This window comes from Akebia trifoliata, chromosome 5, assembly GCF_017979445.1.
Source record: "Akebia trifoliata isolate Shusen 1 chromosome 5, ASM1797944v1, whole genome shotgun sequence".
NCBI classification, from domain to species: domain Eukaryota; kingdom Viridiplantae; phylum Streptophyta; class Magnoliopsida; order Ranunculales; family Lardizabalaceae; genus Akebia; species Akebia trifoliata.
In genome coordinates, this window is record NC_141379.1 from 10,816,563 (window position 1) to 10,888,651 (window position 72,089).

At 33.8% G+C, this 72,089-nt stretch overlaps 1 protein-coding gene, 1 long non-coding RNA gene and 1 pseudogene across 2 annotated transcripts; 2 read left to right on the plus strand and 1 right to left on the minus strand.

The window, feature by feature from the left end:
* The first annotated feature begins 11,160 nt into the window (after positions 1–11,160).
* On the plus strand, positions 11,161–38,984 carry NUDX1 (nudix hydrolase 1). The gene is made up of 2 exons (XM_086442787.1): positions 11,161–11,455; positions 38,402–38,984. The coding sequence occupies exons 1-2, from the start codon at positions 11,305–11,307 to the stop codon at positions 38,704–38,706; spliced, it is 456 nt and encodes a 151-aa protein (XP_086298913.1). The 5' UTR covers positions 11,161–11,304; the 3' UTR covers positions 38,707–38,984.
* LOC147401462 (uncharacterized) lies at positions 25,724–31,200 on the minus strand. The gene is made up of 3 exons (XR_015178523.1): positions 30,909–31,200; positions 27,528–27,592; positions 25,724–26,664 (listed from the first exon to the last, which is right to left on the minus strand). It is a non-coding gene; the product is annotated as an uncharacterized LOC147401462 (long non-coding RNA).
* A 2,339-nt stretch (positions 38,985–41,323) lies between the features above and the next one.
* LOC147401463 (protein MIZU-KUSSEI 1 pseudogene) lies at positions 41,324–42,914 on the plus strand (annotated as a pseudogene).
* The last annotated feature ends 29,175 nt before the right edge of the window (positions 42,915–72,089 follow it).

Here is a 72,089-nt window from a genome sequence, read left to right on the forward strand (position 1 = left end):
AATTAATAAATAGTGGTATGATTTCTAAAATGCATATTGATACATCTAAAAAATATGGATTTGTGTTGAATCAAAATTTGCTAAAAAAATTTTAAAAAAATATTGAAAGATTTATAAAACCTTTAGAATTAATATATTCTGATTTGTGTGATCTCAAATATTTTTAATCTTGAGGCGATAAAAAATATTTTATAACTTTTATTGATGATTGCACTATGAATTATCTTTTAAATAGTAAAGATGAAGCATTAGAAATGTTTAAAATTTATAATCTGAAGTTGAAAATCAACTTGAAAAGAAAATTAAAATTTTAAGATCTGACCGATGAGAAGAATATGAATTTAATTCTGTAATTGCATTTTGTCAAGAAAATAAAATTATACACCAAACAACTGCTTCTTATTCTCCCCAACAAAACGATATAACAGAAAGAAAAAATAAAAATTTGAAAAACATGGTTAACTCTTTACTTGTTAGTTCAGGTGTACCTATTAATTTATTAGCAGAAGCCTTTTTTACATCTTGTTATATTTTAAATAAAATTCTATTAAAAAATTCTGAAAAATCATCTTATGAACTTTGGAAAGATAAAACACCTACTTTCAAATACATGAAAGTGTGGGGGTGTTTAGTCAAAGTAATTGTCTCATTACCTAAAATAATTAAATTAGGTCTTAAAACTATAAATTCATTTTATTGGGTATATTATTCATAGTAGTACGTATAATTTTGTGTATAAATCTGATGTAAATGATATTAATCCTAATACTATAATTGAATCTAGATATGCTGAATTTTTTGAAAATGTGTATCTTTGTAAGGATAAAACTTTAAAAATCTTTAAAAAGATCTCACAATGATATATCTAATAATAAACTTAAAGAGCAAAAGTATGATATAGAACCAAAGAGAAGTAAAAGAACTAAAACATTATCATCCTTTGGACATGATTTTATTAGTTTTCTCTTAGAAGAAGATTCTCAAACTTTTAAAGATGCAATTATGACACCTAAGGCTCTATTTTGAAAAGAAACTATAAATAGTAAACTAGACTCAATTATGAGTAATAACACTTGGGAGTTTGTCAATTTATCTCTTATTAATAAAACAATTGGTTGTAAATGATTTTTTTTTAAATTAAAATCTGATGGAACTATAAATAAATATAAGATTAGATTAGTAGCTAAATAGTACAAACAAAAAGAAGATATTGACTTTTTGACACTTATTTTCCTATTCCTAGAATCACTTTTGTTAGACTTCTTATTGTTATAGCTTCCATTTATAATTTAGAAATTCATTAAATGGATATAAAAATTATTTTTTTAAATGGAGAACTTATGAAAAAATATATGTGAACCAACTAGAATGATTTGTAATTAAAGGACATGAAAATAAAATTTGTAGATTAATTAATTCCTTCTATAGTTTAAAATAATCTCTAAAATAGTGGCATGAAAATGTTGATAATGTAATAATATTAAATGGACTTAGAATCAACGAAACTGATAAGTGTGTTTATTATAAAACTATAACTGATTCTTATGTGATTATTTGCCTATATGTAAATGACATACTTATTTTTAGATCAACGAAACTGATAAGTGTGTTTATTATAAAATTATAACTGATTCTTATGTAATTATTTGCCTATATAAATATTGTGAATCAAACTAAGAAATTGTTGTCTAGAAATTTTGGCGAGAAATACCTAGATCTTGTTGATATAATTCTTGGAATAAAATTTTCTAAAAATGTTAATGAATTTGATTTATCTCAATCTCCTTATATTGAAAATGTTTTGAAACATTTTAGTCACCAGTTTGATTGTATTTTTGGAAAAACACATTTCCAAATTATAAATTGATGAAAAGTGTTGGTAAATGTGTTTCTCAATTAGAATATTCTCAAGTTATTGATTATTTAATGTATATTACGAATTGTACAAGGTCAGATATTACATATTCAGTAAATAGATTAAGTAGATACATTAACAACTTAGGACATGATCACTAGAAAATTTTGGTGAGAATCATGAGATACTTAAGGTATACCATGAGTTATAGGTTATATTATAATAGGTATCATGATGTATTAAAAGGATAAAGTAATGCCAATTGGATTTTAAACTTGAAAAAGTCCAAATCCATTAGTGATTATATTTTCACACTTGGAAATGCAATAATCTCATAGAAATCCATCAAGAAAACATGCATAGCTCGTTCCACCATAAAATCTGAGTTTATTGCTTTGTACAAAATTGGTGAAGTAACTAAGTGACTTATGAATTTTCTTGTAAACATTCTTATTTGGCCTAAGCCAGTATCTACTATATTTATTCACTATGACAACCAAACTGTCATTGTGAAGGTAAAAAATAATGTATATAATGGCAAGTCAAGGCATGTTAAATGGAGACACAACTCTATAAAATAACTACTCTCTAATAGGATTATTTCCATTGATTTTGTAAAGTATAAGGAAAATTTGATGGATCCTCTAACAAAAAGATTATTTAGAGAGCTAATTACATCAACTTCGAGGGGAATGAGGCTAAAATCTCAATGGAAATCCAACTTAATTTATTAGAGATCCCAAGATCTAGGTTTAATGGAAAAACAAGTTGGATATGATTTCAAAGAAAACACTAATGGAACATATTGTTCCAAGTTCATTCCTATGAAGTGTTTACTGTTGTTTGTAAGGTAGAAAGGTTGAAGTATAATTTCTTAATGTTACCTATACTTGTAAAAGTGAAATATAGTAAGGTACTTCTCATAAACACATTTAATAAGCGTAGAATTGGGCCGATTCTATGAGAATTTAGGCTAAGCTTTCTAAAACACTCATGATACTATATTTTATTTAAGGCCAAAATGAACACAATCGATAGAACTTGATAGTTGATTGACTAACCTGCGTGTATTATTTATTATTTTGGTTTACACTAAAGGTTGGCAGTTCAAGGCTTAAATTCTATTGACCGACTAATAAATTTGATAGACTTATACTAAGTAAGGTTCAAGTCTAAAAGACACCTATACTGAAACATGATTAGTCAAAAGGTGTTTTCTCTCTCTCTCTCTCTCTCTCTCTATATATATATATATATATATATATATATATATATATATATATATATATATATATATATATATATATATATATATATATATACATTTTGTGTTCTCTGGATTCATGTGGAGGATTGTTGGAATTTAAAAAGTTGAATTTGAAAATCCTTTAATATTCAATGGGTTTAAACCATAAGATAAACCCAACTCCAACTTTATGCTTTATATTTTTTTTTACTTTTATTTTATATTTTAGTAGTTAATATTGATTTTTTTCTTATGTAATTTTAGTCCCACATTGACTAGGAAAAGAGTTGAATTGCAACTCTTTGTGTTTCTATTAGTTTTAAAGTTGAGAAAAGTAATGGGTGGGCTTTAATATTACATTCCAATTAGAATACCCTTTTGGAAATATGGGTTGTTGTATCTTAGAGAACGAATGCCTATAGACTGTGGTACCGTAGCAAAGGCGAATTTTGTTTTAAGACAGTACTTTGTGCATGCCTCAACCATTATTTTTGGGTAACGTATTTCAATGATATTCAATTCAGAAAATAAAATTATTTCAAGCTTCTCATCTCCCTTTTCATAAGAAATCGGTACACATTTGATAACATTTATGACTTTCAATCGGAGACCTAATCTAATCGGGTTCTTTATTCGACAATCAACAAACCAAAAATAAGTTTTTTTCTGAAAAAATGGGGGATATCTTACCGTGAAATCCTAATTGAAAATAGACTTGGTCTTTACCACAAGTACTTTCTCTTTCAGTTACATTGTGTTTCCAGCACACAAGAATTAAAAGTTATGCTACCCTGACTAACATAGTAAGATACCAATTCTTGCTAAGGTTATTAGACCCCACATGGGTTACCACATATCCAATCCAAAACCAATGTCCTCCACACTTCATTAAAAAAAATTAGATTAATTTTTTTAATTAAAAAAAATTAATCTTTTGTTAGACTTGGTCCAAAGTGTTGAAAATGGATGGTCACCGAAGTCCCCATTTTGAAATTAAAATTCAATGGTGAGAAACAACTTTTTTAAAAAAAAATTGTTATTTTAGAATTTTGTACCCTACCTCCATGGGGCTCCATATCATGTTTTTGTTTTGTTTTGTTTTCATAAGGATGGGAAGTCATAAAACTTGCCTTACTAACTTAGTAAAGTAAGAAAAAAAAATTTTCAAAAAATATTTGAAAACTTTCTTACCAACTCAATAAGGAAAGTGTTTTAAATATATGTAGTTGAATTATATAATTCTACAAAACACTTCTTTAGAAAAAAAATCCTTACGTTTCCCTCAATCAATGAGGTTAATGACACATTACCTTCACTTGCACGCTTGATAACACTTTATTGAGGGGCATTTGTAGATACAAAAAAAATTACAAATAACTCATTTTATTGTTTATAAAATATAAAAAGAATTCCTAAAAACTACTAATGAGCCCTACACCTAAATTGGGTCCGTTTGTTACAATTGCCTTTTATGCTATGGACTTAGATGTTCACAGATAAAATCTAGTAGGCCTTCCTTGTCCAAGTGTTAGATATCATGTCGTGGGCCGTCACACTCGTAAGTCAAGTTAATCCACAATCAAGCTAGCAAAATCCACTAAATGGGTTTGATAACTCATTAAACAACTTGATCTTGGGCCCTATTATAAAGATGGGTCAAACCTACTAAGAAGTCTTTATAACTACCTAAATTGAGAGAAGACCATTTTGGTTTTTAAACTAGTTTATATAAATCCTTTAAGTTAGAGTATAATTGGAAAGTCACCCTTACCTAATTCTATAAATACCAAACCTAGGCATTCAGATTATCAAGATCATTTTCTCCAAAAGAAGAGAAGTAGATCACTAGCTCCCAAAAAAGATAAGTATATCATTTTCTCTCTAAAGAGAAGTTTCCTCTCTAGAGAAGAAAAAACTCAAAAGCCTTCTTCTAGAGAAACAACAAAGATCTACAACACTTGGATACCAACATTTAAAAAAGATCAAGTTCGAAGCCCTTCACTAAAGATAAAATCAACGTCTCAACTATTAAAGCGCAAAACTCAGAGAGAAACAAATCACACAACATGATCTTCAACGATTCAACTGTTAATCAAAGGAAACCACTCCATCTAGCGAGTATACTAAGAATTGTATTACCATCATTTTCATCAAAATCAATAAAATCATTTGTCATCTTATTTTTCACATCTCGAAGAATAGATTGTGAAATTTACTATCAATAGTCCGATTGCTGAGACCTACCATACTCATTGTAATGAGCTCTCCATTGTGATCTCTAGCAATGAATTTGTAGCCCACACCACTCGTAGACAATGATCCATTAGTATTCATTTTTGTAAAACTTGAAGAAGGAGGTTTCCACCAAATCGAATGTTGCTCATTTACTTTAATAACTCCATTACACCCCCCATCTTTGAATAAGATTCAAGTCTTGATGATGGGACATTAAAATGTAAAAAAGTTTACCAACCGGATTATCAAGAGTGTTAATGGTCAGACTCAGTATTAGTGGGCCGCCAACAACCTAATGTAATCTATTTTCCTGGTTTGGGTATCCCTAACTCTAATTACCATTAACAACGACAGCAAAGAAAAAAATAAAAATAAAAAGCTAACCTGATTTGGTCCTTATGAACCGATTCTTGAATGCAACACATAAAGTAGGATGTTCCCTGGATAGTTCAATTATGATTATTGTCAATCTAAAATACAAACAAATTATCACAAAAATCTAACAAAGAACTTTTATCCCTTAAACAGAAATATTTGAGCTTCTTAGAGGACTCAATTAATCCCCAGGGATTGTGTAGTTCCTTACCTCACATGGACAAGGTAATTTCTGGGACAAATCCCTATGGGTGACTCCCAAAAGGGGATTCGAACTCTACACCACTGCTTCCTAGGGCATGGTCTAGATAGACTGTTTTGAAGGGATCATTACATGTTTTCACCTTTCACACGAATCCTAAAGTTCAACATGATACGAGTGCAATCAGGCTTGCTTTGCTAGGCCTCTAGGTGAAATGGAGTTCTTCATTTATTATCTCAAATATTTGTAAATCTGCCAAATCATGTTCTTTAATCCCAAACATTAAATTAGTAAATTGAATTATATCCTAGAACACATACATTTTGTAATTTTTAAATATTAATTAATTTTAAAATAATTATATGAGCTTTTGGGATATGGCATTGTATTTTTGACAATAATAAATTTGTAAAAAGAAAAGAATTTAGGTTGTATTGGACTTAGCATTGAAATTACTTTTATATTTATTATCTATAATAATTAATTTTGAAAATAGATTAGATTTTGGGATGTTTCCAACTCAATTTGTATTTGTGTTAATAATGAAAATATTAATTTTTAAAAGTAAATTTACATTTCATAATTGTTAAAATTTGAGTTTAGTTATATGAATATAAATACAAAATAAAAAGAAATGGGCCGTTAAATCGCCTCGACCCGATTTTTGCCAAATTGTGGATAGGGGTCTGATTGGTAAATTGGAGATTTTTAGGGAATAAGGAGTCGCCACCTAGTTTAGGTCTAGGAACCATAAATGACTCCGAAATAGATCGGGTCGGTCCACGGATCAGAGAAATGGGTAAGGGGTCAGATTACAGGTTTCAGAAGGCGTTAGGCACCGAATCCGCCTGATCAACATGATTGGTCTCTACTACGATCCAAACTGACTTATGGTCAATAATGAAGACTACGGTCAAGACTATGGTACAATCATCATCATTAATTTATGTTAGGTATGTCAAACAAATCTTATAGCTAAAATTGTCCCAATTATTACATGACTATTCTTTGAATTCCACAAAATATAGAAGGGTTTGAAAAAGCCTTAATTAGTTCCATGATCTAAAATCAATTAAGAGATTCCACATGCAAATATTTTTCAAACTGTTTAAAATAGAAATTGCTAAATTGAAACTCCTGAATTTTCCAAATCAGAAATCTGAAATTTCTCAAATTAGAAATTTAAAAATGTGTGCTGAACTCCCAAATTAGAAATTTCAAAAGATATATTTTTCAAAATAGAAAGTTTCAAAAACGTAAGTTTCTAAATTTGAAACTCCCTAGTTTCCATGAACATGAACCATTTAAATATACGAATGCAAAATCTTTTAAATTGGGAAATTATTGAAATATGAAATTTCTAAATTAGAAATCTATGAACGTACATTCTCCCAAAATAGGAAAAACTATGCAATCTCATGTTAGAACATTCCAAATATCGATTTTCTAAAACAATATCATGAATATGAGTTTCCAATTAGAGAACTATGAATTTATGACGAATCATCGAATTAGAAATTAGCACAATAACAATGAATAACTCCGCATCATCGTACTTGTCAAATTGGAGATCAACCAATACCAATACATACAAAATTTCCAATTTTCAAATGATTCTTAAATCGACCCACCGGGCAAGCATACGTGACTTTCAATTTTTCCAAAATAATTATCTTCTAACAACATGCCTCTCAATTTTTTCGAAACAATTATCAATCAAGACATGTATGCTCGTTATGCTTAAAATGTATTATCACATGGAATAGTTTTCGAATCATCACAAATTCCTTGTAAAAATTGTATAGGACCATCATGCATAAATACAAGGATCATATCATCACAAACTCATGAAAAAGATGCATAAAAAGAATAAAAATAAAATAAAGACAAAAACAAATACATTCATATCCCTATCAATGTACAAGGACAAACAAAAACATAGAAAATACCTAAAAAAATTCTTCTACTCCTATCAATATGAGAAGATAAAAAAAATAAAAAAACGCATAAAAAAATATTCTATTAATCCGATTGCTATGCAAGAATAAGAAAATATAGAAAAAATTCTTAAGAAAAATTCTTCTAATCCGTTCGACGTATAAAAGTAAATGAAAAAAATAAATACATAAAAACAAACTAAAGAACGACTTAACTATAGAATGAAATAATATTGAATCAATTCCTTCAGGTTTAATACAAAATACTTGCAAGTATATGCTGCTGCGAGGACGTGAGAGACGAGGGCTGTGAGAGAGGTGTTGTAGTGGCTCGCGGAAAGATCGGGCAACAAAGGGGCTGGATTACAACGCTGTGGATGGCTGAGTTATAGTGTTATGAATGCAACAGAGAAAGTGAAGAAAGTTGTTGGGCGTTAGAGACGCTATGGAGTACAGGATTAATGGTTGGGGTGTTGATACAGTGACCAACAGAGAAAAAAAAAGGGGCTGAGAAAGATGGTCCTATTGCATGTAGAGAACAAGCTTTGGAGGGGTGCTGTTGGAGAAGTTGCAGATTTTATTGGAGAAGAAGGAAGGGGCAGCAAGGGTGGCTGGACAGAATGTAACTGCAGGTTCAATGGCCGGGGGCGTTGGTACAGCAACTAACAGAGAAAAAGAGGGGGCTAGGGCATTAGGGATGATAAAGGTTGAAGAAGATACATATGTGTTGCAAGTGGGGTGCGCTGCAGCAAGTAGAACGTGAGAGAGAGGTGATATGGGGGCTATTTTGGAGAGCTATTGCAGTGGCTGTGTTGAGGACGTGGAAAAGGGAGGCAAGTCGAAGGTGTTACCGTCCAATGGAGAAGAAGAAGAGCTACTATTTTGGGAGAGGAGAGGGACTCTTTTTGACTGGGCAATACAGAGAAGAACAAGTGGAAGAAGAAGAATATGAGGCTGAGATGGAGTTGAGGAGAAGAAGAGATAGAATGAAGATGGTGGCCAGTTCAGCGGAAGAGGCAGGTCCGAACGTCCAAGAACAGCCAAGAGAAGAGATGAAGGAGAGATGTTGAAGAAGAAGAGAAGAAAACAGGGAGGGGGACGTGCTTAGAAAAAGCCTCGAGCGTCCAAGAAAGAAAAACGAAGGAGACGAGAGAGAGACCGAACACCCTTTTCTTTCTAACGTTTCTACTTAAATAGAAACTGTGTTTCTATTTTTAAAAATTCTTATTTCTCTTTCCTTTTCACACGTTTCTTTTTCTTTTGGGAGAATGTAGGTGGGGATCCCACACTACTCGCGTTACAATAAATACCCATCACTGGGTTGTGATTGGTTGACTTAACTTTGCTTCCATTGGTTTAGTATTAATTCGATTTTGGATTGATTTTTAACGGGATTTCATCGATATTTTGATTTTGATTTGGTACTTAAAATTTTTCTTTTAATTTAAATTTGAGTTTGTGTTTTATTTCGAATTTTAATTTTAATTATTCAATTAAGATTTAATTTCAATTTGATTTTATCGATCGAGTTTGATTTTGGATTGGATTAATTTTGGATTTTAAATTTGTCGATTAGATTTGAGTTTAATTTTGATGATTGGTTAATTGGAATTTTGGTTGATCGATTTGAAATTTTTTTGATTGGATTTAATTTGTTGATTACGTTTTAATTTTAGTTTGATCGGTTGTTTGATTTTAATTTTAATTGTTGCTTGATTTAAATTTTAATTGTTTAATTGTTTAATTTGAGTTTTATTTTTAGTTAGATTGGATTGTTAACTGGATTTCAATTTTTGTTACATTTTCCTAAGGATCGGGATCTCTAAGTTGAATTTGGAGGTTGAGAGGCATTTCGGTCATTTTTAGGAAATTTTCTAAATTTCTCTGTTTTCATCGGTTTAGGTCCCGTTAGACTCGAAATCATGTTCTGAGTACAATGGAAGCACTTTCGAGGTCTGAAATTTATAGAGGATATTTCGTTATTTTGTCGATTTTTGTAGATTTTTACGAATTTTTAAGATGAGGTTTCTTTTAATTCCAACGTGATTATTTCTAAGTTTCAAAGTCATGTTTTCCTAGCGTAACGAGGTCTCTAAGTTATCGAACTGTGTATCGAACCTAAAGCGTACGTGCTTGCTAAATCGAGTGTAAGGTGTAGCGATCTTAAGTGTGCGTAAATTTCTATATCGAGTTGTAACGAGTAGGGGAGATGAAAAAATTGGAAATGGGAGGAAACAAGGATAATACTTACAAGTCTTTGAGTTCTTTACGATCATCATTCGGAATTCATAATAACCAGGTGACGAATTGTCGAATTAGACAGATGTAAAAATGAGGTGTCTATAGGCCGGTTTAGACTAACCTCACAAGTAAGGTTGATTAGGTTTGCTCCTTAGGTCATGTCTTGGAAACTTATATGTCATTCCACTAAAAGGTGGTTATTTAATGTTGTACACATGCCGGGTGGGATGACAAGTGCGGCTCGCCAAAGAAAAAGAAAGGATTAACCTCACAATTACATAGAAGGAAACTTGAATCCCAAGAAACGGTAGGTATATTGAGCTCTTTTGTGATATACCAATGACTTCAAAAGTTTGATGTGTCACCTATAGAAAAAAAATGTCATGTGTACACTCTTCAGTAATAACCACTGAGCCATGAATATTTGATCATCTCTTGTAGATTCACATCCAAAAAAGTGTCGTATGATTGGTGATTTCGATGGTTAGAACTAAGAGTGTCAATGGGTTGGCTCTGGTTTGATACTTACAAGAATTAGAACTGTAAATTTTTCTTTGATTCGATTTTGATTGTCAAATGAGTAAAACTAAAACTAGAATTGGAACCCTAAGAAAAGTTTCTCTTTAAATGATTTTGGTTTTTGACGTTTATTGGTCTCTGTTGATTTTGATTCTCAATCCGTTTGGTTTCAAAAGATTTGATTCAAGATTTTAATTCAAATCTGATTACATGGGTATTCATGGACGCCCCTAGATTTTTGTTTTTGTTTTTTGTTTTTTTTCTATACCCATTTAGAATTGGATATAAAAGAAATCGAAATATAGGATTCACAGATCTTCTGTCTTTTTATTATCCCAAACGTCCTGTAAATGGTGGCCAAAGAACCAAGTGTTAATGGGCCCCAATGTCTATTACACGTGGCATCAGAATAGAGAGGTATGTATCAAACATTTGAAAATTCAATAATATATTAAAGTTTTTTTTTTTTATATTTTAAATGCCTTGCGCTTAGCGTGCGTGATTTGCAAGAAAAACCATCGTTCAATAACGTGTCTGCTGGAATGTCTGCTGGACCAGCCTATATTATATTATTATTAAGACCAAAAACAAAAGCAGTGCAGGTTAGTGGGACTGGGACTGGACTGGTGTGGTGAAGAACAAAAAAGTTGGGGGGCGGCGCACGTTAGTTAAGCTGTGCAACATCGAAACATCAATGGAGAGCGAGAGCGAGAGCGGGAGAGAAGCGGTTCCTAAAGTAGGGGTGGCGGTGTTCGTGATAAAGGGAAAGACCGTTTTGTTAGGAAAGAGACTCGCCTCCATTGGCCATTCAACCTTTGCTCTCCCTGGTGGCCACCTCGAATTCGGTCAGATTCTCTCTATTTTACCCCTTTTTGTTGTCTTCAATCTCTTGTCATCAAATCGCTTCATTTTTCTCTGATAAAAATTAATATTTTTATTTTTTATATTTAATGTCAAGGGTTTTTGAAACATAGGTAGGAGTAGGATAGAATATAAACTGGTTGAAAAGTCTGGAAAATATAATACTGGGTTTTTGAAGAGAAAATCAAAATTCTTGAGGTTATAATAGACGAGGGCATTTGCATCATTTCATGTTAGTCTATTAGAGTAGACTGTAGTCAAGTGGAATAAAGTCCTCTAACGCAAGGCACTGTTTCGTAGGATCTCTCTAGATAAATAATTTATATTATCTAGAGAATAAAACACAAGTGTAGTGCCCACTTTTGTAGGAGACAAACATCCATCCAGATAGGATAAGAGTCGTGCTGGGGTGACATTGGGTTTTACTGTGATTCTCACATTTCTGACGTGGGGTGGGGTGCGCACATAACTGCGATACGAGTAAAAAGCAGCTCCGGTTATGTGTGCACCTCCATGTCAGAAATTTGAGAATCGCAGTAAATCCAATGTTTCCCTAGCATTAGTGGTAGGATAAACATCTGGTCTGCTTTTCTCATCTCTTCAATCTTTTTTAATTTTACTATATTTCATCTTTTACTCCTTTAACCCACTTTATTGTTTTTCATCTTTTACCTCAATCCCAAAGAAGATACCTGGGCGAACTATAGTCTATAATCTATATAATAAAACACAAACGGTAGGTCTTACTCCCTTTGTCTCTTGGACATAAAGGGCTTGAGATCTAACCTCACTACGAATCTCAATGACCTTTTTTAACTTCCTCTCATTCTTTCCAAGAATGTCTTTCATCTTCTACCTTATTTCCCAAGAAAACCCTTCCATTTTTTTGGATTTTTGATAAGGTATACTTCAACTTTATTATATGTTCTTTAACTGCTTCTTTTCTAATAATACTCCTCTACCATTATTACCTTTCCTCTTTTACCCCTTTAACCCCAAAGAGGATGCCCTAGGCATGGGCAAACTCTTATCTACATAATAAAACACAACTGTGGACCCCACTTTCTTTATCCCCTATTAAGGGAGGTTGAATTTAATCTCTCTATGAATCTTGAGGACACTTTTGATATTATTGTCTTTCCTCTTCCAAGGAAACCTTCCAACTTTGTTGCCTTTCCTCTTCTAACTCATTTCCAAAGATAACCCTTTACTCTACTTTCAAAAATATAATACCCCTCCAAATTTATTTCCTTTTCTCTCCTACCCCCCTTAACCCAAAATACCCTCCAACTTTATTGTCTTTACTCTAATTTTGGTATTCATCTTGAGGAAAATTTTAGTTTGATTGTCTTTTCTCTTCTTTTCCTTTTCAAGAATACCCTTTCAACTTTATTGCCTTTCCTTTTCTATCCCTCTTTCCAATAATATCCTTTGAATTTTACCTCTTTCCTTTTCTCTCCTCTTTTTCAATGATACCCTTCTAAATTTATTATTTTTCCTCTACTACCCCTTTTTTCAATAATTCCCCTCCAACTTTATTGCTTTTCCTCTTCTACCCACATAACCACAAATAGGATGCTCATGCTAGTACGCATGAACAAACTCTAGTAATATGACAAAATAAGAAACGAATACCTAAATTGTTGTGATTATAGGTCATGGGGTTTTACCTACTCATTTTGGCCATCAGACTGTGGATGATATACACTAATGCAAAGTTGTGCATCTTGAATTAAAAAGAATTCCTACCAAAATTGATTAGAGAACACCTTGTCATGGTCGTTGACAATAGACTTGGGCGTTCCACGGTGACATAATTTCCTTTACAAAAATTTGCATAATGGTGGTGAAGATACCACAGCATCACCGTATAGAGTTTATTTGAGGAGAAGGACTAGAGAGGTTTTGTAGTTGTTCATATGGTTGAATGACACCTATTTTGGGTTAGTTTGAGGTTTTATGGAGCATTAGAGGTAGAAGACCCTACATGCATGTCATTAGGAAGGTTTTGCATTGAAAAGATGCATGTGGGTTACGAAGGTAACACGAGTATTGGAGTTTGAGTGACAGTAGTTGGTTATTTTGATCGATCAAATGTTACAGTCGATCAATTGAATGTTTTTTTTTTCTTCTGATGATGATTTGGCTGCTATACCGATCGAAATAGAGTCTACGTTGATCTATTGAATAGGTACATTCACCATAGTTTTTATTTTTTATTCTTTTGATAAGTAAAGAAAATTTTATTCAAGACAAAGGGGAGGTCTAGGAGACCAACCCAAGAATAAGAGACAAACTAAAATTATAGACTTGAGATGCAACACACTCTTTCCCACATAAGTAAGAAATCCTCAAAGAAGACACCTTTGAATTCTACAAAAGACTTACATAAAAAAAATACAAACCCAAGGATTGAAAGGAAAATATTGTGGTTAGATTGCTCCTTTCCTTAAAAAACTCTTGCATTACTCTCCCTCCAAATGCCCGTTTAGCATATTTTTAGGTCTTATTTTCTTAATAGTTAGTGATATTTTAGGAATCTCACTTGTTTTATGAGTTTATTATGTATTAAAATCTTGAACCTAGATCAATTTTCAATGTTCAAGATTTTTTTAAGGGAGAGAACACTATATTCTTGCTTAGTTTATTTGAAGGATTGATGAATAAAATTACAGAATTTCTTGAGTTCTCCAAAGAATGGAGGTGTAAGCCAAAACTTGGTGTGATTCCTAGGTAGATCTTTGTTTTCTTCTTGATTCCAGGTATTAATCTCTTTCCCATCTCCTTCATCTTTTAGCTTTTAATATTTTGATAAACCTAACTCTAGACTCAACAACACCTAGCCAAACTACTCTAAACCTAGTTTCCACCCAACCGAATCACCCTTAAACCCTCCTTTGCATCAGTCAAACCTTCCTACATCCATACACCATCATCCAATCATCCCATACCCTCTATAAACCCTACCTGAACTTATTTCGACCCTCCCTCTACTTAATTAACTTGAGTGTTGGAATTTTTTTTTCACTAATATAATTTAGTCTTAATTCCTATCTAGCACCAGACTTTTTCAAAGTATCCACTTGAGCCTAAACCTTTTATCGAAATCCTTAAAAGGATCAAGAGAAATCCAAATACTATTGGTTTAGAGCCCTAAACTAGTGAAGTGAAAGTCTTCCATTTGAAAACCCTCATTTTTTTTTGGGATCCAACATTGTGTGACAGTAATTTGGTCATGAATTATATTATATTTTCTCATTAGACCTTCTGAATAACTTGTGATAGATTTAGTTCTTATCTTATATTTAACTTGTGAATAACTTGGACGTTGCTGTTAAATTGGTAAGGAGGCTCTAATTTGCATGCATGAGGTTGGGGGAAGGTGAGTGAATGCGGTAACAGCAGGGGTGGGGATCCTTCTTAATTGCAATAGTTTGTCTCCTCAGAAAAGATTCGATTCTGAAATGGAAAACCTGCGTGTCATGAGGCCTCTGTTGGATTTAGTCACTAAGGAGCATCATAAGAACATCAGACTTCAGAGGGAAGTGCAGGAGCTTCAGAGGTCAATGGTTGAGTTCCCGATTAAATCCTACTCTGGCACTAGAACTAGGCGTAAATTGATTGTTTCCCAATGACGGTGAAAATTCTGTTTTGGAATGTATGGGGGCTGAACAACAGATCGAAAAGAGCTTCTATAAAGGCCATGCTTCATATTCACAAGCCTCATTTAGTCACTCTGCAAGAAACTAAGCTCATTACAGTAAACGCAAAAGATATTAGTGATCTGGGGGGGCAGATTGGTTGGTCTTACTTACCTTTGTGGGGTGCTTTGGGTGGGGTAATTGTCATGTGGGATAGGTCAGTTCTGGAGATTGAGGACGATCTTATTGGCATTTTTTTTGTATCCATGTAAAAAATAATTTTTGACAATTTTAACTGTTGCTTCACATGAGTGTATGGACCGAATTTAGATTGTGAGAGAGTGCACTTTTGGAATGAGCTGGATGATGTTAGAGCCCATTGGGATCAGCCATGGTGGCTTGGGTGGGGACTTTAATGTTATTTGTTTTTGTTTGAGAAGTTAGGGTGGTCTAGGATTACATCAAGAACGAGGAAATTTACTTTGTTTGTGGACCGTAATGATTTGGTGGGTCTTCATATGTGTGGTGGTTGCTTCACGTGGACAAACAATCAAGTAAATACAATGCTTCACTTGGACAAAGAATCAAGTAAATACAATGCTTAACAGATTGGACAGATTTTTAGTATACCCTTGTTTGGAGGAACACTTCGAGAGGTTGGTTCAAGAAAAAGTTTCTAATCCAGTGTTGGATCACACCCCTATTTCCTTGACAGTGGGAGTTTCTAGGAGTCGATAAACTCCGTTCAGATTCGAGAATATGTGGTTGAATCATCCAAACTTCAAGGACATGGTAACAACATGGTGGAATGAGAACCGGTTTGAAGGAAGACGGGGCACAGTGCTTAGATTAAAGTTGAAAAGTTTAAAGGAAAGGCTTAAGGTTTGGAATGTGGAAACATTTGGTAGTCTAGACGATAATAAAAAGGAGCTGCTTCAAGAGTTGGCATTACTAGATCAGAAAGAAGAGGGTAGTGGCCTCAGTGAGGCAGAGAGGAATAATTGAGTTAATTTAAGAGCAAAGGTTCAACGAAGTGGCGGAGTTGAGGCAAAAATCAAGGATAAGATGGTTAAAGGAAGGAGATGGCAATACACAATTTTCTCACAAAATGGCAAATTATCACAATTGGGTCAATTTTATTTCTCGTCTTAAATTCAAAGGGGTTTGGAAGGAAGTGAGGATGAGGTGGCGGAAGGCATTGTGAACTTTTATAGAGACTTGTACACCAAGCAACATCAAGACAGACCTCGTTTGGATAACCTTCCATTTGATATGATTTCTAGTGAGAGCAAAAGTTGGTCGGAGCGCCCTTTTGGTGAAGATGAGGTTTTGGCGGTTATAACAGGTATGGATGGTGATGAGGTGCCGGGTCCAGATGGTTTTTCCAATGCCATTCTTTAAAAGTAATTGGGAAATAGTGAAAGTTGATTTGGTAGTGGTATTTGTGGATTTTTACAATGAAGGCTTTCTTGATTTCAAGGCTAATTGCATTTTTGTGGCTCTCATTCCCAAAAACTTGGGTATGGAGGAAGTTTTTAATTTGAGACCAATTAGCTTGGTGAGCTTGGTTTATAAGATAATTTCTAAAGTGCTAGCCGCGAGACTTTGAAAGGTGATTGCGAATATCAATGGCTCAACTCAAGGAGTTTTTGTGCTAGGGAGACAAATTCTTGATGGTGTGCTTATTGCTGACGAATGCATAGATTTTAGAAAGAAATTGAAGGCTCCAGGTTTAATTTGCAATGTTGACCTCAAAAAGGCCTACGTTCATGTGAATTGGAATTGCTTTAAATACTTGATGAGAAGGATGGGGTTTGGTAACAGATGGGTTACGTGGATTCTGAAGTGCATCTCTATTTCTTTCTTTTCGATTTTGGTTAATGGTTCCCCATTAGACTTCTTTCGAAGCTTAAGGGATTCGATAGGGCGACCCGTCCTCTCCTTTGCTTTTCATTATTGTTGTGGAGTCTCTGGGCAGGATGCTTGGCAAAGCTGCGGAGTCAGGGCAGATTACTGGCTTCAAGGCGGGCATGGGAGGTATTGCTATTTTGCATATTTAGTTTGCGGACGACACGCTTATCTTTTTCGATTATTCTCCTAGACAAGTGCATTTTTTGAATGGGATTCTCGGTTGCCTTGAGGCGATGTCGGGCATTCCATTAAATTTCAGTAAGAACACGATTTTTCCAGTGGGTCAAACTATAGGGGTAGAGGTGTTGGTGGCTTCCATCGACTTTCAGGTTGGAAACTTACCCTCATTGTATCTAGGTCTTCCCTTGGGTTCAAGGTGTTACTTGAGTAGATTGGTAAGAAGTTGAGCCTTTGGAAAACGAGGTATCTATTAAAGGGTGGCAAGCTGACTTTGATCAAAAACACATTATTGGCAATCCCAAATTTCTTTCTTTCTCTTTTCTCCTTGCCAATAAACGTGGAGATAAAACTTGACAGATTATGTAGGGATTTCTTTTGGCATGACAAAGTTGGCACTAGGAAGTTGCATCTTATGAGTTGGAAGAAAGTGTGCTCGCCCAAAAGTAATAAAGGTTTGGGCATAAAAAATTTCGGCATTATGAATTCCGCTCTTCTAGGAAGGTGGCTTTGGAAGTTTGGTAATGAGGATGGAAAATTGTAGAGGAGAGTAATTATAAATTAATTCAGGGTTCAATTCAATGGATGGGAAGGTGGTTACGCAAAAGGAGCTTATGGGTGTGGAATGTGGAAAGACATATTGAAGAGATTACCGTTGTATCGTAAGAAGGTAAAATTTAAAGTACAGAAGGGGGGTCGGGTGAGATTTTGGGAAGATTGGTGGTATGGAGATCGGCCTTTGAACCTTGTGTTCCCAGAATTGTATGAGTTTTCCTTCAAAAAAAAAAAAAAGGAGAAGTGGTCTCTTTCTTTATTTGTAGAGAGGTTGAGGGGGTTAGTTGGGATTTTGGGTTCATACGTTCTTTTAATGATTGGGAGTTGGAGAGGTTGGTAAGATTTACTGAGAGCGTAGAGGCGTTGTCGATTGATCTTAACACGGATGATAGAAGGGTTTGGGATGGCTCGAAGGATGGTAATTTCACTGTTCAGTCTTTGTACTTAACAGGGGCTCAAAATTCGAGTTTCCCTTGTGCCACAGTTTGGAGGATGACTGTCCCTTCAAAGGTCCTAGTGTTTATTTGGCTTGCTATGCTTGGAAGATTGCCGACCATCAACATCTTAAGAAAGAAAGGGTTCTACTTAACAAACTTTTGTTACCTTTGTGAAGCGGATGGGGAGTCTGCAAATCATTTGCTTCTTCATTGTTGCTAAGTTTGCAAAGTTTGGAACCATTTTCATCTATTTGGGCTGGTGGGGTGTTTGCCAAACTTGGTGGAGAGTTGGCTTTTTTTGGGGAGGCATTTCACCAAGGTAAAACAAACTCTTTGGTATTTAGTTCCTTTCGTAGTGTGTTGGTCGATTGGAAGGAGAGAAATTGAAGCTTGTTCGAGAACAAAAGGAAGGAAGTTCAAGATTTGGTGTTGGAGGTCTTAGCTTTGTTATTTTTTTGGTGCAAAAGGTTTAAAGAGTTTATGGGTATTTTCTTCGAAGACTTCTTAGTTAGATGGGATAGGGTTTGTAATGTAGAGATCGGTAATCAATTTCTTTTTTCAGCGGGTTGCTTGCCTTTTGTTAGGTATGCATTTCTTTCTTTCGGCTGGTCCCCTCGACCTCTATTCAACGAAATTATCTTTACCTATCAAAAAAAAAAAATTGGTAGTTGGACATCAAATTTCATTATATTAGATTAGTTTGCATAGTCCTACATCCTACATCAAATGGATGTCGTGGGGTATAGTTGGGAAACAGCCACAAAATGGGGGGCATAACTAGATAAGCGGTCACCAACTACCAAGATTGTTGTTTTCCCCACGAAAGTTGACAACCGTTCAATAAAATTCATAGATATATCTATTCACACCAGATACATATAGGTAATGGTTGCAGCAGACCCTGCCGAGAAGAGTCTCAATATTCTTGTTGCGCTAACAAACATCATAAGTAGTCACATTTTCCTAAATAGTGCACTTCATACCTTTCTAGTAAAATGTATGAGATACCATTTGTAGGTACGGAGAACACTTGAACACATGAATCAAAGAAAAGCTTTGGTATCCAAGTGGATGATTTGGGGTGGCATGGTACAGTAATAACAAAAACCTTGTTCTTGTTGAGCTCTCATCTCCTTATTGGACATATGTTTGATCTGCAACAACAATTGCCTCCTCGCCCTTTCGGTTGGGTGGATGTCAGCTATTGGAATAGATCACTTGTAATGGCCACACAGGTAGGTACTGGACAGATAGATCGACAAAGCCCAATCAATTTCTTCTATTCCCGTCTAACCAATCTCGTGGCACCTTTCAATAGTTATGGGTTGAAACATTAACAACTTCTCGCTCACCTCATCACGAAGGATCTGAAGAAAAGTTCTTCCCATCAACACCTCATCACTCCAACCATGTATTCTATTAAAAATTCATATGAACTCTATTCTAGGACTGATCTGTATCCTTGAAGAAGTTTAGAGAGAAGTCCATCCAGGTTCTTAAATTCATTTGGCTCGAAATGGGCCAATAACATTTTTGTCATCGATCTTCAAGTCAGGAAAGGAGAGATCTTTTGGTACTAAGTAAATGAATTTGGGCGGATCTAGACCGTTAAAGCAAGGAAAGTCGATCTATGGAAACGAGGTTGGCTTCATCCATCATCATGATCTTGGTATGGCCTAAAATTTGACCTGCCAATTTCTGGTTCCATAAATGGCAACCGCAAGGACAGTTGTTCCAAGGTTTGCTGGAGAACTTCAAACCAAGTGTTGATGTGATCCTTCATCTGCCTTTTTTCTTCTTCCAAACAGTTCAAGCAATCATCCATTGTGGATGTTGTCTTTTTAGTCCTCCTTGGCATCCCTATGAAGTGGCTTTGATATCAAATGATAGGTTCAAAACCTATCAGAAAAGATTTTTTTTTAGAGAGAGAGTAAATATGATTGGTTGCAATAAGGCAGCTAGACAATATTGTAAATGTAGATAACTTGAGGACTTGTTAGAAAGTATTTTCCATAAATTTTAAAACTACCTTAATTATCACATATCATGAGTATACAGATTTCCTTTAAAATAAATAAATAAATAACAAATTGAACTCTTCTTAGAGGCTCCATTTTCTTTCTTTTGTAATAAAAGAGTCTTTACAACAAACTCTACTAACAAATGTCATCATATAGGATACCACAAAATTGTGGCTAAGAATATGCATCCATCTTTGTAGTCTTGAGGAAATGACTTTGTTTGCTAGAAAGTCCATCCCAAAGTTCTAGACAATAGATATATGAATCCTAAAAAATTAAACCGTAGTTTTATCACGTTCTAACCAAATTATTTGTGCTTATAACTTCTATTAGTTAAAACAATGCCTTATTGCTTAGTATAAACAATGGGGCAATATGCTACAAGAGAAGATTTAGGTCTTTTAAAAATTACTATTTTTTTTCTTTGGTGCAAATGGTAATAAAAATCACTATTGTATTTAATTTGGTCTCTTTGTGCTAAGAATTCACTCAATATTGGAATAATTGGCTTTTATAGAACTATAAAATAAAAGAAAAATTGGAAAAAAAATATTGTAAGAATTTTATTAGTTGTTTCAGATAGTGAGAAAAGTGGGTCTTTTGGTGGTATATATTGTGTTCGTGTGTCAATGGGCTTGTCTATGGTTAGTCATTCATCATATGATGAAAATTAGGAATAGAGGAACAGGGTGACTCCAAATATTTGGGGTAATGCTTTGTTGTTATTAGCTTATATGGAGCCTATCATTTGGTAGAAAACACTGCTATTGGGTCCATGTTAAGGGTTATTTATATATTTTTATCTATCTATGACTATTTTAAAACAAGAAAGAGACCAAAAAGGAAAAGAAAAAACAAAAAACTGTAAGCTTTGCCTCGAACCATGTGATACTTCACTATGTATATGAAATTCTCTAAAAAACCATTCATATCAATCAATAAAAACGACTGAGTCTTTTTACATTTAATTTGAGTATTCCTGATTCACTCTAAAGTTTGTCTTGTAGCGCTCACCTAATCGTAATATACTAGCATTTTTTTTTTCATGCCTACCAGATTTCTTTTCTTGTCATTCGTTTGTAGAGCCATTCAAAGAGATGTTATAGTACAAATTTAAGTTGCAGCAAACGTAAGGCCCATTAATGACATCCATCATATAATTGGGAAGAGTCGAAGTTCTAAAACCAATAAACATTAGCCGAACAACTCAACGATTGTCTTCACCCAATGTTTATCCCCCACATAAGTAGAGGTTGGGATTTAATGTCCAACAAATCTTGAGGATATCTTTTGTCTTTTCTCTTCTCCCATTTCTAAGAACTCCCCTCCAATTTTATTACCTGTTCTTTGTTAAATCCCATGGGCCTAACTCATCTTTGATAACCGACTTGCAAGGAAAGGGTTGCCCCCGCTTTATACGTTGCACATCCCAAGAGTACTTAGGTGATGTGGGACTATGCTAACACTTCCCCTTAGCGCCTGGGCTGGAGACATTTGACTCTCCCCCTCCACGCAAGGTTGGAGATACTAACCCGACCCATCCCAGAGGTACACCTACTCTAATACCATGTTGAATCCCATGGGCCTGACTTATCCTTTGGTATTCTTGGGATATGCAATGAGTTAGGCTCATGGGCTTTAACGTGGTGTTAGAGTGGGTGTACCTTTGGGATGGGTCGGGTTAGTATCAACAACCCTACGTGGAGAGGGAGAGCCAAGTGTCTCCAACCCTGGTGCTGAGGGGGAGCGTTAGCATAGTCCCACATCGTCTAAGTACTCTTGGGGTGTGCAATGTATAAAGCAGGGGCAACTTTCTTCTTGCAAGCCGATTTTCAAGGATGAGTTAGGCCCATGGGTTTTAACATTCTCTTCTACCCCTCTTCTAGTAATATCCTTCCAACTTTATTGTCCTTCCTTTCATATTCATATATATATGGCAAAAGGTTGCATGGACCGAGGTTCACATTTGAGCCATGTGAATTGTCATGCTGATCCAAATGACACCTTGTCCCTCTTGATTTGTGGTGTAGATTGAGTTTGAAAAAAAACAAAATTTTGTGGGCTAGATCTTTAGTTTGAAAATGTATGTTCGCTAAACTCTCATATTTAAAATTTAAATCAACGGTGAAAAATCTCTTTTTTCAACTTTATTTTTTTGAAAGTTCATAAAATTTCATGTTTTTTTTTACAAGTAAAATTTTATTAGAAGCAAAGAAGCAAGTTCGGTCGAGCTAACCAACCAAGCAAAGACCGAAAACAAGAAGACTACTCAATACTTAACACACAAACGCGATCCCAATTTGCAACAAAATCATCAAATAAGATCTCCTAAATTCATTGAAAACTTTAGACCAAACGAGGATAAAGCCTAATACCGACACGACTAAATGCTAATGATCAAGAGCCTTCCATTCAAACACTCTTCTGTTTCTTTCTTTCCAAATACCCCCTTCCAAATAGTGAAAGGGGTGATGCTCCATAAACGTCTCTTCACCCCGATGAAAACGTGCCCATTGGCAAGCTAAGATTGAAGAAGAAGACAAACCAAGACCGGGAGACAACCTGAGATGCCGAACAAGTTGAAAAATGCCTCCATACCTTCCACGCTACTGCACAGTGCAATAGTAGGTGATCAACACTCTCACCGTCATCCAGGCACATTGGACATCCATTGGCTCCACAAAACCCGCATCGCATTAACAGATCCATTGTTGGCATTCTACCCAAAGTTACTATCCAAGTGAAAAAGGCTATTTTGGAGGCTACACATGGCCCCCAAACAACAATTTAGGGGCACGTTTTTTGTTGTCAAACATAAGGAGTGATAAAAGGAACCTACTGAAAACACACCCCTTTTGCTCATCCTCCACTCTTGAGCGTTTTCCCTGCCAGGATTGGCTGAAAAATTATCCAAACACAAGAAAAAGCTACCAACAACATCTACTTCCCAATCGTTAACGCTTCTATGAAATCCAAATTCCCAATCCATGCCACCCCCAATATACATCAAGAAACTAGAAACTGAAAGTCCTTTTTTTGATGACAACGAGTTTAAAGAAGGAAACTCCTCCATCAGAGGACGATCGTCACACCATGTATCCACCCAAAACATCACCCGGTTCCCTTTGCCCACTCTGAAGTGAGTCCTAATCTTGAAAGTCAAAGTAACTTTCAAAATTCCCTTCCAAACTCCACAACCATACGCAATCCAATTGGCTTTCTCACCCAAATGCATTCGATCCGTACTTTGCCACTACAATGTTCCTCCACAAACTATCAACTTCCACCCCGAAACTCCATAGCCACTTACCCAAAAGAGCCAAATTCATAACCCCTGGCTTTTTTATTCCTAGTCCTCCCTTATTCTTGGCCAAAATCACGTGCTTCCAATTCACCAGGTGGTGTTTCCGCTTCCTTTCCTTATCGTGCAACAAGAAATGATGTAGGACATTTACAATTTTAGTCAAAGTTTTAAGTAGTTTCTAATTCTAGTAGGATTTGTTTCTATTTTCTAGTTCTAGGAGAATTTCTATTTTCTAATTCTAGTAGGAAGTTTCTAATTTGTTTAATCTCTAATTTGCTTTCAGATTTCTATTTTGTTCTAATTTCGTTTTTATTCTTTCGGTTATAATTAGAAGTGTCCAAATTGAGTTTTAATAGGTTTAAAAAGTTAGTATTATGTTTTAGATAGGTTAGGAAAGTTAACTTTTTAGTATTTTAGAAGATTTCTACATTGTTATGATGAAGTTATCAATACAAGGAGCTCCAAAAACGAAATTCAATGATTTCTAGAAACATATCGATTTAACTATCTCTTCTCTTAATTATTTTTTAGCTTTAGGCTTTATTTTCTTCCAAGCTATTGCTTGTTTATCAATTGAATTTATTGATTCAAATTGATTTTGAGTGTTCCATTGAACACAATATCTTAATTCCTATAGAATTTATTGATTCACACGCTTCTGCTACGTCAAGTGGTATTAGAGCCTCGTTTGAGAGCCTATAACTTTCAACATGTTTGAAGAACACCAATCCTATGTAACCAATGATCAATTAGATCAAAGGTTCAAAGAATTCGAAGATGATAAGGTTGAGACTGAAATCTTTGAGGCTTATGACGAGGATGAAGGTAAATATCTCAGTTGTATTATTTGCAACTTATTGTCGGTATGACATGTTGATCCTTCAACTCGTCATAGTCTTTTCCAGACTACATGTAAGGTGCAAGGCAAATTATGTCAATTGATTGTAGATAGTGGAACTTCGGAAAATATAATTTCAAGCCACATGGTTGATGCACTCAAGTTACTTACTACGCAACACCCTATACCTTTTTTTATAGGTTGGGTGGACGATGGGTACAAGAAAAATGTGACAAGCCAATGCTCTCTTTCTTTTAACATTGGGCAATATAAGGTTGAGGTTATTTGTGACATCGTCCTAATGAGAGCATGCCACATTCTCTTGGGAAGGCCTTGGCTTCATGATAGTGATGTTACCTACAAACATCAATAAAGACTTGAAGGAAACAAGCTAAGTGTTCAAGGTGGTAATGCAACTTTCTAACCGAGACCCTCCTACTCAAGTTTCTCATCAACTGCAGCAGCACGAGGAATTTTCTTGTGTTTTTCCTTCAGAATTGTCAGATTCATTGCCTCCCACGAGGAATATACTACACCATATCAATTTGATGCTCAATGTAAGTTTCTCAAATTTGCCCTATTATGGGATGAGCTGGGATGAGTTCGAAAGAGCATGACATAGTGAAGGAACAAGTGACAAAGAACATTGAAGCTTCTACTAACAAGTGCAAAGCCAATGTCGATAAGCATAGAAGATTCAAGAGGTATGATAAAGGAGACTTGGTCATGGTTAATCTTAGTAAAGATCGTTTTCTTGCTGAAATTTACAATAAGACCAAGTTGAAGAAAATTGAACCCTTAGTATCTTGAAGAAGATAAACGATAATGCTTATATGATAGATTTGCCTGATAATATTCTATGGTCAATTATATTCTCTAAACTAAGTCTGAAGAATGGATATGACTGGAAGTAGATTAGAGCGAAAGATGTATGGAAAAAAAAAGGTCTTCAAGAACAACTCGAGGGTGAGTTTTTTTTTCCAAAGAAAGGGGCTTGATGTAGGACATCTACAATTCCAATTAGAGTTTTTAAGTAGTTTCTAATTCTAGTACTTTTTGTTTCTAATTTCTAGTTCCAGTAGGATATCTATTACTAGTTCCAGAAGGAAGTTTCTAATTTTTTTTTTTAGGTTTCTATTTTGTTTTAATTTTTTTTATTCTTTAATTTATAATTAGAAGTATTTAGAAGTGTCCAAATTGAGTTTTAATAGGTTTAGAAAGTTACTATTATGTTATAGATATATTAGGAAAGTTACTTTTTAGTATTTTAGAAGGTTTCTAAGTTGTTATGATGGAGTTATCTATATAAGGAGTTCCAAAAACAAAATTCAATGATTTCCAAAAACATATCAATTCAATTATCTCTTATCTCTTAATTACTTTTTAGCTGTTTTATGTTCTTCCAAGCTATTGCTTAAACTATCAATTGAATCTATTGATTCAAATTGATTTTGAGTGTTTCATTGGATACAATATCTTAATTCCTATCGAATTTATTAATTCACACGCTTCCGCTAGGTCAAGAAATCCCAGAACACCTTCTCCAACTTTAACTCTACTGATCTTGGCAAAGAGAACGATGAAAGGAAGTAGACTGGGATGAAGGCGAGACTACTTTTGGCAAGTGTAAACTTGCCCCCTTTGGATAGGCCTGTAAACACATGTTAATCGAATCGAATGTATGAACATTTGAATCCGAATCTGAAAGAATTCTTCAACATCCGAATCCGAATTCAAAATCCGATGGATAGTATAAACTAATAATCGAATTCGAATTCGTTTATATTTTTGAATATCGGATATTATCCAATTCGATTCGATAGCTAAATCGAATTTTTATAACATCCGAAATTCGATATCCGAATTCGAATAATCATTCGAAACCAATACCAAATATCCAAACATCCAAAATTTGATATTCGAATTTGAATTATCATATGAAAACCAATAGAAAATATCCAAAATTTGAATTCGAATTTTTATCAACTATCAAAAATTTATGGAGGCATCAACCCTATGAAATATCAATTAAGTTTACATGATCTAAAGAAATCTGTAACATCTAAAATGCAAATTAACATTCAACCAATTTGTCACCAAATCAAAATGGAAATTAAAATAATAAGTTTGAAAGAAACTAGAAATCAAATTTCCAAATCGAAAGGGGGTGTCTAAAGATAAAGGGGGAGAGAAAAAAAAGAACAAAGACTTTTCATCTTGTAATGCAGAAACATGCTCCTTATGGTGAAGAAAAAGATGAACGATGGTGGGACAACTAAAATGATCCTTGGCCCTCAATTGCTTACTACCTGAAGATGAAATAAAAACGATAGACAATGAAATAAAAGCATATTAGGATCTATGTAGTACAAAATACAGATCTATGATAACAAAGCTACAAGTTTTAAGGGCTTATGACCAAATAACTTCTTTATATATATATATCCCCTAGACCTTTAAGAGTCTTGTGTACTCTTACCATTCCAATTTAACAGAACAATGTAGAGGTAGATATGCCTTCAAGACAGGAGCCATAGATCATATATATGAATCCATTAGATTGTAAAATACAAAGTGGGTACGAAACAAGTTTTAAATGAAGATGCATCCCTTAGACTTTAAAGAGTCTTGCATACTCTTACCATTCCAATTTGTGATACAATCAGCCAAATGAATTCTATAGGTATATTTCTTTTTCATAGAGAAGAAATTTAAAGTTTAACATTATTTAATTGAAAATAGAGTATGAGATCAACAACAATATAAGAAGAAACATCAACATCTGACTAAAAACATAGATTTTTCTTTTCTTTTTTATTTGTTTTGGATATCAAACAAGGAATATGGGTTACAAATCAAAACTAATAGATGTGAATAAAGATAATAATAGTGGCAGATTGAAACTAATATTAGATTGGTAAGTTATAAACTTGGCAGTTAAAGAGTGTGACAATGAATCTCAAAGAAATAGTCTTATTTGAGTAAAAATCAACAAGTGCTTCTTCAATTCAAGCTTACTCACCAAGAAAAAGAATAAATAAATTAGTTCAGCAAAACTTGATAAGCTAAAGTTTTTATGAATGTGTTTCCAACGTCATCTAGAAGATTGCAAATGCTTTATCAACTTATAATTGAAATATTCCAAACCTTAAACTGAGTTAACTTATGATACCTTGTAGTTCCCAAAAGAAAAAAAATGTGAACAATAGAAGCTGAAATTTCCAGTTTGGGATTCACCTATTAAAGCTGAACAATGTAAGTTAAGGGTGCTAGAAATCAAGATTAAGTTGAGATAGAAGCAATATAAATCACATCTAGCAGTAAAGCAATATAGAGCAGAGAACAATTTATTGAATGGAGATACATTATAAAATCTAACACTTGATGGATTTACCACTTTAGAACACCAATATCTTCATGAATCCAATAGTACATCTCTTTTGTCTCTGAACTCATTCATCCAACTTCACAACATCTAATATAAATCATATTTCAAACAAAAAGATGAATAATTAGTAACAAAAATAATGCATATTAAAACATGAAATTACATAGTTAAATATATAAACTTACCACGAAGTGATGGCAACCAATCTTTTGTACACACTAATGCCTCTATAATATCCATAGACAATGAAGCATGGGATTCAGTAATAATTCTACCACCAGCACTTAACGTAGATTCTGATGCTATTGTATACTCGAACAGCCAAGATATCACTGGCCATCCTCGCAAGTGTTGGAAACTTTGGTCCATTGTTCTTCCACCAATGCAATATGTCACATCCTTTTTCATTTTCATTTAATGGGAATAAGTCTTTTTCTAAGTACTTATCCAATTCTGTTTTTTTGAACTTGTTGTAAATTTCCAACATGTTTGATCAAGTTTTTGAATCCTTCTTGCATTTTGGAGCCTTCATTACTGGAACTTCCACCACTACAGGAATTCAGGCCACCACCAAAATAATTGTCACTACATTCCATGAAACATTCAGTGCTCATTGCATACTTAGAATATAGTTCATTCATTGATTCTCGAACCTTCTTGATGTATATTTCAGCGTCAAAACCATAGATCATATAAAAAATATATTCAATAAATGCCATCTTGTTACAAAGATCGAGAATAAGCCCAATGCTCATAAACAAACTGTAGGTACTCCAATATTTCTCATACTTTCTTTTCATCCAACGTGCCATAGTGCATACATAATCATGGTTAGAATTTTTCCCTTCAAGAATATTATGATGAGTATCACACACACCTTTGAAGTACAAAATTTGCAGCTGGATACTTGACACCAAAAAAAAGAAGGGTGACATCGTTAAAAAATTTCAAATAGTCACGAATAACCTTTCCCACTTCCCATTCCTCTAAAGATGGCCAACATTTGTAATCAGTGGCCAACTCTGCCAATCGCTCAAATGCTGGACGTACTTCATTAGTGCTCTCAAGCATGAGATCAGTCGAATTCCATCTTTTATTGGCACGTGAGAAGAAACCCCTTTATTGGTCAATCTTGTTTGAGCTAGTGCACTTAAAATTTTTTGACTTCTACCTTGAGAGGAATCTATAAATTTAACACTTTCTCAAATTTTTTCAAGATCACCAATCACTTTCATCCCATCTTGCACAATGAATTTTAAAATGTGTGCACTATAGCATTGATGAAATAAATCACCATTAAGGTCCAAAACACCTTTACCACAATGCCATTCTTTAAGATCTCTCGCCATCACGTCATTAATAGAAACATTATCAATTGTCATAGCGAATAAGTTCTTATTAATATTCCATGACAATGCTATAGATTGAATCACACCACTGAGAACTTCTTCAATATGTGGAGCAGGCACAATTTGATAGGCAAATTATCTTCTTGTTCAACTTCCAATCACTATCTATGTAATGACACGTTACAACACTATATCCCAACTTCAATGGTGCTCTCAAGCATGACATAAGTCAACTGGTCCAATTCCTTTTGCACTCCAATTTTCTTTTCATTGTAGACTTTTAAAACATCACTTTGTACCGTATTTCTCGAATAAAACTTGGCCATGAGATTAAGATTTCTCACGTGAATTTGACAATATTCATGTTCTGCCATATTAAATGGGTAGTCGTGTTTTGCTATAATTCTAGCAAAATCCATCTTACTTCGAAGTGAATCATATTTCCAATTTGCTAATCCCTTGGTAGGTTCACTTACAGACTTTGTAGTAGACAATAATTGTTAGCCCACATCCTTATGTGACTTCCTCATACAAATTTTGGCATGATTTGCTAAATGACTGGTTCCTTTAGCACTAAAACCATCAAATGATTTTTTACAATGCACACATATTGCCTTAAATACTCTCATCCTAACTTTTTCTCCTCGAAATCTAACCATCCTTTGGATCTTTTCTTTTGGGTTTTGGGTTCTGTTGATGATGTATCCATCAAACTCTCAGGCTCGCCCGTAGTTTCTGTATTCGGGGGTTCATTACTTAGGCCAACAATACTAGGAGAGGGGGCAAATGCAACACTAGGATCGGTATTAGTTAAGATCTGACATTTTTAAAATCCTACAAAGTTGAAACATTTAAAAAGCATATTAGGAATTAGCTAAAAGACATACAATCTAACAAAAAAAAAATTATTTCACATAATTAATAAAAAAAATTGAAAAAAGAACCTACTTAAATGTAGGAAATATCTTGACCTACAAGAAGCTAACTTAAATGGCTCACAAGTCACGAAAGAGTTCCTACTTATGACTTGACTTTGTTAGTATATAATCAAACTGTTGTCTTGATTAACATATACTACAAGTGAGTGGCATTTTTATTATGTGGGGGTACTCAACATCACAAAGGCATATACAACAAATGAGTGACATTTTTTAATCATGAAGGCAAATGGACTCTAGCTACTAGCTAGCCCAATATAGGATCCCATCAAAGGGGAGGTGCCAAACTCCAACCAACAAACTTATAAGACAAAATCAATTAGTCTGTTCGAAATTTAAAGCCAAACCAGTCCACATGTGTGTGTGAGTGATGTGTCAAACTTTTAGAGGAAAAAATGCGAAAAATCAGCACTACAGTTACATCAGTGGTGTAGAAAATTGACAGGCTTCTTACTAAGGAATTATAGATTCATAGGACATGAAAATCATCACATATTCTGTGAAAAAAAAAGAAAAAAGACTATCAGATCTAAAAATTTCCCAGATCTGAATGTCATGTGGGTTTCTAAGCAAGTAGGTTTGTGGGTTTCTAAGCAAGTGTCTAGATCTGAAAATTAGAGCAATTTTCTAAGAATATCAGATCTGAATGTCATGTGGGTTCCTAAGCAAGTGGGTTTCAAAGTAATTATCTAGATCTGAAAATTAGAGCAATTTTCTAAGCAAGTGGGTTTCACTTGAGATTTGAAAATCACTTCAAATGATTCTTATGTGCTTAATCTTAGGAGATGGATTTTCTCACAATATAAGAAATTCATCTTGTTATCATAAACTCTATGACAGAGAGAGAAAGAGAGAGAGAATGAGATTTGAGAACTCACTTGAATGGCCGAATGATGGTCGAGAAGTTGTCGGAGAAGAGGGAGATGTGTGAGAAAACCATGTAAGACAGAGAGATAAAGGGGTGTGAGAAATCTTAACCTCAAGCGAAAGAGAGGTGTGGAAACTAAAGCTTACCGGAGAAGAAGACCCTGTGTCCCCGTCGGAGAAGATGGTTGAGAAATCCAAATAAGATGAGCCCCTTCACCATTTTCAGTTTTCACTACTCCAAAGTCCAAAAACAAAATCTAAAAGTCTAATGGAGAGGGCAAATGACGGGTGATACGTGAGAAAAATCACATCTAAACTAATATGTTAAAAAATATAAATATTTTAATATATATAAATAATTCGAATCGAATCGAATCGAATATTATCGGATCGGATAAAGCGACATCCATATCCGAAACTGATTCGAATGTTAAAAAACATCCAAATTCGAATCCAAAATCCAAAAATTCAAATACAGATTCAGATTTAAATTCAGATTTTCATCCATCTGTTGACAGGCCTACCTTTGGAGAGGACATTGGTCTTCCAAGCCTCAAGTTGCTTGGTAACCTTTTCTAACACCGGGTCCCAAATACTCACGCTTCTATAAGGTGCGCCCAGGGGAAGCCCCAAGTAAAAAGTAGGGAGGTTTCCAACTAGGCAGCCAACGTCGCATCCAAAAGTGGTAAAATGTGCACATCCCTTACTGCGAAAAACTTGTTCTTCCTTCGATTTATCAGGATGCCAAAGATTGCCTCAAAGCAACATAAAACAATGCTCAATTTTCTTACCTGGTCCAAGGAGGCATCTAGGAACACAAAAGTGTCATCAGCGAAATGGAAGTGTGAAACCGTGTGCACCCCCCCTCACCTCCCCCCATTGAAAAACCAAGAAAGTCACCAATCTCTACCCCTTTAGACAACATATGGCCAACGCCTCCGCTACTATAATATAGGTGAAAGTGGGTCTCCCTGCTCAAACCTCTTGAACTTTTGAAGAAGCCATGAGGGGTGCCATTCACTAAAACTAAGAAGCAAGTGGATAAGATGCATTTCATCACCCATTGTATTCATTTCCTTCCAAAGGCCATTCTCCCCAACATGTACTCCATAAATTGCCAAGTCACATGATCATAGGCTTTTTCTAGATCCACTTTACAAACCACGCCCACCTTTTTCGATTTCAACCTGGAGTCTATGCATTCATTGGCTATTAATACGTAGGGCTTAAAATGGTACGAGTTTTATCCGAAGTCCAAGTGATCCGAATTCGAATTTAGCTAGTTTGGTTTCATCAAGTATATCCGAATTAAAATATGGTTCGGATATGGGTTGATGTCCCTTGATCCGAGTCGGATACGGTTCCATTCCTATATCCGCCAATATCCAAATGATATTTACTTTGCAAGTTGTATAGTAATATTTTTTTAAGTCATCTTTCATCAACCAACAATGGTTGAGTGTAGTGGTCAAGGCCTCTTGTCAAAATGGAGAGGTCTTAAGTTCAAGTCATCGTTTGGTCACATTTTAGCAATTTTATTTGAAATAATCTTAAATGGTTTAACATTATCCGACTCGATTGACCCGAATCAATTAATTCAATTGAATTGAATTCAGATATGGTAAAATGGTTCGGATATGGTCTTAACTAGTATGATCCTATTCGAATCCGGATCTGGATATGAATCCAGATAAAAAAATTCGGATATGGATATGGACATACTCACATCCAATCCGAACCCAACCCGTTTTAAGCCCTATTAATACCCCGTCTAGGATCTGATGCCCCTTGATGAAGGCACTTTGAGTAGAGTCAACTATCCCATGAATAACCCTCTTCAAGAAGCTCGAAATGATCTTATAGGATGTACCCACCAAACTAATGGGCATAAGGTCCTTAATGTCCTCAGCCCTTAAGACTTTTAGAATCAGAAGCTAGAAGATTCTCCTTGACAGTCCCCTAGCATTCCTTAAAGAATTCAATGGGAAAGCCGTCGGATCCAGGGTTTTTGTCACTGCCCAAATAGACAATGGTCTGCCAAACCTCTTCTTCAAATGGCCTCTCTAGCCAAGTGCTTTGCTCTTTTGAGATTTGAGCAATAGGTAATAAGTCTGGTGTGGGTCTCCTCACACGGGTCTCAGAGTACAAATTAGTAAAGAAGTCCACCCATTTTGCCACTTCTTTTCCCACCATCCATTCCCTGTTTACTTTTATTCGAGCAATATGGTTCATTATATTTCTAGCATTTGCCATTCGATGAAAGCACTTGGTGTTCTGATTCCCCTCCTTTAACCACTTCACTTTGGATTTTTGCCGCCAGCTAATCTCCTCCAGATCTGTCAAAATTTGAAAATTTGCTTTTAGATCCATTCTAGAGGCTCTCTCTTCCGTGGTGAGGTGGCAGATCTCTTCTTTCATGTCTAGCTCAACAATGCTCTTCAAGTAATCTTGCTTCAACAACTCCACATGCCCAAAAGACTCCTTATTCCACCTAATTAACAAATCTTTTATCGCCTTCAACTTCCTACGTGGCACAGATCATTGCCTCCCTTCGAAAGAAAGCCCCCTCCACCAACTGTCCTCTAGATTCTTGAAATCACGGTGCTTGAACCACATTTTTTCGAAGCAGAATGGAGGACCTCTTTTGCGCATACCAGCCTGGAGCAACAAAGGGCGGTGATCTGAGATCGAGTTTGGGATAACTTTATGTAGAATGAAACCGAACAACTCATCCCAACCTGGACACATCAGGAATATGTCCAGACGATTAAGCACTGGGGTTTCCTGGTTGTTGGACCAAGTAAAGCATCTACTTTAAAGGGGAATATCTACCAAGTCATTCCTAGAAACGAACACTCCGAATCTTCTCATTTTAGATTATCGAACCTCCTTGCTTCTCGAAGGAAAATCTAATGACATTGAAGTTCCCTCTAGGCACCATGGGCGATTCCAATAACTCCCCACGATATCAAGTTCCTCCCAAGACTGGCCTCTTTCCCAATCTTTCGTTGGCCCATAGAATCCAGAGAATAGCCACGCTTCAGTCCCTCCTATCAATTTGCTGAGACAGAGAAAGCTCCTAATAAATGATCATTAACCTAAATCAATCCTTTATCTCAAATGACATCCACTCCTCCAGTTGTACCATTCAATGCCAAGTAATACCATCCCTTGTTCCTAGTCCCCCAAAGATGATTAATGAAGAGTCTATCTGATCCAGCTTTGTTTCCTGTAGTGTGACCAAACTCTGTTTGTAGCTATCCATCATGGCTTTGATCGAAGCCCTCTTCGATCTATCTCCGAGGTCTCTCACATTCTAGGAGGATCTTAAATGACATTAGGAACCTGAAGTCTTCTCCTACTCCTAAGCATTGAGACTGAACTAACCTAGAATTTACTAGCTGACCTCTGAAGTTCTTGACCTTCCTTTGCCAACTTAACCTTAAGCTTTTTTACCTTAGTTACAAGAGCTTCCTCCTTATAGTTTTCAGCTCCGTTTTGAATCTATTCAAACTCTTAAGTTATCTGTCTTTGCCACTCTTATCAAGCTCTCTACCTCTTTTCTGATATAACTATCTTCTTCACTTGCTAGGGCTCCTTCATTTAAAACCTTCTTGAAGTACTCACCCACCACAATTTGCTTATTAAGAGCTATTTGTAAAAGAAAACTTGCATCCTCCTTATTTTCTTCCAAGGGCAAGCCTATCAACCTACCCAATTCCAGGGTATGTTCAAGAATCTAGTTATCCAAAAAATCCACCACTTGTTGTTTAGTTCTCCTTAGACCCCTTTTCTATGCTTGAGGGTCAATTGGACTTTAAAGGGAATGCTTCTAGAGCTTTTGCCAAACAAAGAACTTTCCTTATGGCTTCCACACAGTTCGTGACCTCCATCAGATTTTGCTCTTACCAAGCCAACCCAGAGATCTCTCCTATGATCGAGAAGTGTCGAAAGAGCAAAATCTTATTGGGAAAATCTCCCTGAACTAAGATTGAGAGTTCATAGCTTGAAAGTGAGTAGGACCCCAAGACATGATACCCCAAGGCGAAGAGGCTGAGTTAGGGTAAAGAAACCCAATATCTTCTAGAGGGCTAACGAGTGGGCTTATATTAAGATGGACTACCAAAGTCGTGGACCCCGGTCCAAGAGCAACCGACCCAGATAAATCTATGGGCTTTGTAACAATAGAGAGTCTAGATTTGCTTCCTTTAGTCTTCTCAACAAGGGCTTGATCAATACCCAGATCCATTGGCTTGGGCCATGGCAAGCTTATTGAATTAATTATTTCTTCTTCTAGAAAAATACTACCCACGGGTTTAACCAAGTACGGTTGGTCTCCACACAACGCAGCTCTAGGTAAATCTAATGAGCTAGGCACGTGTGAAGAATCCTCACTCAAGGATGTTCCTCCAACATCCAAAAGATCTAAATCAGACCACACAAAATCCAATGGTTTGGCAGCACTTGGTAGTAAGCTATCAGCCGTGCTCCCTCCTGTATCGAGACCCAACCTACAAAAATCTTGGTTTTCAACTATAATCGCCTTACCTCTGTCCTTGGGAAACCCCCTATCATTTGGACCCTCCACTTTGGTTCTACCTGACGTCTAAATTCAAATTCAATGGACACAAGTCAACATCCTTTTGTAGCTAGCAATTGTCTTCTCCACCCGGATCCCCATTGTAGCCACCTCCGAAGATCGTTCGTGTTGCAAGGCAGCCTTACCTGATGTTGCAGGAACCCCACCTCCTCCCTTAAGTTTTTCAACCAACTGAATCAGGGGAAAAGGTGTCACTATCTCCACAACCCTTGCTCTTCCGTCTGCTGTACGGAGTCCCACCACACAAGTCCCCCAAGCGTTGGAAAGATCGAGCCATCTAGAAATTTCTACAACTCTCTAGCCCACATTAATTGTTGCCACTGTAAGAACTTCTAAAGATATGGTTTTACTGCTCTACACACGTGGCACCTGATAGTGGTTTTGGGCGCAACGTTGGCATGTTATCCATAAAGATAGGTCTTTCGATCCATATAACCACATCTCTCTCTCTCTCTCTCTCTCTATATATATATATATATATATATATATATATATATATAGGACAGCGTTATTACGACCCCTATTACGACTCACATTGCGACACACCGTTTTGTCTTATATGGGCAAAAATGTTTGGAATAGGCTGATTTTTTGTGAGGATGATCTCTGTGATGAGGGGATCATCCTGGCAAAAAATCATCCCATTCCAAAACTTCTAACCCCATCAAAATTGATTTACAAAAATTGGACGGTCTAGAAGTTTCATAATGAGCTGATTTTTGGCAAGGATGATCTCCTCACCATAGAGATCATCCTCACAAAAAATCAGCCCATTCCAAACATTTTTTCCCATATAAGACAAAACGGTGTGTCGCAATGTGAGTCGTAATAGGGGTATACGGAACGTGACCCATATATATATATATATATGGGGAATGCAAACATCAAATATCTCATGGGGACGTTAGCATTCTCCAACACTTTTTTCCAATAATATCCTTATCCATTTTGTCATTTAGTGAAAGACAAGGTATATTAGACTTTTTACATAATAAATGCTTATTTATGTAATTAATACTTGTCTCTTTTATAATAAATGCTAAGGGAATTTAATCTTTAGAATTAAATGTTTTGTTGCAATAAATTATTTGGCAATCAATGCAAACAAGCATTTATTGTGTAAAAGACTAACATATCCCTATTTGTTTTTACTAAAAGACAAAATGAGTAGGGGTATTATTGGAAAAATAAAGTGTTGGAGAATGCTATTGTCCCCATGAGGTCTAGGACATTTGCATTCTCCACCAAATTTATTTTCTAATAATACTCCTGTCCATTTCGTCCTTTAGTAAAAAAGACAAGGATATATTGGTCTTCTATATAATAAATGTTTGTTTTTTACATAATAAATATTAAGGGCATTTTAATCCAAAATTAATATCTACATAATAAATACATTTATTAAGGGCATAATAAATGCATTTATTATCTAAAAGACCACGTACCCTTATCTTTTACACTAAAAGATAAACTGGATAAATGTATTATTGGAAAGTGAATGTGGTGTAGAATGCTAATTTCCCCATGAGATCTTGGATGTTAATATTACCCTATATATATAGAGAGATATGTGGTTATATGGACCGAAGGACCTTCTATCTTTATGGACAACATGCCAACGTTGCACCCAAAACCACCATCAGGTGCCACATGTGTGTAGAGCGACAAAACCATCTCTTTAGAAGATCTTATAGTGACAACAATTAAGGTGGGCTAGAGAGTTGTAGATATTCTCAGATGGCTCAATCTTTCCGAAGCTTGGGGGACTTGTGTGGTTAGCATCTTGACGTTAGCATTCATATATATATATATATATATATATATATACGGAAGCGTTCGAAGGCCCTAAAAAGAGCCAAACATTGTGCCAAACATTTATCAAAATAGGGGTTGGAAGTTTCGGAATGTGCTGATTTTTTGTGAGGATTATCTCTATGGTGAAGAGATCATCCTCGCCAAAAATCAGCTCATTCCGAAACTTCTAACCCTAGTTTACAAGTTGATGAATCATGGACCATCTGATCTTTGTAAACCATTTTTTATGGGGTTAGAAGTTTCGGAATGGGCTGATTTTTGGTGAGGATGATCTCCATACCATAAAGATCATCATTACAAAATCAGCCCATTCCAAAACTTCTAATGCATATATTGAAAAAATATTTGGCACAATGTTTGGCTCTCTTTAGGGCCTCCAAACGCCACCCATATAATAATAATAATAATAAAACACAACCATAGGACCTACAAGTGCTACAGTTTTGTAAGGGGTAAACCTCCCATTAAGCTATAATTTTGTGGGGGTCATTTTATTTCCTTTACTCTTCACCTTCGCCTTCATCTTTTTCCCCTTGAACCTATAATACCCCTCTAACTTGCTATCTTTCCTCTTTTACCCCTTCAACTCCAAAGATTTTTAGTAATACCCCCTCCAATTTTATATTTTTTCTCTTTTGCCCTCTTAACCCCCAAATTGGATGCCTACTGCATGGGCAGACTCTAGTATATAATAAAGCACAACGGTTGTCTTCCTACAATGCATTTTGATGAACAATTACACTTTATTGCCTTTTCTCTTATGCTTCATTTCTAGTAGTACCCTTATAATTTTATTGTCTTTCCTCTTTTACCCCCGTTAACCCCAAAGGGGAAAATTGTGCCGTAGGCACTGGCAAACTCTAGTATATATATAAATTTAAATTTAATGTTGTTTTACTGATAATTGTGCATGGGTTGTAGTACTAAGAAAATATAGTGCCAAACTTTATGCACCATACACATTACAATATTCCTCCAGAAATTTATGGATTATGTGTCAGTGCACTTGCTTCCTAACAGAACTGAATGTACATTGCATCATATAAACAATTATTTGATTGTTTCCCTATTTTCTTGGTATGTTATTAGGAGAGAGCTTCGAGCAATGTGCAACAAGAGAGATTAAGGAGGAAACTGGTCTAGATATTGAGAGGATCGAGTTCCTAACGGCCACCAACAACCTCTTCTTGGAGGAACCAAAGCCCTCACATTACGTCATCATTTTTGTGCGTGCAGTCTTGGTGGATCCCCTTCAAGTGCCCCAAAACGTCGAGCCCAACAAGTGTGGTGGGTGGGATTGGTATGATTGGAATGACCTCCCTAGGCCTCTCTTTCGACCATTGGAAGTTATGGCGCAAAGTGGTTTCAATCCTTTCCCAATAGATGAAAAATAATTATGTCCACTGATTCCTAATTTAAACATTAGAAACTAGAAAATTATACGTATTACTATTCAGGGCATTTCATGATTACTCTTATCAGCTATTATTGGTCCTAATTGTTATTTTAGGACATTAAAATTACCTTAGCTAAGCATCCTACACTTTTCAAGAGGTCTCAATGTTTTGCCATCTCATATGATATGTTATATATTTCTTTAAGTATATATGGCATTTGAAATGTAAAAGATGCTGACTGTCTGACTTAAGTAATTGAATATTTTGTCCTTGTAGCTTTTCGTTTGTTGTACAGTTTCTAATTCTTCTAATTCCTCATCCTTGCTCTTAGTAAACATTACACTATTCAATATCGTGTCTTGTCATCTATAAATTGTATAAAGTATTTACTTTATACTCTTCTTTGTATGTATTTTTGAATCACAAAGGATCATTCTGTGCTAGTTTTAAATGCTTTAGTGCTCTTTCAATATTTTTGAATAGTCATTTAGTAAATGCTTTGGAGCTTTATTGTTCTTTGACTACTTTTGAATAGTCATTTAGTAAACTTAGATTGAACGTAAATCTCACTTTGAGGCTTGAGGTGTGGTGAGCCTCAAAGTGAGATTCATTAAAATGTCCAAAGGCACAAGGAAGAAGCAAGAAAGTGATTGAGGCAGTATGCCTTAACTTAAAGCGCAAATAAGGCATTAATTTATTATTATTATTTATATACATATTGTCAATCTATTCTTCTATTATTTAAATTTTTTTTTTTAAATATATATACATATTGTCAATCTTTCTGGCTCTTGAAGTGTGGTCTTGGCCATCTCACCAACCCTTGGGGTTTGATGCTGAATTGATTTGATGTGTAAATACTGTTTTTTTAGTATTTAGTATTATGTAGAGGAATTTTTCTTTGAATAACAACATTGAGTTACATTTTTTGCAAAATAATTATTTATTTCAGAAAATTTCAAATATAAATATTATTTCTTGTTGAAATATAATTTAATAATATTTTACTACTTTGCATGGGTTTGAAATTGAAATTTGGAAATATGTAGTGACTACTTCTGTTTCTTATATTTTTTTTCAATATTAAATGTTGTATGAGTTTTAAAAATCACATGCATGTGAGGCTTATCCCTTATGTCTAGAGGCTTACATCTCATGGAATTGGCCAGCAGGACGCCTCCTCCTCACCTCATTTCTTACCATATGCACCTATGCTTTTCTAAACTTAAAACAACTTGTCTTGGGCATGGGATCCAATTGACTTTTGACTCATGTAAGGCATTAATATATATAGGTGTGTGTGTGTGTGTGTGTGTGTGTGTGTGTGATGACGGGTTCCAAACCTATAGGCCTGACTAGTAAGGGCGAGGCAACTGACCTCTTCGAGCACCATATCTCGTCCAAATCCCCTGGGTGCATATAATACCTCACAAATCACATATTAAGTAAATATAGATAAATCTTTGTGAGTGGTCAATGAGGTGATTTGAACTCAAGACCTCTCCCTTTTGGAGGAATGCCTTGTCCACTGTGCCTAACGCTCGTTGGTTAAAAGCATTAATATTCTTGGTTCTAGTCCTTTGGGCACCTTCAAGTGTGAGAGTATTATGTTGATTAAGTTAGGTTTTTTTTTTTTTTTTCCCCATTTAACTCTCCACACCCACAACCTCTACAATATTTAAAGAATCTAAATAATTTTTTTGTTCTTCTTTTTGAAGACTCCTACGAGGGTATCATGCCAAGAAAACATTTTTGGGGGGAAAGAATCCTTTGTAGCCTCATTTTCCTATAGCACCCTGTAGCTCTTCTTCTGCAGCACACAAAACATTATTTACAGAAAAAAAAAAATTTAGCAGTTCAAATATGTTGTACTTGTGTGTTTAGATCAGATTTGATATATAAAAATAAAAAAAATCTTTTTTCAAGATGATCGAGGACTTTGAAAATGGACGGTGACTAAACCTCTAATTGTCAAACACTTTTAAACAGTATATTATAAAATTGTGGTTGACATGGCACTCTGTTAACCGTGTAGAAGCACTATAGGAAAAATGGAGCTACAAGGATCTGTTCCCCATTTTTTCAACATATAAAACATTGAAATGTTATGATCTCTCAATCTTTGTCCTTATCTCCTCCTTAAATTGATAATTATTATTCTCAGTTTACTGGGGTCTATCTTAGGAAACACTAGTCTGAATTGTTTTGGTGTTTTGCATAAAAGTAGATTCATAACTATGTAAAAATCTCATTTTCTAGACAAGTTGTGGTTCTTAATTACAATATAGGGAGGGGATTAGATGTCTCCAATTCTAGTTGATCCACTAATTTGTCTCAAATATAGAAATTAATCCTCAATTCAGAATGGTCCCTTAGGACAGTCCAGAAATGAGTAATCAAATCAAATGATGTCTATGGGGTCTACCTAGTGTCACAAGTGCACATCAACACATAATGGGTCTTGAAGAAACCACGCCTAGAGAAATCCAAGAAAACCAGCTAGAAGCAATGGACCATCAAATTAAAACACTAGAATGTCCAAAACAATATAAAGAAAAAGGAGGTAAATATTGGAGAATGGAGAATGGAGAAGTACTGAAGGACCAAAGGGAGGATGGTGGTGGGTACGGTTGGTATGGCTTAAGCTGCTCATAACGGTTTCCAATGCAAGTCAGACTAGGCAGTCAAGCCTCTCTTTCTCTCCTGACCCCACAGTTTTCACTATTTCTGCTGCTCCCAACAAGAAAAAGAAATCACACAAATATTGTCTCCTCAGATTCCTCTTCTCTCAATTTCAAATGTGTCTCTATTTACATCTCTCTGCAGTCTGTCACTATTGTCTCTCCATATCTCTCTAATCTTTGTATTTATGGAGTAAATATGTCTACTTTGTTTCCTAATATAGTTTGGTGGGTCTGCTCATCTTCCCTTTTGTCAGGATTCTCTTGCAGTCCCTCAGTAGTACTACTGATAAAAAGGAATAGAAGCAAAGAATAAATTAGAGCCCCCACACATCTACAAAAGAGAAAGTAAAGAGAATCTCAAATCTCTCTCTAGTCTCCACACCCATCTTTAAGGACTTATTACTTAGTTTGATTTGCTTTCTCAGATGAAGACAATCATGTCTAAGACCCCTCATGACTCTTCCTTCTCATTCTCAAGAAGAAACTTTCCTTGGAGGAATAAGGGTGGTGAAGATGAAGAACAAGAACAAGAAGTTCTAACCTCCTTCACCTCCTCACACAAAAACTGTGAGGAGGAGGAGGAGGAGGAAGAAGAGGAGAAGAAAGGAGAGGTTAAGAACTCGGCACCAATTTCATCATCATCATCAGTGGTGCCGCCGACTTCAAAAAAGAAATTGTCACAACCTATTGTGACAGTTTCCCGACTTCGGTCAATTCTTGCCAATTTTGGTAAGAATCGATCGAAATCGGGTCTTGGTGCCCGTGTGATCGGTACCCTTTATGGGTATCGGCGCGGGCACGTACATTTTGCATTTCAAGAGGATACAAAATCGTATCCGGCATTTTTAATTGAACTTGCCACACCAACAAGTGGATTGGTTCGAGAAATGGCGTCGGGGTTAGTTCGAATTGCATTGGAATGTGATAAGAATGTGGAGAAGAAAGGAGTGAAATTGCTTGAAGAGCCTCTTTGGAGGACTTATTGTAATGGAAAAAAATATGGGTTTGCTATGAGGAGAGAATGTGGGCCTGAATCTTCAAAGGTGTTGAAAGCAGTTGAACCTATTTCGATGGGTGCGGGAGTGTTGCCGGGGAATGGAGTCGGGTCCGAAAGCGAACTCATGTATATGAGAGCTAAATTCGAACGAGTTGTTGGGTCTAGAGATTCCGAGGCGTTCTATATGATGAATCCTGATGGTACTGGTGGTCCTGAACTTAGTATTTATTTGCTTAGAGTATAAGATTCACTATTATTATGTAGTTCTTGGTTAAGAGTTGTGTAACAATGTTTGCAGCTCTTGAACCCCATGGAAGAGGAGGTTTATCTCAATCTTTATTTTTCTTTTTCTTTTTTTTTTCTTTTGGGAAAGGGTTTGGTATTTATTGTGCTTTTGTAATTCTAAGTTGGTTGGTGTATGGTAAATGCATTATAGCATGATCATTAAGTAGTGAGGTGTTGGGTATATCTATGTATAAAACATTAGCAATGCAAACATGACTCTCTTTTTAATTTTTGGAATATTTTGATCTTAAATGGGATTCCCATATTACCCTTGTTGAATTGACAAAGATGCATTTGAATTTTAGTGTTTTTTTTTTTTTCTTTCATGTATGAAACATAGTTTTAAAACACATTAAATTGGGTTAAAACTTGACTCGATTTTTTTTCAAGGTGACTCGACACCAGCTTGGTCCAATCAACTCTCTGAGTTGACTTATAAAATTTGTGTTAACTCAGCTATGCATATGATTTTGCAGGAGAAGAAAATAAATATTTTTATTTATTTTAAATATAAAACACTATTTTTAGATATTCATATATTTTTATTTGATTCATCTAAGTTGATTCATGAGTTGTCAACATGGGCCCCATAGGCATTAAAGTCAAGTTTTAAATCTAAGGTTTCTAGGACTGTCGAAAGATTGGATCAAACCCAAAATCTGATCCATTCTGATCTGATTATTTTGGATACGGATTGAGGATTTGAATTATGATAAGATTCCAATTTGTAGAGGGTGGATTTATAATGGGGGCACTTGCAATCACAAATTTTTTTTTAAAAAGTACAAGGAATTTTGTATTATTGCTATTGACAATAGTGGTGTACAAAAAAAAAAAAGATTCGCCACTATTGCCCTCACAAACAAATTTAGTTGTCTCCACTTTGACAAAATCTTGACTCTGCCCTCACCAATCTTATAGATTATCATATCATTTTCTAAATCAAACATGCCTTACTTGAATAGGAACTTGATCTAATAAAATGTGAGAAAGTATGTACATTACATTATATATGAATTATTACACCCTCAATTTCATATATATATATATATATATATAATAAAAAAAAAACTGATAATTACATAAAAAATAATGATAAAATCCTTTTTTCAAGAAATATTTGAATTATTACACCCCCAATTTCTTAAATTATTTAAGAACTACTATTGGCTCCCCAAAATTTTTAGAGAGCTACTATTGGCACTTTATGGTTTAATCATTCCACCCTAATTTCTTAAATTATTTATCACACCCCAATAAAAATTAAAACACATTCTTCAAGCATTACAAAGGTTTGACTCAAATTATATTCTCAACATTATAACGCTGGTTCAAACAATTTTAGTAGTTATTTACAATTATGATTAAGCTTACATAAAAGCTTAAACTAAAAAAATAGATCAAATCTAACTAATAATGAGATAGTTTCTTTTGGGGTGCAAAAACTTTATTTATAAAACTACTATTGATATAATTTAAAATTAATTAGTCAATCAAAAATTTATATAAAAAAATAGATTGATTTAGATAATTTTAAATTTGTTGATAAAAATAATTAATTTTTAATAATTTTAATTTTAATTTTATAAATAAAACTATGATTTTGTTTGATTTTTCATATGTTAGCAAATCATTTCTAGGAGGGGGGAGGGGGGGAAATGATTTGCGATTAATGAAAGAAAGTTGAGGGTGTTGTTAAATTGTTTTTCTATACAAATTTAAAGTTTTTTAGGCATTGTTTTTCAATGCAAATTTAGAGTTTTTTAAGCGACAAACACTGAAAAATTACAATTTTTCACAAAACTTCAATTTCCCCCTTATTTTCTATGCAATCAAACATGCCCTAATTAATATTGTGATATGATAAAACACGATGGGAACTAAATCCAATTTTATGTTTACAGGATTCCAATCTGATCCTTGTATAATTGGTCCGAATACGATCCGGATCCGGATCCAGATCGGATCAATTTGTAGCCCTAATCTCAAGTAAAGCAAAATACATCTATCAAAAAAGTAAATTACAAACCCTGGTAAAATGACCCACATGAAACGATGTTAGCTCCTTTTATTATGGGTCCATCTTGGTCAAAGATCAAATGTGAAATGTGAAATGTGAATGGACAGTAAGGATTTTTTTTTTTTTTAAAAGGAATTATCAAAGCACTATGCTTTTGACCCAACGCAGTCCTTAATCGCACCTTTTGATATTCATGTTTGAAATTCACTGGTGATCATTGTAAACAGTGTGAAAAGGTCGCTAAATCCATGAAAGTTTGGGCCCATCTAAAGGTATAGCAGATGCTTTATTAGGTCATGAAATAGCGTAGATCCAATCTAGTACTTCACGCCCATTCTGTATTTTATTAATTTGGATCGAAAGTGGATTCATACTTGGTACCAATAATGTTATTCATACTTGGTACCAATAATGTTTTTTCAAACAAATCAAACTTTTTATTAAAAAATTAATTCTTAGAAAATTAACATCTAGAGTCTTTATCTTTGGTTAAGATTAAAATGGAATAGAAACTATAAATGAACCGTAAAGATGTGAAACCCAAAGGCGTGGCTCAATGGATATTTCGGATCCAAGTAGCGGTGAGAGTTCGGAGGTTGTGTTTGATACCCAGTATGAGAAATATTTCCTCGGGACCACCTGGGAGGGCGTTCCTTCACTTACCTAGTGCGTGTGATGTGTGGGTGTTGCACGTGCTTGAGGGAGGGACCCATATGCCTTGGCTTATTTGACCCCCTTAATCGAACATAAGATCAGACACCCCCGTTATCAAAAAAAAACTACATTCTCTTTATATTATAAATTTTGCTAAAGTAAGGAATGTACTTCTAACCATTTCAAAGATTAATATTTAATTAAACTATTATGGGATCCTTAAAATGACTATTCAAAATTGAATGAAAAAGTGGCAATGATAGAAAGCTGAGTAGGGTTTTAGACTAAATATATACTCATATACTAGGTGGGATATATCGACCCATTAGTATAATTATTAGTAATCATGTTTGGACTTTGCAATTATTTGAAAAGTTAGTTTGATTAAACTGATAATAAAGTTTTGGGAAAATTTTGAGAAATTTTTTGGAGTATGAATGACTCAAGAATCCATGATTTATTTGTTCATTGCTTAATCACCAAATTTTTTTGCATGGACACCTTCTCCACAATTTTATCTAAATTTTTGTTAAAATTCTACAAATTTTCTAAACAGAATATATGAATATTTGATATCTTTTTATTCATAATAATCACAAACTGCCCATTACTTTTATTTTTTTCCTTTGGATTGTAAAAAATAACTTTCTTTTTAAACAAAATAAATTCAAAGTTTATAGAATTTTGTCCTTTACAACCATGGCAACATACATGTTTTGGATGTCCTAAGGTGATGCGGTCAAAAAACTTTTCTTACTAACTTAGTAAAGAAAATATTTTTCAATAATAATAATATATTATTTATATTATTATTTTTGGCTAAGCAAAGTGTATTTCATTATCACATGAGATATAATAACTTTACTTGGTAAGATCTTAAATCTCTTATTAAGAAAAGTATATTTTCTTTCCCAATCTAAAGCTTAACCATTTATTAATTTAAAAATATCTTAAAACACCCTTTATATATTTTATAGAATTTGATATATATAAAAAATGTATTATGAAAAAGTTGTTGTAAATTCTAGAAAAAATTGAGTAATTTAAAAAATTCTTAAATAATTGTTGATGTATTTAAAATTACATGTTAATGACAAAATAATTAAACGTGTCTAAACGGGTTAGGCGGGTTGACACCCAGAACCTAAATCCAACTCATTTAGTAATCGTGTTAGACAAGTTGATACTATTATAATCCAAACCCTCTAATTTTGTGTCATATTCGCGGGTCGTGTTGAGATTGCCACCCCCAACCATCACTTACAAGGGAGGTAAGTGAAATTATCAAAAGGTTAAGTGGTTGATGTGAGATTATGCCAAATCATATGGGGTCAAAATATAATGTGCCCATTTTCTTTTTATAGAATACCATATTTTGGCTAGGGGTGCAACTTGGTAGGTTCAAACCGAGAATTGAACCTAATTGATAACTTTGGGTTGATTTGGTTCAGTTTGGAAGAAGTTGTGCTTTGATTCTAGGTTGAGAAATGGTGAACCGATCAATTTGGGTTAGTCCTCATTCAAGGCTTGTATAGAACCAACCCAAACTGAGAACCCCCTTAGTGACACACAACTTTTTAGGAGTAGGACAAAGATAAATAATTATTCTTGATGGATTGATTAATGATTTTTTTTATGAATAAACTTTTGACTTATTATTTGAAATTTCATGTTCAATATTTATTTATTCATAAAAACTATGTTCCTTCCAAGGAGGCTAATAAGATATTGGCAACCCATAGAAGCAAACCAAATCGACCTTAGTTCGATTTATTACGATACTTTGAAAATTTTGGTTCTTATTTTGTTGAACCAACTTAATGTCGGTTCAATTCCAATTTGACCCTAAATCAAATCAAGTAGCACCCATAATTTTTTTGTGATTTTTGCTCACATTGCCGATAGCAAATTTGCTCCCAACACACAGCGGTTTGATATGTGGTTAAAAAAACAAAATAAAAAACAGATAAAATTTCACTCTCCTATCCACAATGAGAAAGAAAATTGATTGCATTATCTCGTGGCATTCAAAAACATGATTTGATCGCACAAGGTTCTAGAAGATGAAATTCTATATAATTTTTTTTCAAAAAAGTAATTATATTTCACAGTTGAATTTTATTTTTAAATTTAGGTGCTTTGGTAGTTGTCCATTTTCAACACCTTCGATCAGGTTTAAAATTTTCTTTTAATATGAATTTCTTTATGAAATTTAGAAGGCTACACGGTGTTAGATGGCTCATGTGTGTACCCATGGGGGCTCAAATGACCTTTTTTTAAAGAAATCTTAAAATTACAAATTGCGTTGGAGACATGTTAGGCAAGAGAGAAATTTTCTCAATATTCATTTTGACTTTTGGGCTACATGTCACACGGCTGTGGTCTATGAGCAAATATTCATAAGACGCTGAGTAAAAAATCACTCCTAATTTTGGCAACACCAAAATTTCTAACGAGCACACCATTTGTATTTTGTAGTAAAAAAAAAAAGAGGAACAATGACCTTAAATACCTATTTTCTCTTCTCAAAATTAGTAATTTTTAACTCACATAGATGATGATGGAGATGAGTAAGGTTATCATCATCATCAAACTAGTTTGATCTATGTATGTTAGATTTATTAAAAATATAAATAATTTTAAATAATTAAAATATTATTTTAAAATTTGACTTTCATCGAATTGATTCAACTAAAAAATTAACAAGTCTACTTAAATGAGTAAAATAAAATTATATTAAATTTATAAATAGATTTTAATAAATAAAAATATTTATTTTTTATTTTCACAAAAATATTAATAATCAAATAAATTGGTCAAGTTTTTTATTTGACTTGGTATTTATTTTTAGATTAAACAACTTTGTAAAATTGTTAAAAGGGTATTTCAGATATTTTTCTTAAAAAAAATCTTCAAAATACTCTTAATAGGTGAATGTTTTATTAAGAGAGTTGTTATTGTCACACCAATTTTTACTAATGCCACACTAACTATGTTTAATTTTTTAGTATTTTATAAAAGAATTGGTGTGGGTTAAAAGTTGGTTCGGCAATAGTAGCTCTCTTTACTAAAGAGGGGCTTAAATGGTTTGGTAGTCTTTTTTAGGGTATTAATTGGTACATATTCTCATCATTGTCTCTAAAAAAAGAAAAAAAAAAAAAAAAAAAAAAAAAACTATTATTAGCACCCCATCTTTTACTTATTACACAACAATTTCTTAAATTATTTATCCCAACCCAATTAAAATTAAAAGACATCAGTTCAAACATTACAAAGGTATGGCTTAAATTATTATCTCAATATTTTAACACTCATTCAAATAATTTCAATAGTTGTTTACAATTATGACTAAACTAATATAAAATCTTAAAATCTAAGAGAGAGTAAAGATATTTTTCAAAAATATGTAAAATATTTCAATTTCATTATTTTCATTCCCAAAGCATGTTTTTTCAATGAATTCGTCACTTTTATAATCAACGTATTCATTGATAAATTATCAGCAAGATCAATGATATAACAAAATCACATGTATTTTATCAATGAATTCATTGATTATTAAGAGGATGAACACATTAGGAAAACATATTTTGGGAATTAAAATAAACAGTGCACCGGACTTGGAATTTCGTCATAAATCAATACACGAAAGGGAGATTAACCTATTTCTTTATTTTAAGTTTGGAGTGTGATGAGTAAAACATGAGATGCCAATAGCGTCATTCCTAATAAAATAACGATCAGCTAGTGTAGTTTTTATTAAAGATCTTTTTCCACGGAATACATAATACAGATCCCCATAAATATATGGAGTTGCGTATCCCGAGAAATACATTTTATGATTTAGCACTGGCTACGTCAGAGGACGTATGGGAGGAAGGTGAGAGGGGGAGCGTCCGTAACCATTTTATTCTTTTGTAAAACTTCGGGGGTAATTTCGGCATAATGAAAAGAGTCAGACTAGCCTTAGTCGTTTATACGCATCTCGATGTATTTTAACGGTGGATGAGGCTTAAATAAGAATAAGACTTTATTCCTCACTATAACAGTAAGGAAAGGGGTTTCTCTAATGAAAGAAGGGTAGTAGTTACTACATCCAAGTTAGATGACGTGTGATGGCAACTCTTTGTCTCTCTCCGTCTGCCACTGTCTTTCCCTTGTTTTGAGGCTTTAAACCATTGTTTTTTCTCTAATAATGCATAAATAGAAAGAAAAGCAGAGACGTATTTCAGAGGTTGTTGGTTACAGCTGGGACAAGCAAATCCGTTGGGAACTTCACGATCACTTTCACGTTACTCGAGGTTCTCATCCAACTCATCATTTTCAAACATTCAAAGTTGCTCCAGTACAAAAAGTTACCCAACTGCTTTATTTATTTATTTTTTTATTTTTTAATATATACGGCACAATCGTTAATAAATATCATTAAAGTCTACTCAAACCTCCGTTAAAGTGTTTTCATGGACATAACTTATGATTCGTTGATCTTCTCCTTGTTTTAAAACTTGTCCCAGTCTGAGTCAACTCGGAGCAGTCAAAGGGAATCTATGAATCTCCACGAGTTTCATGTATCCCGCTAGAATAATGCTCGTGACCCATTTTATTTAGAGCGGTGTACTCTACTAAAACCTACAAGAACATCAACTGTCTATACCAATATACGATGTCTACAAAGCATGTTTTGCTCATAGGTTAAGCACATTGTTATGCCTATAATGAGTGAATTTTTGCTCACAATCCATCATATGTTTGACATGTGGTGCAAACACCCTAAGTAATAAAAGAGAAAATTTCTCTCTTACCCACATTGGAAAAAGTGAACTTTCATATCGAATCACTCTGTGGCATTAAAAACATGATTTGATGTCAAGTGAAAAAAAGATTATTTTTCACCATTCCGTTTTAGTTTTAAATTTGAGTGCTCAGTAACCATCCATCCTCAACACCTTTGATCAAGCTTGAAAAAATTAATTTTTTTTTTTAATATGGGTTTTTTTTTTTAATGAAATCTAGAAGGCTTTGGTGTTAGATTGACAATGTGATAATCCATGTGGGCCCAACAATCCATTTTAAGGTTTGAAATCTTAAAATTAAAATTGAGTCGTGTTAGAATGACCTCAAGATTATACCTCATCGCATATCTTGACTTGAAAGTGTGTAAGAATCATAAATGCTTTTTACTCGTATCTCGATGAAAACATCTATGGTTTCTATACATTTTCACGTTAGTATGTTTGATATGAGGTATAAGTCACTTTAGCATTATTCATTAAAATTTGTAAGCAGAGGATGTGTGGGTAGGAGATAAATCTTCTCTGTTATTGCTTACGTCATTTGTGCCATATGTCAAACGATTGTTGGGCTATGATTAAAAACTCCCTCTACCTATAATGTAGAAAATTGCTTGGTTAAAAGTCTGATGTGTTTCAGAGAAACACCAACCCACGTTTTTAAAATTCTTCTCTGAAGATGCTCTTCAAACCAATTTGAACTCCAATCGATCTGCCTTTTTTTAATCAATATTTATTCTCTAAACATAGGATCAAAAGAAAATAATTGAATATAAGTAGGGGATAAAAATTATATTGAAAACATATTTTCTGAAAAAAATAGAAAATAAAAATGACATTTTTGTGAAAAAGTTTGGACAAAATGATATTTAAGATGTGCACTAAGTTTTCCCAATATCTCTAAATTTAGAGTTGTAAACAATGATTTAGGGGGACCACTAGAGATTTAGGGCATGTTCGTTTGAGCTTCAGGAGTCAGTTTTTTTTACTTTTAAGCCAAAAAAGTTAGATGAATGATGTTCGTTTGGGCTTTTTTAGCTCCCACGAATTTCAACAATAACCCAAAAGTAACCTAACAAAAGTGGTCCAAGAGAGACTTCTCTATTTCGCTTTTACACAAAGCCAATTATCGAACATGATTATGTGTAATTATCGAAATACCCCTCATCTTTATTTTAATTTTCAATGAAAATGTTAACCTAAAACCCTCTTTCGTTTTATCGATTTTCAGCACAGAAGCTCATCACTCTCATTGTAGCCATGGTTTTTGCTCGACTTGCCGCCATGATTCCTTAATGTATTGTAGCTTCCCAATTCATCAACTCCCCCTCAGCGAAATCTCTTTATAACTCTTCTCTATAATCTCTTCTTCTTTCCCAAAATTAAAAATCTTAGAATATCTTCTAGGTTTTAAGAATCATCATCAACTCTTCTTCCTCTACTTCTATTGAAGAATCGATTGTAAGAGACAATTGATAAGGGTTCGAATAAATTAAGAATTGATTAATTATGTAGAGCTCATGTTCAATCGAGTACCCAATCTTGTATTTCTTCTCGTTTGCGTTAATGGTCTAGTTCTTGATAAGTTAAAATCCTTTTAATTTCTTTTAGGAACTTTTGAATTTTAATGGTCTCTACTTATGTATTCTCGATTGATTTTGGAAATATAAGTTGAAATACAACCCGATTCATTTGAACTTGATAGGCGTTTGATCGAAGGCTTCGAGAGCTCCCCCTAGGATTTTGTTCTTCCTTTATTTACTGTTCGTTCAAGTTGGTGAGAAGATCCTCAGCTCAATACGATCTGCTAGATCTCACGTCCTTCTATTTCGAAAAAACGACCAGAGGTTCCTCTCTCTCTCTCAAGTTGAAGCATGAAACACAAAATTGTCACAACTTCAGTGGTTCCAACGTAACTCTATTATAAGTTCTAACAGAAAGATAAAAAATGAGTTTTGCCCTAATTAGCACTTGATTCTATTTTTTTCGATTTTCTGACTACTTTTTAATTCTAATTTTTTTAATCTTTCAAATGAATTTGAGTTACAGAAAAGGTCTAAGGCATCAAAAATAGGTCTGAGGAAAATGGAATTTTCGAGTTGTCTTGCCTTTTGTTAGATTTGATTTTTGAAAGATCGATTATTTGGGGATTTTGAACTTTCTAGGTGATGGATTTAGTTGATTTGCTTGATTTATCTGTTAATAGATAATAGGATTTTGAACTTTCTAGGTCTCGACCCTTTTTACTAATTTTATTTTATTTTATTTTTTGAGGTTGGATTCGACTACAATTGGGTTTAAACTCACCATTGCTGATTTATTTTTTGAAGTTGGGTTTGATTTTAATTGGTTTTAAACTCATCATTGCTGTTTTTTTTTAAAGTTCGGTTCGACTATAATTGAGTTTAAAAAGGGTGTAGTTCTTACAATCGAGAAGCATATCACTTCATTGTTGGATTGTTTCTCTATTTTTTTTGTTTTTTTGTTTTATTTGTTTAAAATCACCTCACATGTGGAATTTATATAGATAAATACAAATTTATATAGTTATTTGCTTTATGAATTTATGGACTAAATTTCTTGGCATTTTTAGAAATAATTTGTTTTAAAATTTTTTTTTACTTGCTAGGATTTATTGATTATTCTGTATTTGTTATTTTTTTAAATGAATATTCAAGTTGTCAGATACCGAGATAAAAAGTACAAGAACCAAAAGAAATAGAGTAAAAAAATTAATTTTGGAAGATGGACACCCTATCTTTATAAGATTTGGGTTGATATCTGCGTTGAATTGGTTAAGAAGGGAAAAAATCCATTATTTTATTGAATGTATTGGGGTATTCATCTCTAATCAAACAATTCTAGATAACGACGATGTTTAGTTACACTTAGAAGCAATATAAGAATCATTATGATAAAATAAAAGGTTTTTGAACTAGATGGATTAAATTAAAATCATGTAATGGTGTAGGTTACGATGTTGTTAACAATAATGTATTGGTGAGGGATGAATGTTGAAACTCTTAGTTGGAGATAATTTTTTATTAGATTACCAAATAGGAATATCACGTTTACCTATTCAAACTTATAAAATAAGATTTTTTTATTTTGTAGAAAATTAAAATTAACACACAATGACGTTATGACAGATTAGAACATGTTGAAGAATTGGACATACTATTTTGATGGACCTATGCTACTTGAGAGTATGTTGCAAGCTCTTCTAATCCCGGTGCACGTCCATCCACTAAATCATCTAGAGCAGTTGAGTATGAGCTCCAGGATGATGATCATCATCATGTGTTTGTTCAAGAAATACAACCACCAGAGTCCTAACTATTAGGTTTCCAGCCATCTGTCGATATTTCTCTTAATATTGATGTTGATGGTGATGGTATCCCTGCATTTATTGCACCATCTCGCAAGAGATTTGGAGGTGACCTCGATTTCCAACACCATTCCAAACGACAAAAAATGATGAATGCAATTATGTTGGGACGATATATTAAGTATTTGGTTGAAATAGTTTCATTGAGGATGATGGCGAGTAGTGCAACACCCCCACCACCACCTAGTAGTATTAGAGAGTGTATTGATTTGTTGGATGCAACAACAGAAATCATCCCCAATAGTGATCATTATCGATTTACACTGAAATTATTCAGTATAAAGAAGAAGTACAAGTAAATTTGATGCATGTTGCTAACAAATGAACTCCGTATTAGGTGGTTGGATGGTAAGATAGAGGATGCTTGAGCTCATCATTCTAAATAGTATTTGTGTGGTTTCAATGTGTTTGTTTATTGTCATCTTTCATTGATGGTTATGACTATATACTACCCCTATGGTGGTATGATAATGTTTGTTTGTTTTTTAATGTTTTCTTTGAATTGGGTAATATACCCGTTATGTGGCGAATGTTATTGACAATGCTCATTATGTGATGAATGTTAAACATGTCTATTTTATTATCTATGTTATTTGAATGTTATAGTTTTAAATGAATAATTTGTACTTATGAACTTATACAAACTAATGGATTTCGATGACGATATTTTCACCCATGACGGTATATTCACCTACGATGATATGTCTAGTAATGATGAAGTTTATGACGCGTATCCATAAATGATGATCTATCGTTAAATATTTTGATAACAGATTTCTTTGTTGCGATACAACAATACGTTGACACATTTATCTATAGGGTACCACAAAGGAATTCTTGTTATATTAGAGTATATTATGTGAGTGACATCATTGATGGACATGGTAACAAATGTAATGATTTATTTAGGATGGAACAACATGTTTTTTCTAAATTTATGTGACATATTAGAAGAAAGGAGTCTGATAAAAGATGAAAATAAGATCTCAATCCAATAATAAGTTGCAATGTTTGTTTATACTGTGGGTCACAATGAAAGGCATAGGATACTGAGGCCAGTTTTAAGCATTCATTAGATACTATTAACAAATATTTTCATATAATTCGTAGAGACTTAATTGAAATTTTAAAATTTTTAATCATTCATCCTAATCTCAATGAAGTCTCAATGCAAATACGAACTAATGAAAGATATCGGGCATTTTTCAAGGTATATTTTCAATGATTTTCTTTATTTATTACTATTTCTAATAACGTCAAATATAATTATTTATATTTGAAATATGTGAATATAAGAACCTTGTTGGGATGATCGATGGACCATTTGTGCGTTTGATATGATATTTACACATGTCGTAACTGGATGAAAATGATCAACTAGTGATTCTTACGTGTTCCTCGATATTATTGTGAAACCATTATTACATTTTCACATCCTCATCCAGATTAATATTTTTAAAGTTAAGATAGAATGCAATATTCAAAATGTCATTTTTAATAGGTTGTTTTCTTTTTTTCATGGCAAATATTATTTAATCGACTCTGGATATCCATTGATGGAAGGCTACCTCGCACCTTATCGAGATACAACATATCATTTACAAGATTTTAGAATAGAGTCAAGGTCAAAAATAGATAAATAATTATTTAATTATATGCATTCTTCATTTAAAAATGTATTGAGCGATGTTTTGGAGTTTTGAAGGCAAAATGGATAATTTTGAAGTAAATGCCACGTTACAAATTTCAAACACAATAAAATATTACATTGGCTTGTATGACATTCCATAACTTCATAAAGAAGCATATAATTGTAGATGAAGAATTCTTACTTTTCGAGAAAGAACAATTATGGAAAATGAATGGGGTGTACCTGAATATGATAATAATCATGAGCTTGTAGATTGTTAATCTTGTGTTACCATGGAGAGGACAAGGAGTGAAATAACTAATGCACTATATGCTACTTATGATAGATCTTAAGAACTTTGATCTATTTTAAATTTATCCTTAATGAAAATTATATTTCTCTTTTTGATTAAATGTGGTGTGTTTGTAGTATTTATGCTTTGATTTTAATTATAATAATAGTAATAGCATTTCTCCTTCAACAATGATAAAGTATAATAGTTTAAAATATGTTGATGTACGTATTATATGTTTGTTTGAATGTTAATATGTATGGGATGTTATGTGAATGTTAGATTGTGTATGAGATATTATGTGGATGTTAGATTATGTTTATATAAGTATTTTTTTTATTAGGAAAATTTCATATGTCCATTTTCAATGGGAGATGCTGTTGAAATTTAGATAGAATTATAAAATTTATAAATTTATTTAAATTAAAAATAATTATCTTTATAATTTTTTAATATAAATTTATTATTATATATATATATATATATATATATATATATATATATATATATATAGTGTAATTATATATTTATTAAGATATTCTGATCATTGTACAAGAATTTAACAATAAAAAACTATCAAATGAACATCAATTTCTGGCTTATGTGCTTTTGTAATGAATAAGCTTCTACTAGATGTGGTTTTTCAAGCTCTGGGCTTCTACTTCTTTTAGAAGCCAATTCTAAAGTTGGAGCTGGTTTCTGTAAATATCAGACTTTTAAAGATTGGTTGGAGATAGGTTCGGGCATTTTTATCTCTGCGGGCATTTTTATCTCTGACTTTAGAGATTTAAAAATCAATTGGAGTTGCTCCTAAAGTTTACTTATTAAAATATGCAACGTAAACACCATTCTCATTCTATAGGAACACATAGAATGGCACAATGCTCTCGATCCTAATTGGACTTGAATACTCAGTAAACATCACACCATGGCACACACGTACACATTTGCATTAGTCAGGGAGAATTTTCTAAAATTTAAGGATCTGACATCGTCAGTGAGAGCTCAGGCTCGAGAACCTGACAACTTTTAGTTCGGAGAGAGTTTTACCCTCAAAGATCCGAATACCTCGACAAATTGTTAAATCAGGTTGCAAAATGAATTGTTATTAGCTTTGGCATTCAGATATCGTACTATCTACCAAAATAGATTTGCTATCTAATTTGCTTCAACCCTTTACCAAAGAGGGGCATCTGTAGACACCCCATTTTTTGCAATTGCCTGATTAATCAACTCGTCAACCCGATTGCGACAGTTCCCAATAATGGATGTTTATTCCAATGTTTTATTTGTTATCAGATATGTTTCAAAAATTTAGATTAGGTATCTCAAACTAACAAAACTATAGAAACCACGCTACGCTAGGAAAATATAATCTCAAAAATATAGAAATCATCATTTCACAAATAAAAAGAAGCTTTACGATAAAAATCACTAAAAAATGATCAAATTATTAAAATACCCCTAACATCAAAACATCTTTAGAGCCCCCCTTATGATTAGGGAAATCCTTTCAAACACATAAAATAACAAATCAAAATCAAATAAACTACTTCGCCAATTTTCACAAAATTACGAAAATACCCCTCATAAAGTTCACGACCATTTCGCACAAAATTTTTTATAAATGACACAAACCAATATTCCCATTGAATTTCTTACGAAAAATTGATTCCAAAACATCTTGGAACATTGAAAATGATTTAAAACGCAAAAAGTCCTCTCCAAGGGCCAAACGATAATTTTACAATTTTAATAATTAAAATATTAATTAATGTAAAGTGAAATCCTAATTAAAATTAAAATCAATCAAGTAAAATCAAGTCAATCAAGTAAAGCTAAAGTCAAAATCCTAAAATCAAGTCAATCAAGTAAGACTTAAGTCAAAACCCTAAATTCTAGTCAATCAAGTGAGACTTAAGTCAAAACCCTAATCAATCTAATAAGACTAAAGTCAACCCCAAACTCTAATAGAATTATAATTAAACTCTAAAACTATGTAATAGAATTCTAATTAAACTCTAAAACTATCTAAAAGAAACATAATTAAACTCTAAAACTATCTAATAGAATTCTAATTAAACTCTAAAATTATCTAAAAGAAACATAATCTAACTCTAACTCTATCTAAAAATCTGTTATAAAAATTTATAAATAAGGGTTTTTACAATCTATTTTTGTAGGTCAAAATAAACCTTAAGAAAAGTAGGTCAAAAAGCTTCCTTAACCTCCTCCAAACCCTAATTTTGAAGTCCTAACTCCTTACCTAACATCCATACCCCAACTTTAGCTCAAAAAACACCTAGAAACCCTTCAAAAATACTCATAAATCCATAAAAAAAATATCAGAAAGATTCAGATTTAAAAAGGAGGTACTTCGTCTTGAAGATCTGAAGCGAATCCGGTGACAGAACGAAGCAAGGAATATTAATCAAGGGGATCTCTCCATCAGCTCTGAGGGAATCATCGTTGCGATCATCAAGGTAAATATATTTTATTTTTTATTTAGGTCTTTTTAGCAATGTAGTATTCTTGAAAAATAGTAGAGACCGGCATTTGTCGGGCGGGGTTGGTGCCTAACACCTTCCAACCCCGTAACTTGATCCCAGACTTAATTTTTTTAATAGATTTGTGGCGCCCCGCCAAACGTTAACATAAATCCCCATGTCAGATCTTGAGGTACTAGGTGGCACATCGAAATTTCGGCATGGTCTCCTCTGTTTATGTTAGCATTCCAAGGCGTTCAACCTGCACCTGATAAACAACATACAATCCTGCATATAAAAAATAAAATATAATACTAACGGAAGCCTATATACGTCTAATAATATACGATAGATCAGAATGTGGAAGAAGAAAAATTATATACAAGATTATATAGAGACTCCTTACTCTAACAAAATTCCTAACGCTCAAAACACAAATCTATATTACTCTTGGACGAATCGACACCACTAGGGGTAATAACCCCAATACTCACCAAGTAACGGACTCTGGCTGTCTACCTGACCCACCAGATGATTCTCACTCATTTTCTACACTTGTTTCGCCAAGCTTCGGATCTGAAACTAAAAAAATGGAGAAGGAAAGGGTGAGTAACAATAGTTACCTAGTAAGGAAGAACACAATTTCTGCCAATAACCTCTTCTAACATGAATGAATAAGCATACTAAATCATTGTAAAATATGTAAAATTTTACAAAAGAACTACGATTAACTGGTACATATAGCCAGGGATGAGCAACTAAATATTTTAAAACTCACATTACATTGATCATCATTACTCACTATAACATTATCTTTTTATACAAATCTAATTAATCAAATGGAAATATTAAACATGCATTTCATTTTATATATCAAAATAAGACAACAGATACATAATACACAATGGTGGAGTATTGGAATTAGAGAGCTGGGATTCACGACTGGATTGCTCCCAATCGGGACATGATGTTACAATGTTTCTCTGGTTTTTAGTTTCTGATTTTGTTGCTGGTCGCTGTTTACCACGTTTGGTTAACCATTTATCCGGTACAGGCTGGCCGTTTGACGTGACCGAAAGCAATGGGTCTCTTTTCGATGTGTCATAACGTTCGACTACTATAGATTGTTAGTGATCATTGACTAATCATCTTCGTCTATGCCTATCAGGCGTGCATGTGATTCCCAAATATACAAACCATTCGTATACAACCACTTTTATATTACAAGTTCACTGGTAAAGATAGAGAGGAATAATCCGAATTCCAGTTGTGACTCCACTCTCATACGCGTCTCATACCACGTATGAGCTTGGTGGTCCCTACCGTACATCCCAAGATAGTACACCACTCCGGATGATATGATACACTATCCCTTCAGGCATTCACAGACTCTTTAACAGCTCACAAAATAGCTATATATATATATATATATATATATATATATATATTACTTTCATTTGAAAACAAAAGAGAAATTAACAATACAAGGTTGAGAATGGATATCCAGTTTCCTACCATGCAAGTGTACCCACCCGGCCTAAAATAAATAACAAAACGGAAACGTAAACAGCGCCTCGAGCTAACAGAAAGTAAATAAACATGCAACCAGTAATATTATCTCTAGATACCCATTCACCAACCTACACACAACACAATAATGTAAAATACAAACATCACCCCTCGGGTGTGACTTTGACATTTTACCGTTTCATACCCTTTTTTCGAATTTTACAGTTTTAAATCTCTTCAATAAAATATCCATTTTCTGATATTTATCAACTCAATATGAGTTCATTGAATATGAAATCACATTTTTCAACTATAGAATTTATTTTTTTATCAATAATATTGAAAAAGAATACAAATTTTATATCAAAACAGGGTCCGAGTGGTGCACAGGACCCAATTGATGGAAATAACCCGTTAAAATACTCTATCCACGCATATTTTGTTAAAAATACAATTAAACATATCAAAATGCAATTTCTGACGTGAATTTTTAAATAACAAAAGAATTTTATATTTTGGAAATATATTAAAAAAATTTCGATAAAAACCTAAATGCAATTTTCACAATCTACGATTACTAATAGAAATTGAGAGTTCCTTACCATCACTAGACGACGAAATTGAAGCACGTGTATGGAAATCGAGGCGAACGACGTAGAAATCGAGCTAATTCGTACTTCGAGATGGTTGATTTTTGAAACTGGCCCGATGGTTTCGAAGATCTCGATGTCATCGTCTTTTTTCCCTTCTACGGCGGAGGACGGTTTGACCCCGAAACAGATGAAATCCGAGGTCGAAGTTTCGAAATCCTCGTATATACGTACGACTGATTTTTGACGATATAGGATGAAAAAGGTAAGAAAACGGAAGAAATTTGGGTGGGTTTTGTAGAGAACGAGGCTGCGGACGTTTCTCCCTACTACGTCGGGCGTCGACGGTGAACGGTTCGCGACGAATCGACGTTGGAAGATCAGGAGTAAAACAAATTTTTTTTAAGAAAAACGTGACTGGTTTTTGAACGGGTTGGGGAAGATGAATAGTGAAAAGAAAGTAAAAAATTTATTTATATAAGGTCTCGAGACGAAATTGGTATTTTGGTTATTGTTTCGATCGACGATAACTTGATCATCCGGACTCTAAAACTGACAAATAAATACTCTATTTCGTCTAATTTTTCATTTTGGATCTAATAGTATAGTCAATTTCTACAAATTCTATCTCTAACAAAAATTTACATTTTTGGCCTGAGGTGACTCCTAAAATTGATGTCGTTTTCATTTTTGACGATAATTAGAATTTCTGATCTCCAAAAATGACAAATAAATAGTCCATCTTCAATAATTTTTCGTTAAAAATCCAATGGTATAATCTAATCTTAATAATTCTTACTCTAGTAAAAATTTACTATGTTAGTCTAGTCCGACTCGGTAATCGAGGATTTTGCAATTTTTATATTCGGACTCGCATTTGAGCATGCTTACAGGCTAACGTATGTTTTTCGATCATTTTGAATCTAATGGTGAGGTTAAATTCCATTAAAAATGATCAGAAATATCCTAAAATTTTACCCCTAAGTCCCACTTTCAAGATTTTCTTAAAATTCTATTATTTAATTTTTTCTTCGAGATATGAATTGAAAATTCGGGTTTTACAAGATTAGTTGTTTTATCCTTTTAGAGTTGATGTTCGGTTCCTAAATCGTAATAACTAGGTGGCGACTCCCAAATCTTAAAAATCAAATGTGGATCTGCACACCCCGCGGATCGAGGGCGCTTTCAAAATGGTAAAATGTAAGAATTACATCCGATGGGTGATGTCTACATTGTACATTGTAATGTTGTGTGCAGGTTGGTGAACGGATATCCAAGGATAATAATATTGGTTGCATGTTTATTTACTTTCTGTAACGCGAGGTGTAGTTTATGTTTTTATATTATTATTTATTTTAGGCCGCGTGATCACAGTTGCATGGTAGGAAACTGGATATCCATTCTCAACTCTGTAATGTCAATTTCTTATTTGTTTTCAAAGAAAAATGATATATATATATAGGGTCCCGTTCAGCAACAAATATTTTGACAAACATTTTAGCAAAACATTTTTCAAAACATGGGTTAGAGATTTTGGAATGGGCTGATTTTTGGTTAGGATGATCTCTACGGTGAGGAGATCATTATCACCAAAAATCAGCCCATTCCAAAACTTCTAGCCCCAGTTTACAAGTTGAAAACTCGTGGACTGTCCATTTTTTGTATACCATTTTTGATGGGGTTAGAAGTTTTGGAATGGACTTATTTTTGGTGATGATGATCTCTTCATCGTAGAGATCATCCTCACCAAAAATCAGCCCATTGCAAAACCTCTAACCCATGTTTTGAAAAATGTTTTGCCAAAATGTTTGTTGCTGAACATTTCCCATATATATATATATATATATATATATATATATATATATATATATATATATATATATATATATATATATACATGTAACTATTTTATGAACTTTTAAAGAGCTTGTGAATACTTGAAGGGATAGTCTACCATATCATCAAGAGTGATATACTATCTTGGGATGTACGGTAGAGACAACCAAACTCTTACATGGTATGAGACACGTATAAGAGTGAATTCACAATTAGAATCCAGGTTTATTTTTCTCTATATTTACCAGTGAACTTGTAATGTGAAGATGGTCGTATACAAATGAGATTGTATATTTGAAAATCACATGCACGCCTAATAGGCATAGATGAATATGATTAGTCAGTGATAACTAACAATCTATAGTAGTCGAATGTTCTGACACATTGAAAAGAGACCTATTACTTATGGTCAAGTCAAACGGCGAGCGTAAACCAGATAAATGGTCAATCAAGTGTGGTAAGTGCAGCGACCGATCACAAAATCAAGAACTAAAAGCCAGTAAAGTATTGTAACATCATGTCCAGATTGGGAATGATCTAGTCGTGAATCTTAACTCTCTAATTTCACTACTTCACCACTGTGTATTATGTATCTATTGCCTTATTTTAATATATTAAATGAAATACATGTTTAATGTTTCTATTTGGACAATTATATTTGTATAAAAAGAAAATATTATAATGAGTACTACTAATTGATGTAATACGAGTTTAAAATATTTAGTTACTCATCCCTAGCTATATGTGCTAGTTGATCGTGGTTTTTTCTGTAGAACTTTGCATATGTTAAAATGATTCAGTATGTTTATTTGTTCATGTTAGGAGAGGTTATTGACAAAAATTATTTACTTCTCTACTGGGTAATCATTGTTATTCACCATTTTCTTCCTATTTTTTTAGTTTCAGAGCCTACAGTTGACGAGATGAGTGTAGAACCAACGAATGGGTCAGATAGACGACCAGGGTCTATTACTTGATAAGTATTGGGGTTATACCCTCATAGTGGTGTCAGTTTATCTAGGAGTATTATGGATTTTGTATTGAGCATTAAGATTTTTATTAGAGTGAGGAGTTTGGTATAATCTTGTATTTGATTTATCCTTCCGCACTCTAATCTATCGTACGTTATTAATGTATATAGGCTTTCGTAATTATGATATTTTGTATGTATATATGCAGGATATTATATATATTATTTATCATGTGCTGGTATTTAGTACCTTGGAATGCTAACATAAATAGAGGAAACCATGCCAAAATTTCGAGGTGTCACATACTACCTCAAGATTTGATATAAGGCTTTGTGTTAGTGTTTCAGGGGCACCACAGTTCTTTATTAAATATCATGTGGGCCCCACTTAAATAAATGGGACACCACTTTAAATTTGATCTGTGGGCTTGATTAGTTTATTTTATTTGTTCAAAAATTTTAATTTAATTTATTAAAATTTTACTTTACGTTAATTAATATTTTAATTATTAATTTTCAAAAATTTTAATTTTAAGATTGAAAAATTACTGTTTCGTTCTCAAAAAGGGCTTTTGAGTTTAGAGGTTGATTTTCGACTTTTTGGAATCAATTTTTCGTAAGGAATTCAATAAGAGTATCGGTTTGTGTCACTTATGGGTTTTTAGTGTGAAATGATTATGGACATTATAAGAGCATTTTCGTAATTTTATCAAATTTTGTGAAAATTGACGAAATAGTTTTTTCGATTTTGATTTGTTATTTTATATGATCGAAAGGATTTTCCAAAGTGTAATATAGGTTCTAAGGATATTCTGATATCAGGGATATTTTGATAATTTGATTATTTTTTATGATTTTTCTCGTATAATTTTTTTTTGTTTGAAGATGATGATTTCTATGTTTTGGGTCATATTTTCCTAGCGTAGCGTGATTATAAAATTAGCTTGTTTGAAATATCTCATTCAAATTTTGGAAACATATCTAGTAGCAACAAAAATATTAGAATATTCATCCATCATTGGGAACTGTCGTAATCGAGTTGACGAGTTGATTAATTAAGCAAGTGCAAAAATAAGGTGTCTACAGATGTCTCTTTTTAGCAGAGGGTTGAAGCAAACTAGATAACAAATCTACTTTGATTGATAGTGCGATATCTGAATATCAAAACTAGTGATAATTCATTTTGCAGTCTGATTTAGCAATTTATCGGGACGTTCGGATCTTTGAGGGTAAAACTCTCATCGAACTAAAAGTTGTCAGGTCTTAAAGCATGAGCTCTCACTAACGATGTCAGATCCTTAAATTTTTGAAAATTCTCTCTGACTATTGCAAATGTAATGACTGTGCACATGTGTGCAATAGTGTAATGATGATTTTGAAAAATTACACCTCCATTTTACATATTCAATGAAAAAAATTTAGATGACTGTGCAAAAAATAAAATCCAGACGAAAATTTTGAATTAAAAACGAAGCAAAAAACTTGAGAAAAGTTTTAATGTGGTCTAAGTAAAACCTAAGAAAAAGTTGAATGTCCTACTCTACCTACCCTAGGTGAAAGAGTAATGAACTTATTTTCTAGGAGTCTTACTCTACCTATTCGGGGTGAAAGTGTAATGAACTTATTTTCTGAAAATCCTACTCTACCTGCTTGGGGTGAAAAAGTAATGGACTTATTTTCTAGGAGTCCTACTCTACCTGCCATGGGTGAAAGATTAATGAATTAATTTTCTAGGAGTCCTACTTTACCTGCTCGGGGTGAAAGAGTAATGAACATTTTCTAGGAATCCTACTCTACCTACTCGGGGTGAAAGAGCAATAAACTTTTTTTTCCTAGAAGTCCTACTCTACCTGCTAGGGGTGAAAGAGTAATGAACTTATTTTCTAGGAGTCCTACTCTACCTGCCTTGGGTGAAAGAGTAATGAACTTTTTTTAGGAGTCCTACTTTACCTACTCGAGCTGAAAAAGTAATGAATTTATTTTCTAGGAGTCCTACTCTACTTGCCCTAGGCGAAAGAGTAATGAACTTATTTTCTGGGAGTCCTACTCTACCTACTTGGGGTGAAAAAGTAATGAACTTATTTTCTAGGAGTTCTACTCTACCTGCCCTGGGTGAAAGAGTAATGAATTTTTTTTTTGCGAATCCTACTCTACCTGGTCGAGGTGAAAAAGTAATGAACTTTTTTCTGGGAGTCCTACTCTACCAGCTTGGGGTGAAAGAGTAAGGAAGTTTTTTCTTGGGAGTCCTACTCTACCTGTTCGGAGTGAAAGAGTAATGAACTTATTTTCTGGGAGTCCTACTCTACCTGTCTTGGGTGAAAGAGTAATGAACTTTTTTCTTTTGAAGAAAACAAATAGGAGATTAACACCGTTTCAAGATGTTATTTTTTAAATAAAAAGTTGGATTTTATGAAGGTCAGGTCAACATTTTAATTTTCTTTGAACCTCAAGGGTTTTCAAAAATTACTATCAAGAGGGTAACCTTTTTTAATTTACGATTAACCTTATCCTTTGGGGTTGATCAAGCTTCATAACAAAATGCCCCTAGTTTGACAGAGAACATTACACTGGGAATAGTGTAACACGGTTTGAAAAAGATTGCCCCTAATGCGAAGGAGAAAATTATACGCTTTAGAAAATGAAAGTGCCCCTTGTTTTGAAGGTTTGAAATCTCTAATTATCACAAGTGCAATAAAGATTTAACTTTTAATTTTGACTTTTTACATTGAAGATTTTGAGTCAGGCTCAAGGGAACAAAATACTTTCTTTTGAGATTTATTATAGAATCCATCATTTTCTCTCTTGGTTCATTTAGGGAAGCAAAATATTTCAGATCAATCGTAAACAAAATACTTGTGTTTTCTGAGTCTTTGCATGGTTTAAGTTGGGTATTGAAGTTTGGTCATTCGAACTTCTGATGTTTTGGCTTGGATCGTCTTTTTAGATTTTCAACTCGATTAAGATTTTCTTTTGGTCGCTCTAACTTTTTCCTAGATTGCCTTTTCAGGTTTTCAATCTAGCGAGCGTGCTCTACCTTTTTCCTATATCGTCTTTTTAGGTTTTCGATCTAACGAGCTTATAATTTTTTTTTTTTTTGCTTTAATTGTTGCCAAAGCCTTCCTTTTGAATTTTCAACTTTGTGAGCTTGCCTTAATTCTTTCTTAAGTCACATTTTCGGGTTATCAACCTAGCAGGTTTTTTTCTTTTGCTCTGATTGTTGTCAAAGTTGTCCTTTCAGATTTTCGACCTTGTGAGTTTGTTTTAATTTTTTTCTAAGTCTTCTTTTTGGGTCCCTTTTGAATTTCTGGACTTACCGCTTGATCATGTTTTGCTACTTTCCTTGACTTTTTCACATGATACTTAGGATGAGTTGTATAGGTAAGCTTAAGACCGGGCATAGAAAGAAAGGTAGTTTGAGGCTCAACACCCGAATGCCCCTGTGTGACATTTTTTTTTAAATATTCTTCCCTGTTTTGACAATATCCCTTTTTTTGGATTTTTTGTGTGTAGGGGGGGGGGAATATATATTTTTTTATTTTAACATAGTCAGGCCTGAAGTAACTTCTCAGGTTGCCTACGTACCTTAGAATTTTAGGATCAGACCAAAACGAAGTTCAAAATATTTCCTTCTCTGGGTTAGGTGGTCGGGCTGAGAAAGAAAAATGTATTTCTTATTTATTTTTTTTTAAAAAGACTGCAAAGGACCAAGATATGAGATGTTGAACTGGGTAATAGGAAAATTGATTCGGTCGAAAATAACCTCCTTAAATGTAGTATTGCTTGATTTGGTCAAGGTTTATTGATTCTGGTAGTTCAATTCTATCATGATCTTGAAGCTTGATAGTTTTTCCAAGCATTATTTCTTTGACGAGAAAAAGACATTCCCAATTAGGTATGATTTTCCTTTTAAGGTCAAAGATAGGTGCTCGATTATCTAAGTACCACATCCCTAACTTGCAAGTAGCAAACTTTGACCTTCTTGTTAAATGCGTGAACAACTCTTCTTTGACAAGCTTGTATGTGGTAGAGAGCTCTAAGTTGTTTTTCTTCGACCAAGTTTAGTTCTTCATATCAATAACTAACCCAGTTTTCTTTTGACAACCGCCTTTCTATCAAGATCTTGAGAGACAAGATTTTTATTTCAAAAACCTCATTTCATGCCATATATTAGAGAAATTGAACAGTTCCCATAGAGGATCGAGTCGAAGAGTGTGAAAGATAATTTCTTATGCCAATCTTGGTGTGACTGATACCTCTTTATGATGATAGTTTCAAGATCTTTGTTAACTGCTTCAATTGCTCCATTAGTCTAAGAATAGTAATCTACTCTGGGAGATCTACCATATTGAGAAGTCCAGTACTGATACCTTTTGTAACATCTTTTTTGATCTTATTAGTATTTCCATTTCATCAAGCGAGTATCTAATTCGAGCCGGATAACACTTAAGCTTGCACCTAACATATTCTCATAAGATCACACGAACAAGTCTTTGAAAATTTCTGAGTAAATTAATTATCCCATCGTGTTCCTTTGGGGATATGATTGTTTCTATCTGAATTTTTGGGAATTATTTTTTTTAAGTCAATAATCTTTGCTTCTTCAATTAAACGTTGAGCACAACATTTATCTTCTCATTCAAGAATATCTCCTTGAAGTCAGATTACTAATTAATTCATTAATGCGTACGAGGTATTTAAAAATTTCTTTATTTAATAAAATTTAGATGGGGCAATAAATACCTTTGTAAACTCAATAAACTAACTCAACTCAATAAAAATAAAAAAGTAGACTCGATCTAAAGAAAACATGACATTGATGAATTGATATAAAAAATTGGACTCAAGACTCATAAAATGCAATTACAACGAGCTTGACCATAGACTGAGGACTCGGGACATTATTTCAAATCAGCAAGATTGGTGCATTGTGATCTTCAAAGAACAACTAGGCAATGTTGAGATATTCTGAGGGCTTTTCTGATGGTTGACTTTGTGTTGATGTTTATTCTAACCGACCAGACTTATGACCCCAACTAGGCAATGGGCGCTTGAGCTTAAATGCAATGATAGCCCTGTAACCCTATCGAAAGGGAATTACTGATTGCGGACTCGGGAGTAGACTTTTAGCAACTAGAAATAAAAGTTCCTCTTGATAGCATTAATTAAGTTACCCAATAGATTCAAAGTTTCTAATTAGTGAAACATTCCAATTAAGAAATATTACATGAAGATGATTTGCTGATTGATCTGGAATCTTAAAATTTTTTGAATCATAATTAGGGGTTGTACGATTTTCTAAAAGTGAGATCTAGATTGTGCTAATCGATACATCCCTTAATATTATTTTTTTAATGATTATGATCTTGCCAATTATAAAATATTCAGTTCATTGAATTAAACTGGCCAATACAAAGTGATTGGGACTATGTACCCATTTGAGTTTGGGTCAGTTCGACCCAATGGATCTGAATATTATACTTGAATCATTTCATCCACTATTTTTTAAGCCAATTAGTCCAATCGATCCATGTGTGATCCGTAAGATTCATTTACCAATTGGGCTAACTTGATATTGATCGGCAGGTTTAATTCGAGCGGTGTGGATCGGTCCACCCACTAACCTTTTGAATGGATTAAATAGAACAACCCGGGAGTACCCATGGTAGGTTCAGGTTGTGACCTATAGGAAGGTTCATAAACTCTATGTTCATTACGTGCAATAGAATTTATCTAGCCACCCTTACCCAAGTATATACCTCTCGAGCATACTCAATCAAACGGAACGGGTGACTTGGTTTGATATACCATATAGGTACGAGTCTAGGGTTGTAGCTTTCATAAATGGTTTAGCATTTTACAAGGAGACCGACTACGTACTAATACTACATTGACAATAGGAACATGTGACTTTGTAGCTTACAATAGGACAAAGACTCAGGTCGCTCCAGTATGTGTGCATCAATATACCTTTCAAGATCACCTGATCGAATGGTACTGATGTCTCAGTTTTATATACCATAGAGATACGTGACTGGAGTTGTGATTTTCATGAATGACATCGCGTCTCATGAGGAGACCGAGCAACGCACTAGTGCCATGTTGACTATAAGGGATATACAAACAAGCAATGCCTCGTAATTTAAATATGTCAATGGTGTGTGCAAATAGGATAGGGTGCGCCCGAAGAGTTTTTCAGATAAATGGGCCCATGGGCTAGATCAAACCATCAAAACATGGATATCACATAAATATTAATCAAAGAGTACAAAACCAATTACATCAAAAATTAAGATCAAGGCATTTACATCAAAAATATATCTAACGGGATCATGACATATTAGATAGGCAATCAAACAAGATAGTGCAAAAAGATAACGAAAATGATCAATCAAGATAGCATATACATAACCAACCATTGAGATAGGCATAGAAAATTCTTGTTTTTTATTATTTTTTTCAAAGATCACTTTGGGCCACCCAAAATAAATCGAGATTTCAACAAATATTGAATTGAGGATAAAATGATAGTTGTGGAGATAGGAAGTGATGATTTTGTTTTTTTTAAATATTCTTAATTATTAATGAAAGCATCCTCGATCCGCGGGGTGCATGGATTGCTTTTGATTTTTGAGGTTTGGGAGTCGCCACCTAATTATTATGGTTTAAGAACCAAATATTGACTCTAATAGATAAAACACTAATCAACAAAGAGAACAGGTCTGGGGATCACGTTACGGGATTGGAAGGTGTTGGGCACCAACCCCGCCGAGCAAACGTCGGTCTCTACTATTTCCCAAAAAAAATTACATTGCTAAAAGATCTAAAACAAATAAATAAAATAAATAAAAAAGTAAAAAAAATATACCTAGATTATCACAACGATTTGTTCCCTCAGTAATAGCGAAGAACATCCTTGTACGAGTTTCCTTGTTTTTTCTCCGTCATTGGATCTGCTTCAAATCTCCAAGTTAAGGTATCTTCTTCTTAGATCTGAGTATTTTTTTTGAGTAAAAGCTGGGGTTTGGATGATAGGTAGGGAGTTAGGACTTCAAAATTAGGTTTGAAGAAGGCTAAAAAGACTTTTTGACCTACTTTTTCTATGATTTATTTTGATTTGCGAAATTAGGTTGTGGAGGCTCCTAGTTATAGATTTTTTTGAAAGAATTAGGGTTTGACTATGTCTCATTTTAAATAAGGTGAATTAGGATTTTGACTTAAGACTTATTTGATTGACTAGATTTCTTTAGATTAGGATTTTAATTCTTACGTACAATGAAAGAATATATTTTTAATTTTTGGAGAATCCCACTTAATTATATTTTAATTCTTTAGACTCCCAGATGGAGGAATCTTTTAATAAATATCAGGGGGCTCCACTGAAATAAGTGGGTAACCATCAACAATTTTGCCAAAGAGTTTGATTGATTGGTTTTAATTGTTTAAAAATTTTAATTAAATTTATTAACGTTTCACTTTACGTTAATTAATGTTTTAATTATTAATTTTGAAACTTTAAATTTTTAGGATTGGAAAATTATCGTTTTGCCCTCAAAGAGGGCTTTTGCATTTCAAGATCATTTTTTGATGTTTTAGGATGTTTTGGAATCAGTTTTTCGTAAGGAATTCAATGAGAATATTGGTTTGTGTCATTTATGGATTTTCGGTATGAAATGATCGTGGACCCTATGAAGGGCATTTTCATAATTTTTTCAAATTTTGTAAAAATTGGTGAAATAGTTTATTTAATTTTAATTTGTTATTTTATGTGTTTGAAATGATTTTTTTAAGTGTATTGTGGGCTCTAAGGATGTTTTGATGTTAGGGGTATTTTGGTAATTTGATCATTTTTGAGTGATTTTTATCGTAAAACTTCTTTTTGTCTGTAAAATGATAATTTCTATGTTTTTGTGGGTTATATTTTCCTAGCGTAGCGTGATTTCTACAGTTTTGTTAGTTTGAGATATCTTATCTGAATTTCTGAAACATATCTAATAACAAATAAAGCATTAGAATAATCATCCATCATTGGGAATCGTCGCGATTGGGTTGACGAGTTGACTAATCAAGCAAGTGCAAAAATGGCGTGTCTACAGATGCCCCTCTTTGGTAGAGGGTTGAAGTAAACTATATAGCAAATCTATTTTGGTAGATAGTGCGATATCCAAATGCCTAAGCTAGTGATAGTTCATTTTACAGTCTAATTTAGCAATTCATCGGGGCATTCGGATCTTTGAGGGTAAACCTCTCCCCGAACTAAAAATATGTCAGGTCCTTGAGCGCGAGCTCTCACTAACAGTGTCAGATCGTTGAATTTTAAAAAATTCTCCCTAACTAATGCAAAAGTGCACGTGTGTGCCATGGTGTGATGCTTATTGAGTATTTTATCGGATCATTGAGACTAAATTCCCCTCGATTAAAAAGAATGTTAGGGCCTAGAAATCTTCTCTCACTGACAATAATGATTCAAATTAAAATGCATTTTATGCAATGAAAATAATCATACGATATTGTAGGAACTTCATTAAATTCTTTTTTCAGAGTTCGAAGAGTTTGAGTCTCGTTTATCGGACTCATGCTTACGAAAACCACGCTTCTTAGGCTGAGGTTTGCAGGAACTTAAACAATCTTGTTAATTCAATATATGATTCAAACAAAGCTAGAGTCTCATTTCTCGGACTCTGGCTAAGGTTTACAGGAACTTAAAAATTCTATTAAAATTGGAGTCTTGTTTCTCGGACTCGAACTAAGGTTTACAAGAACTTAAACAATCTTGTTAATTCATTATATAATTCAAACAAAGCTGAAGTCTTGTTTCTCGGACTCTGACTGAGGTTTACAGGAATTTAAACAATCCTGTTAAAGTTGGAGTCTCGCTTCTCGGACTCTGGTTAAGGTTTACAAGAACTTAAACAATCTTATTAATAGTTAGAGTCTCGTTTCTCGGACTCGAACTAAGGTTTATAGGAACTTAAACAATCCTGTTAATTCATTCTATGATTCAAACAAAGCTGGAGTCTCGTTTCTCAAACTCTAGCTGAGGTTTACATGAACTTAAACAATCCCGTTAATTCATTCTATGATTCAAAACAAGTTGAAGTCTCGTTTCTCGGACTCGAACTTATTGGAGTCATGCTTCTTGGGCTGAGGCTTACATGAACTTAAACAATCCCGTTAATTCATTCTATGATTCAAAAAAGTTTGAATCTCGTTTTCCGGACTTGAACTTATTGGAGCCACGCTTCTTGGGCT

Coding starts and splice junctions, on each gene's coding strand:
- NUDX1 (XM_086442787.1), top strand. CDS start 11,305: ATGGAGAGCGAGAGCGAGAGCGGGAGAGAAGCGGTTCCTAAAGTAGGG. Junction 11,456..38,401: donor TGGTGGCCACCTCGAATTCG/GTCAGATTCTCT, acceptor GTATGTTATTAG/GAGAGAGCTTCGAGCAATGT.